Raw genomic sequence first — 72,089 nt, 5'->3', positions numbered from 1 at the left:
GTTGATGAATATGTGGTACTACAAAATCAATTGAGAACTCTGTAAGAGCCAATTATACTATTTTGGAGAAACACAATCGATTACCATTAAGGAATTGTGTTGTAGTAAGTCTCAAAGAAACTTATTCAGTTTCCAAAGTATACGCGAAAGCAGTTGACTATATTGAGACTATAAATAAAAGAAAGATTTAATATCTTCTATTACTACAACTTGTAGCGGGGTAATATGTATATGAAAAGCTACCCGCTTTATTCTCCAGCTTGTACTACACAAATAAAAGAATGCCACAATAAAGTAGAATTTTATTGATATAAAAACCCATATCATAATAAACTTGGAGTTTATTGATAATTGCATACGTCATGGTGTAAATATGAAGTTTATCGATATTGATAATTTATTCAGTTGTTATAATTGGTTTAGCCATATCAATTTAAGTATGATGTGCAAAAATAATAGAGAATTCAAATGGGTAAATATTAAAGAACTAGAAAGTTCTTTACGAATTCTCTTATATTGCTTGTTCTCATTAATTCATTGACCAACTAAAATTGAATCCCATGAATGCTGGAAATATCAAAGGTGGATATGGGCCCATTCACCTGCCATGTATACCACATAAGATGCATCTATGAGAGGCTTACATGTGCGATTATTATCAGTTTGATATAGGTAAGTATATTACATTCTCTCCGCACAAGTGGTTCAGGGTCAGGAACCAAATAATTTCATCTTATTAGTATTGATGTGAGGTGTATATTTTGATTAACATCATACCACCCAAAGGTGGGTTTCCAAAATTGAGGAAGAAAGTTAGCTTTTCTAACATGAGGGGGAGATATGATAAACAGTTGAGAAAAAGTTACGTGGGATAAATTATCATTTGTGTATCTAGATCTTCGAATAAGATAATATGAACTTGAGGTTCATAAAAAGATAATTCATTTGCAATATATTGCAAAGCATGCAAGACGCATTTGCTGACCCAAAGAAAGTAACTATATTCCCAATGCAAATGCTCCCATTAGAACAAAGTCTATACTACGTTTAAAGCGTATAGACAAATCAGTTTCAAATAAACTTCTTAATAAAAAAGATGAGCAAATGATCAAAATAATCATAATAAGGAGGCAAGTGATCTAGAAGATCATATGACACAACACTTCATAAAATCTCAGGAGAGATTCAGTTACATGAAAATATGAATGAAGAGATCTCTACGTCATGTCTTTATTAAAAATGTTGAAACCGATATAAAATGTTCGTCGACGACATATATGATAGCGCTAAATATATATATGAGGATCTTAAGTCTAGAGAAACAATTCGAATAGAATTGGCTTCATATGAAAGACATGTAGTTTTGGACATGCAGTTCAATCACTCAAAAGTATAAAGTCAATAGGTGTGTGCAATCACTTTTATGTATTTTATATGTCGGCATGACATGAAAACTTGATGTAAATCTAAACTCTATTTATATGGCTTATTGAATATACTTATATGGCAATCCATGAACGATTTAAAATGCTGATAGCATATGCAACTCTTGGAGAATTTTTTGGTCACGAATGACCACATCCTAAGTGCAATTTGTGCACAAAGGTATCCTGCTGTAACTATAAGCATGATAACGTGATAGCGAGAATTTTCAAGGTGTAACATATTCATTGGAGTTAATATGGTTATTTTGTTCACCAAGTCTCTACCGACATCAACCTTCAAGAAGCTAGTGCACAAGATTGGAATGGAAAGGCTTAAAGATGTGAATTGATGCTCTCATCAGGGGGAGTTAATACGCATTGTACTCTTTTTCCCCTACAAGGTTTTGTCCCACTGGGTTTTCCTTGCAAGGTTTTTAACGAGGCAACCAAAAGGCGTATTTCTAAACATGTGTACTCTTTTTCCTTCTCTATAAATTTTTTCCACTGGGTTTTATTTTAGTTAAGGTTTTAACGAGGCACATTATCTGTTGAATAGACATTCAAGGGGGGTGTTATAAATATAATTGTATTTATGGTGAATGTTTATATTTAGAGAGATTCTAGGGTTAATTGCTTGGTGGCTAAGTCACCCTCTCCCTATAAATAGAGGGTTCTATTCCATTATAATTCATCCAATATCATAAAAATTCTCTCTCTGTACTTTTCTCTGCAATACTATTCTTCTTCATTTATTGTTTTATACTCCCTCCGGTCCAAAATAAGTGATTTTTTGGCCTTTTTTTTGTGGTCCAAAATAAGTAATTTTTTCAAATTTCAAGAATGAATTAATTATTTTTTTCCTACATTGCCCTTGGAGTAAATAGGTGAATTTATTAATTTGAGGTAAAACAACTAAAAAGTAACTTATTGGAGCGGAGAGAGTAACAAATTAAAAGTTTTTTGTTTACTGATGATTCAAGAATATTTTGCACAATTGCTCTTCCTTTGCCGCTTTGATGCATTAGGATTTATACATACGCACCGGGAATGCGAAGATACTTTTCTTTCACGGCTTCAAACATTGGGAAGGTGGAAAACCCTAACAATTGAAGGTGGGTTATGACAGCCGAAGGTGTCGGGAGAATGTCGAAGAAAGTGGTCACAAGGAGAGAGCTGTTGGACCGATGGAGGGGCATCGAAGAAGACGACGACATTGCATCTGTAGACCTTCTCAAGCGACATCGTTTCCGCCTGCTCAAAGAAGAATGGTTTGCTTCTTCATCATCTTCTTCTTTTCTTCTTGCTCCCAATTCTCGTTCCTCGTAACTTATAAGTGTTCACATTTGCTAAACCTTTCACTATCGACCCAAAACTAGCGAAAGAGGGAGACCATGCCAAATTTCCGTTTTAAATCAAAGAAAACAATTGTTTGTATACTTTCCAATTTAATTAAGTCAGTTTTCCTTTTTGTATGCAGGTTTTCAGATGCATTCAACTACTTGATCTTTTTGCCGGAAGAAAATCATATTTGGTGTGGTTCCTGGGACCTGATGGGACCTCTTCTGGAAACTTTCTATAATTATTTTAAGGATGATCGCAGTGATTCTCCTCTAAAGCTCCTATTGGACAGAACATCTAGAGAAATGCGCCAGTGCACTCAATGTATATGTCAATACCATCAAGCCCAAGAGCTTTATAGTACAGAATACGACTCAAGTTCCATTGGTCCTCTTCTTGAGGTGTTGCAGACTCTTGATGAAGAAAGAATCAGTCAGCACCTTAAAGAGATTAATAACAGAATAAGATGTGGAGAGTACGACATTGTGCATGACAGCGGAGAAATAGTTAGCGTCATGTTTGAGGTGTTTCCATTCACATTTCTCCTCTTCCTTCATATGAATCACCAATTCATCTTTTGGTTCATTTTCTGCATTAGATATACTAGCAAAAGCTGCTGCAGTAGCAGAGAATTGCGGAAAATAAAAAAAAAAAAAAGAAAGGAGAAAGAAGAAGAAGAGAGACACAAGGTAGAAGAAGCAGAGAAAGGGAGGGAAAGGAGGGAGCTATCAGATACGAATTTCAAATATATCTTCATTTTAGAACTGCTCAAAATCAATGATAAGTCATGAATATATGAAGGAAATAGCTAGGGGATCTGGTAAACTTCTTACTGCCAGACCAGCTGTCACCTGCTAGCAAAAGTGCTGTGAAAGCTTTCCTTAATGGATAGTACTTAAATCTTAAAAATAAAGCTACAACTGGGAAATCCAAAACCCAATGAAATAGCAACAATCAGGAAATAATCAAGCAACTAAGGGATGACCAACAAGGTAATCAAACAACATGGACATAGAATACCTAAAAACTCTAAGTCTTTAAGTTTAAATTCTTGTCATTAGTCTAGTAGGGGATAAGCTAAGTGTAGGGAAAAAGGGGTTTCCATGAGATGGAAAAATCAAAACTTGTTTTATCCCATCACTTTATTGACCCCACTTGGGTCAGAAGCCCATGCTACTGAACTCGGCGGAAATAAAAACTATTTCCCCCACACAGGTTCTATATAAGTGATTGTCTGGGAATGAGCAACGAATATCTGTCTTTTTGGTAAATAAGACGGATTTGAACTGGCTGACTATCCAACTTACATCATCTCTAGATGTGCGTTAGCTACTGCATCAATAGTATGCAAAATAACGTTGCAAATGACATGGCCAGCACCGATGCACTCTGGTTACAATTTGCACTTTCCCGGATCCCGCACCTAGCGGGAGCTTAGTGCACCGGCTGCCCATTAAGGGCTGCACTGCGAGTGGAATGCCATGCAGGCTACGTACCCATAAAAATCAAGCCTAACTCTGAACAATTTTGTGAAACGTTTATTTTTTGCTTCTGCCCCTTCTTGTCTATATTTTCATTGATGTGATGCTTATGCTTTCCTGAGCCGAGGATCTATTGGAAACAACCTCTCTATCCTCACAAGGTAGGGATCAGGTCTGCGTACACACCACCCTCCCCAGACCCCACGGTGTGGGATAGGATATTACTGGGTATGTTGTTGTTGATTTTCTGCTTCTAGATGATGTAAAGGATCACGAGTATCCTATTTATCAGAAGAAAATAAGATTTAGTTTACTCGACCGGTTTGATCCTACTTTCCATCCATTCTTTTCTCCTTTTTTCCCATTCTGTCTTGATGTCATTTTTATTTCTCTGTGATGATATAGATCTCTCTTTTTTTGAGTTGCAGGTTTTGATGTTCCCAATTTTGTTAGATGATTCTTATTTGGCAAGTGAATTTGAAACATTCATTGACGCAATCGACAAATCTCATGAACTGACCTTGGGTGGACACCAGCAGTATCCGGTTTGACCTGCCTTTCTATGACTTGATGTCTCTACTTCATGTCATGCTTCAGCTGTTTTTGTTAGTCATCTTCATTTGATTTTGTCATTTTTATATTTTAGGGTGTTTATGCATTACTTTTCCATAAAGGCCGAAGAGCTCGTTCTATAGGTTTGCGGCTGGCTGGACGCATGAGTAAATTGAGGTATTGTTTCTATTGGACTTCGCGTGCAACTATATTCTGTGGTTTGTAACTCTAGCCAATTCTAGTATATGCTGTTGTCATTTTTGGTCCAACAAACATGGTTTTGACAATAGAGAAGTAGTATAAGGTTATTAAGTATTCTGAATTTGATTTGAAATCACTTACTTTATCAAAAAAAAAAGAGTTTTCTAAATTTGATAATAACAACAACAACAAAAAACCCAGTGTAATCCCACAAGTGGGGTTCCAATAAAGGCCGGCGGAAGGAATGCTCTGCTCATCTTTCTTATGGCTCGTTACCTCTTACCTTGAGAAGGTAGAGAGACTGGTTCCGGTAGACCCTCGGCTCAGGACATATAAAAAGAAAGGAGTAACAACAAGGAGCAACACCAACAAACCAATCAGAAAACCAAAGCAAAAGAAATAAGGAGTAATATAGAAATCTAAGAATATGAAAATACAAGACTAACACTAAGTATTACACTAATGCTACTGGTATAAATAAGGAAAACACTCGGCTACCTAACCTTCTACCCTAATTATGAATTTGATATTAATGTCTTATTATTCGTGCTATATAAGAGTAATTTGTTCTTATGAAAATACAAACACTAAGTAGTACACTAATACTACTGGTATAAATAAGGAAAATGCTAGGCTACCTAGCTTTTTACCCTAATTATGAATTTGATATTAATGTCTTATTGTTAGTGCTATATAAGAGTACTTTGTTCTAGGTTCTTTTAGCTTTAATTGCTATGCCTACAATGATTTGTGTCTTCAAGTGTTTTTGCAGTTAAGACTTAACATTGTCTATCAGTAGTTTGCACCTGACTAGATAACTGTTTTAAATTGCTTTGTAATATTATTCCTTAGATGAAAGAAAATCTCATGCCTAAGGAAACTTAGATGTAGATATAAATCTGTAGGGCTCCTTGAGTGTCTAGAACCGTTAATATCACCTTAAAACTTATCTTGACTGCTCACTGTGTTCTGCCATAAATTATGCAGGGACTATTTCATTTCTTTTTTTGGAGATGCATATAGCAGGATAGATGTCTTCTTCCACCCAGAAACCCATTTTCGGTGGGATTCATAATTTACAATAGGAAGAGGACCATTTCAACGCTTTACTTCTGGATATTTTAAAGGACAACAAAGCTGGTAATTATGTGGGATATATTGCCTTAGCATATCACGAAACAGCATAGGTATCTTATCAGAAAAAAAAAACAGCATAGGCACCACTAATAATGGCAGTTTTGGGTTGGTTGGCTTTCCGGTTGAGAATACCCGAATTCTATTTGCAAAACCACTGTGGATGATTTATTGTTGATGGACAATGGAACTAGAAAGGAGGAGGGAACATGTCAGGACATACTCAGCTTTTTTGATAAGTAGGTATATATTATTCACAAAGCACAAAGGCGACAAAGGTACAAAAATGACTTGCCTGATTAGCTCTGCCCTCGGACAAGACTGCAAGCTTGATAAATTCACATAACTGCAAATCCTTTAGGGAAAACTCATATTAACAACATAAGAAAACTGTGATTAATATACTTCATCAAAAAAAAAAAAAAACTGTGATTAATATAATGTAGGAAAACTATAGATGATTTTTCTCTTCAATAGCTGGCATGCCCATTGACTTCTTATTGAAAAACAAAAAAGAACTATAAGTGAGAGCCCAAATGAGTGAGGATTGACCCTTTGATTGTTTCACGAGGAGGAGTTATGTGAAAAGGCTTGTTTCTCGAAGTCCTAGTGAAGCGTTTAAAAAAAGTCCACCCTCCTTGAATGAACTCTTTAATAGAAATTCCATCCTCTTTGAATGAATTTTCCTCTCTAAATAAACCAAGCTGGCCCTCTTGGTTCTGCAGGTGGAGCTTGAGGAAGTGGTTCTTTCAGATCCCAAGTTCCTCACTTGCAAAACCAGAGACCGAAGAAGAAGCTGCTCCATGCCAATCTAAGAAGGATCAGTTTGTAAAATAGTCCATGTTCAAGAGATAACTAAGGTAGTTATAAAAATAAAAAGAAAAAAAGAAGTGCAGTTAGCTCATTGTAGCCCACTTATGCAAATTATGAAAATAACTAGGCTCTAATTTTCTGCCTTGATATCCTTTATCAAAAAAAAATTTCTGCATTGATATCATAGATTAGCATCCTGAAGTATTTTTAGAGTAGCCATTCTTTAGGAAAGACTTCCTCTATTTTGAGTTACTAGACCATTGGTAGTAACTAATATGTGCACACCTTATTGATGTCGTTTTTATTCTTGTCTTTCATTGTAGGCAATCAGCAGATTTGGATGCTTTGCAGCCTTTGCTGAAGAAGTACATTTCTTATTTGGCAGCAGACGTATCGTCATTGTCTAGTCAGAATCCAAGGCCTAGGGTTGAGTTTGATCGAGTAACTGTATGGCTCGGGATCAAAGCATTGTAGGAAGTAGTTGGCTTCTGTTCCCACGTGCATGAGCTATTGTATTCATCATTTGTATTTTTTCTTATTGTTATCTATCTGTGTCTTGAAGGCTTGGATTCTTGGAGCCTCCAGCATTTGAAGAAGGCATATTAGATCGTTACCCCATTTTTCTGAGTGTCGTTCTTAACCATATCAGTGATGATACACCAGAATTTTCTTATGCAGTTAATTGCCTGAGATTATTGTTTGAGATGCTTGGTATGTTTTCCATATACCATTTTAAGGTTCTGAATTTACTTCTTCAGCTAATACCTGATATATCTCCAATCACACTTCGTTAAGGATATAAGCTTTGGTTGAAGACTTCATTGTCTCCAAGTGTGATGCGCAATACACTATTGGGTCAGTGTTTCCACACTCGAAATGAAAAAAGCCATAAGGAAATCTTTGATCTTTTCCAGCCTTTTTTACAGGCATGTTATTCACTCAGCTATGTAATTTAAGTGCTGTGTGGTAATCTTCTTTCTATTGATGCTATCTGTGGTCCTAGTTACCGTTATCCACTCTTATGTGTAAACCCCTGCAGTCTCTTGAAGCTTTACAAGATGGAGAACATGAAAAGCAACGGAGGAATCTTCTTTATTTTCTCCTGCATCAAGTTACTGTGAGTAGTAACTTCAGCTTGCTCATGAGAAAAAAGGCTTGCCAGGTTATTATCTTGTCATCAACCCAAAGCGTGTTAAATTATTTGTCCTGTCTTATTTATCGCGAGATTCAATATATTGCAGATAGGTCTTCTCATTGTTCACCGAGGTTATACTATGAACCCGCCTTCTCCACCATATGAATGTGCACATATGTGGTATGTACCTAGAGGTTAATTATATATATGATTGACTGACTGTTATTTTTGCCCCTTGCATTGGCTACTTTACTGATGTGCTTCATACACAATGTTTAAAAGAGAGAAGCGCAACAAATAGACAAGGTCCATGGGGCTTGAAGCTCAATGCGTGATATGAAGCATATGCTTTTTTTGAAATGAATCGCACTACTTACTAGAAATAATAAATACCAAAATATATGACTTCAGTACTACAGTAACCAAATTGTATTTTTTGAGTAATTTCAGCATCTGATGTACAATAATACTGATGTTGTTTCATCTCTTCAAACGTGAAAAAAAGAAGAAACAGACTGTTTTTCCTTGGGATCAATTTGTGTGTCAGTGTTTGAATCAAACACTTTACCAAAGCGCATGGCTTCATCCATGAAGCAATAACCCCTTGTTTCACATCACTTCATTGCTTTAGGCAACGAAGCGATGACTTTTACTAACCCCGAGCAAACATGGCCTAGAACTTGCTCTTTGCTTTCTGCTACTTACTTTTCCCTTCACATTATTTCCTCCTTACTGACCTTTCTGTGAGAATGCATGGGAGAAAAATCTTATTGATTAATATTCTATGTTACAATGAGCCCTATTTATATGCATACATAACACATAACCTACTCCTATTACATAAGGGACTAGGACTAATTACATGTATTCACATAACTATTCTAACACCCCCCAAGCTGGTGCATATAAATTATATGTACCGAGCTTGTTACGTATGTAGTTAATACGAGGACTAGTGAAGGACTTGGTGAAAATATCTGCAAGCTGATCATTCGACTTCACAAATTTTGTAGCAATATCTCTCGAGAGTATCTTCTCTCTAACAAAGTGACAGTCAATCTCATTGTGTTTAGTTCTCTTATGGAACACTGGATTTGACGCAATATGAAGAGCAACTTGATTATCACACACTAGTCCCATCTGACTAATCTCACCAATTTTCAACTCCTTGAGCAACAGTTTGATCCGAATTAGCTCACATGTCGCCATAACCATTGCTCAATATTCTACTTCTGCACTAGACCGAGCAACCACATTCTGTTTCTTGCTCTTCCAAGACACCAAATTTTCTCCTACTAAGACACAATATCCAGACGTAGAACGTCTATCAAAAGGTGATCTTGCCCAATCAACATCTAAGTATCCAATGATCTGGTCATGGCCTCGATCCTCAAACAATAAACCTTTGCCTGGAGTTGATTTTATATACCGAAGAATGCGGACAATTGCATTCCAATGACTATCACAGGGAGAATCCATAAACTGACTCACAACACTCACAGGATAGGAAATGTCAGGTCTAGTCACTGTGAGGTAATTTAATTTACCAACAATCGCCTATATCTTGCAGGATCGCAAAGAGGCTCCCCTGTCCTGGCAGAAGTTTAGAATTCGGATTCATCGGAGTGTCAACAGGTCTACAACCTGTCATTCCTATCTCCTCAAGAATATCTAAGGCATACTTCCGTTGTGAGATCACGATAACTGAGCTAGACTGAGCGACCTCAATACCCAGAAAATACTTTAATCTGCCTAGATCCTTAGTCTGAAAGTGCTGAAAGAGATGTTGCTTCAACTTACTAATACCATCCTGATCATTGGCGGTAATAACAATATCGTCAACATAAACGACCAGATAAATACAGAGATTTGAAGCAGAATGCCGATAAAACACAGAGTGATCAGCTTCACTATGAATCATGCCAAACTCCTGAATAACTGTGCTGAACTTACCAAACCAGGCTCGAGAAGATTGCTTTATACCATAGACGGACCAGCGCAACCGACATACAAGGCCACTAGACTCCCCTTGAGCAACAAAACCAGGTGGTTGCTCCATATAACCCTCATCCTCCTGCCCAATCAGCATTTGAGTATCCAACGATCTGCTCATGGCCTTGATCCTCAAACAATAAACCTTTGCCTGGAGCTGATTTTATATACCGAAGAATGNGCAAACTAAACACACAAAAATATATTCTTAAAAGTTAAGAGTTGGAACGAGTTTACCGAATTGCCGAACAACTTCTTGAAAATTGAAAATCGTTGAAGACTTGAAGACTTGAATACTTCAATTCACCAACTTCACAATTTTTCACGAAATTGCAATAATAAAATAAGCAATTATAGAAGAGAAATTAGATATAGATTGAGAGAGATTGAGATAGATTGATGAATTGGTGAGTAAAAATGAAAGAATGAGGGGGTATTTATAGTTGAGAATTGGGGAAAAGTGTAATTATATAAAGTTTGGGGCCAAATGGCTATTTTTAAAGTTCCAAACGGTTGAAAATTAAAGGCCAACGGCTAGATTTTAAAATCTGACCGTTGGCTATTTTTTAAAAAAAAAAAAATTTTTTTTAAAAAAATTAGCCGTTGGAGCCCGTTAGGACCGCTAGGCTCGGTTGAACCGGCCCAGGACCGCCTGCCGGTCCCGGGCTTAGCGGTCCCGGTCTCGTGGGCCTCGTGTACAAGACTGGCCCGTCACGGGCTTCCTACCCATTAAGGGACCGGCCCACCAGGACCGGCCCGCCGGGACCGTTTAGCCCGTTAGGACCGCGGGCCCGGTCCCAGACCGGCCCACCAACAGCCTTAGATCCAGTGATCCAATTTGCATCACTATATCCTTCAATTATCGCAGGATACTTACTGTAATGCAAAGCATAATCTTGGGTATGCCTTAGATAGCCCAAAACTCGTTTCATTGCCATCCAATGAGTTTGGTCGAGATTACTTGTGTAACGACTCAGTTTACTTACTGCACAAGCTATATTAGGTCGTGTACAGTTCATGATATATATAAAAATCCCGAACACTTGAGCATAATCCAATTGAGATATGCTTTGACCTAGATTCTTTGTAAGAGCCAAATTTATATCAATCAGAGTCTTTGCGACTTTGAAATCTAAATACTTGAATTTTTCAAGGACCATTTTAACGTAATGAGATTGAGACAATGCCAGTCCTTGAGGAGTCCTATGGATTTTAATTCCTAGAATTAAATCAGCAACTCCTAAGTCTTTCATATCAAACTTGCTAGCAAGTATACACTTAGTAGCATTTATATCCGCAATGTCTTAGCTCATTGTGAGAAAGCACGGGAGAAAATATATTATTGAATAATAATGACAATGACACTGAGCATTGTCATTATACAATGAAACTAACACTCCCCCTCAAGCTGGTAATAACATCCTGATCATTGCCGGTAGTAACAATATCGCCAACATAAACGACCAGATAAATACAGAGATTTGAAGCAGAATGTCGATAAAATACAGAGTGATCAGCTTCATTACGAGTCATGCCAAAATCTTGAATAACTGTGCTGAACTTACCAAACCAGGCTCGAGGAGACTGCTTTAGACCATAGAGGGACCGGCGCAACCGACATACAAGGCCACTAGACTTCCCCTGAGCAACAAAACCAGGTGGTTGCTCCATATAAACCTCATCCTCAAGTTCACCGTGAAGAAAAGCATTCTTAATGTCCAACTGATAGAGAGGCTAATGGCGAACAACAGCCATGGATAGAAAAAGGCGGACTGATGCAATTTTAGCTACGGGAGAGAAAGTATCACTGTAATCGAGTCCAAATATCTGAGTATATCCTTTGGCGACAAGACGAGCCTTAAGTCGATCAACCTTGCCATCTGGACCAACTTTGACTGCATACACCCAACAACAACCAACAGGCGATTTACCCGAAGGAAGAGGAACAAGCTCCCAAGTACCACTCGTATGTAAAGCAGACATCTCGTCAATCATAGCCTGTCGCCACCCGGGATGAGACAATGCTTCACCTGTAGACTTACGGATGGAAACAGAGGACAAAGATGATACAAATGCACAATGGGATGATGACAGACAATGATAACTTAAATCGACATAATGGGGATTAGGATTAAGTGTGGACCGTATACCTTTTCGTAGTGCAACTGGTTGACCAAGAGGAGACAAGTCCGCAGTATTAGCAGGGTCAGGTGCAGGACGTGAATCAGCTAGGCGCGGACGATGATGATGAGTCAGGAGTGGTGGAGCTGTAGAAGGTTGAACTAGACTAGGTGGTGGCACTGGAGCTATAGGTGGTGGAGCTGCAACTGGAGCTGTAGGTGGTGGATCTGCAACTGGAGCTGTGGAGGAAGATAAATGGGAGATAGTGACTGAATCTCCAAAAGACGAAACTGGTAGCACCTCAGAAATATCTAAGTGATTACCTGGACCTGTGAAGTATGATTGGGTTTCAAAGAAGGTAACATCAGTAGACATAGGATACTGCTGGAGGTCAGGAGAATAGCATCGATATTCTTTTTGCGTTCTTGAGTAACCTAGAAATATGCACTTAAGAGCACGATGAGCTAACTTATCTTTTCCTGGAGTAAGGTTATGAACAAAACACGTGCTCCCAAAGACACGGGGTGGAAGAGAGAACAAAAGTAAGTGGGAAAACATGACAGAGAATGGAACTTGATCTGGATAGCTGAAGATGGCATACGATTAATAAGATAGCAAGATATAAGAACTGCATCCCCCCAAAAATGCAACGGAACATGAGATTGTATGAGTAGGGTACGAGCAGTTTCAATAAGATGTCTATTCTTTCTTTCAGCTATCCTATTTTATTGGGATGTGTACGGACAAGTTGTTTGATGAATAATTCCATGAGAGCTCATAAACTGCTGAAATGGAGAAGACAATACTCTAGGGCATTATCACTACAAAATGTGCGGATAGAAACCCCTAATTGATTTTGAATTTCAGCGTGGAAGGACTGGAAAATAGAAAACAACTCAGATCGATTTTTCATCAAAAATATCCAAGTGCACCTGGAATAATCATCAATGAAACTGACAAAGTAGCGGAATCCCAAGGTAGAACTGACCCGACTAGGACCCTAAACATTTGGATGGACTAAAGTAAAAGGCGACTCTGCTCGATTTTCAAGACGCTGAGGAAAATGGGAGCGGATGTGCTTACCGAACTGACATGACTCACACTCTAGAGTGGACAAATGAGATAAGCCAGGTACCATTTTCTGAAGTTTTAGCAAACTGGGATGTCCCAACCGTTTATGTAATAAATTTGGTGAATCAGTAACAAGACAAGTTGTTGAAGGAAGACAAGATGTGAGTCCATGTGATTTTGCAAGAATAAGGTAATAAAGTCCATCTGATTCATGTCCGGTACCAATGATCCGCCCCGTACTGCGTTCCTGTATAAAAACAAGGTCATCAAGAAATAAAACAACACATTTTAGTGATTTGGCTAAGTAGCTAACGACTATGAGATTAAAAGGACTACCGGGAACATAAAGAACTGAATCTAAAGGTAAGGAAGTAGACTTGCTTGACCTATTGCAGTTGCCATGGTTTGAGACCCATTGGCCATTGTGACTGTTGGAAGAGATTGAGAATATGAAATACTAATGAAAAGAGATTTGTTACCAGAAATATGATCAGATGCACCTGAATCAATGACCCAAGAGTCGGAAGAAGAAATGATTGAGAGACACAAGTCACGCTATTACCTGTTTGAGCTACAAAAGCTATCTCAGAAGGTATTTGCTTACGTGCTTTATACTGAAGGAACTCGATATAATCTGATAAAGACCATATGAACATTTGAAGTATAGGATCCAACTGTATTTGAGCCAAAAACATCAGATCTGAGTGACATTATAATGAACTTAAGAGAGATCGAAGCCAAATATTTGATGAAGATTACCAATAGTGATGAGATACCCTCAAATCAAGCAATTAGAAATTGGAACCAAACTATTATAATGATCGGACACTGCTGTACTTCTCAGATCTTCGTCGGAAGCAAATTGAAGTCAACAAAATGGTGGAAATTAAATGACTGAGGTCGGAATCAACATGCGACCTTTGTATGTGAATAAGGTGGCCGGAAAAGTGAGCAGAACAGTGACAGACCATTGCTCTCGCAGGAAAAACCAATGCTCTTGCCGGAAAACACTTTTCCGGTAACTGAGAAACCACAAAATCTCAAAGGGTCGAGTCGGAAGAGGCAGGCGACCAACCCAGAAGAAAAATCAGACTTGAAAGATGCCGGAAAACGACCTCACGCGCCGGCGCGTGAGGTGACACTTCCGCCGGAGGCGCGTGACGACGCGTGTGACGTTATCTGCCTGAGATCTTTAGTGGGGTTTGGTCGCCGGTGATAGGAGAACCTTGTGGTGGTGTTGGAATTTGCACAAACCCCATTGAAACTCAGATATGATGTAAGCGGTTGCTTAAGTCACCGGAAAATTGCACGGTACGACTGATTTCTTCCTGGATGTCGTTGAAATGACGCACAACGATAATTATCTCACCAATGCTCTGATACCATGTGAGAATGTACGGGAGAAAAATCTTATTGATTAATATTCTGTGTTACAATGAGCCCTATTTATATGTATACATAACACATAACCTACTCCTATTACATAAGAGATTAAGACTAATTACATGTATTCATATACTATTCTAACACTTTCAAAAGTAAAACCTGGATTTTGTTCAATTCCCTCTTCATAAAAAAGTTTGCATTATGTTAAAGATGCATCTGATAGTAGTTGTGCTATTCATTCTTGTCATTAATTGAAGAAAATTGTTAATTTAAAAATGACGTTGAGCAAAGTCTATTTGACCTTGAAAGCAAAGCAAAAATATTGATTTTATGAAAGAGAGAGACGACCGGAGAGAAAACAACCTGTCTAGATGATTAAACTCATTATATTGTTGTTTCCTATATATGAGTTGTTAGCCTACTTTAATAAGGTAAGTTACCTTAATTAGAAGGATCCTATTACGTCAAAGTAATCTTTTTAAATTAATACACCATATTATAGAATACTCTACAAATTTTGTGCAATGAATTCTGGACATATGCTTGATACTTCTTTTCAAGCTGGAGCATATAGGTCATATGTCCAATTATTTTTTCCAGTGTGGTAAACCCTGTTGTATCATGACAAGTCTAACATATAGCTTACCTTCTGTACACATGGCAATGACTGAGACAACCTTTGGCCCATGATTTCGTGCGCCAGTGAGTGGCAATCACAGTGACAGCGAGTGAGGTTTTGTACAGCGGTGAAACTTAGTACTGTTTGGTTAGTGCATGTCTCATCGAGACAAAGCTCCTGGTATAGGCTGACTTGGAGACTGGATAAGCCCAAACCTTTAAGCAGTTTATTAACCTCTTCCTAAACTTGCTTAAATATCTTTTCCGGCACACATTTGTAAAAAAATAGGAAACTTCCGGCGACTATATAGGTCTAGATGCGGATGATATTTCTCTTTGATTCTGATACTCTGTGGGTGTGTGGATGTTTGATACTGCATTAAAATGCAAGATGAGAAGAGAGAAACTATTTGTCTTGAACATTAAACTCAATAGAAAGTGACCCTGTTGGAGTTATTCGCCTATTCTAAGATAAGTTACCTTATTTGCAGAATTCTATTAATACGAAATAGTCCCTCCCAATCACTAACAATATTTTAAATTGCATCTCGCTTGTGGTGGGAAGTTTTGGGTTGGTTTGGCCTTCAGTGGGTGATGCCACACACGGTTAAAGAAGCAATGCTTAGTTGGTCTTTCAGAAGGAGGAGGAGAAGACGCAGGGCATGGGAGGTCGCTCCACTTGCGGTTATGTGGATCATTGGGAGAGAGAAATAGGAGAGTTTTTGAAGGAATAGAGAAGAATTTTGTACATTTGAGGAGTTGCCTCTTTTCCCTTATTATGTTTTGATGCACCCATGGGATTCCTTTAAGCATAGAAATTGGGGGTCTTTCCTAGAGAACCATATTTTTTTGTGAGATTTCTCCTTTTTTGGTATTTGAAATGTATGCAGGTACTTATGCCCTTTAGTAATGAAATCTAATTACCTTATAAAAAAAATAAAAAAATAAAATATCTTTTTGATTCCGGGCAATGGATCTAGACATATTCTTGGAAGATTGCGTACTTGAGTAGTGTTTTCATGAACCTCTCTTCTAGTTCATTGTATTACTTTGTTGGAATTAACATCATTCAATATGCATATATATTCTAAAGTGCTATCTCAAAGCAGTCATATATCCAAAATAATTGACGTAATGTTGGATCCTGATACATACCTTTGCATTGTCCTACTTAATTTTGCAGGGGACCTTCTCTTGTGTCCTCTCTGAAGGATTCATCACTTCACAGTTCTCTCCGTCAACCTGCATTTGATGTTGTTCAAACTATTATAGTTTCTGATGCTGCAGCTCTGGTAACTTCAATTCTGAAGTATGGACTTGCTTCAAGTGATGAAAGATGCTTGCCGTTCCAGCTTGATGAAGAAGATGGCCAAGAAAATTTATTTGGTTGTGATTTTGAAGAAAATGATGACAGTTGTTGGAAGAAATTTAGTTCTCAAGCTGATATATCATCAGATGTATGTGGGGATTGGATGTGCATCCCAATGTTGTGGTTTGAGGTTTTAGTTGAAATTGATCCCTTGATTCTTCCAGTATCATTTGCTAAGGCTGTTTTCTGGGCTTTGTCACGCCTTTCTTTACTAGAATCTCATAATGATGCTGACATGACACCTTCACTTGGTCATTGGTTGAGAACCTGTGCTTCAGATATCTCTCATGTTTTCAATTGGAAGGTTCCATCTGGTTCAAATGATGGTGGCGAGGGAGTGGAATTTAAGAACTCCATTAAGGTCTCAACAAAGTGTATACCTCTAATTAGGCTTTTCAAGAGGTTTGCAGTTGATCCTATGGCTAGTGTTGATTATGAGGTTTTGCTAGTGACCGGAAGAATTTCGTGTTCATATAAACACTTTTTGTTGATTATTCTGGAGGTTATTACAGGTTGACTGCTCATTTCATCATCAGAATGGATCAAGGAGAGCTAAGGAAGCAGTGGACCTGGGAGCCCATGATGAGTGACAGTTTGATTCTTCTACTCGTGGATCCCAATGATGTGATATTTTCATTCAAAATGTTCCATTTTGAACAACTGAGTTAGTTTTCATTTATTTACTACCAGCTTTTGCCTCTGGATTGATGCTGTATCCGACTTATCTGGTTGCTGCAGAATGCTAGACATGTTGGTCGGTGCATTCTTGAACAAGTTTCAAACACACGAGGCCTAACAAGTGGACTGCAGTTTCTTTGCTCTAGCCCATCTTCACTCTCAGCTACCTTTACAGGGTTAAGACATGGTCTTAAGCTGGTAAGATTTATTAATGAAGGGAATTGCTCTTTTTGAGTGTTAGCCAGCATTGGAATTTATAGCACCCTATCTCTATTTCTTTCGTGCAACTCCTGTACTGTCTTTGATTTCCTTTTCTTCTGGCTGCATGTCTTCTAAAATTGCCAAATTGTTTTCCAGTTATATTTGTCTGGCATAATTCTGCTTGCCTCTTTTCCAGGTTCAGTTGGACTGTGTTCTGTCAGAATTTCAGACTTTACATCATTTCTTTTTTGTATTGTGCAAACTACTGAAAGAAGGGAATTCATGTACCCAGCCTCTAGTGAAAAAATCATCCGAGGACTCTAGCATCTCAAAATTTTCTTCCCAAGGTGGATTCTTAAAGCAGCCAGTGCTTCAAACTCAAACTGAAGACATGGATGCACATAAATCAGTTGTCAGTTTCATTGTATGGGAAAATTTTTGTTGCCTACTCTCAGAAATAGCTTGGATCTCTGTTCAGAAGTGCTTGGCAGCTGGGAAGGTGTTTATAGGTCAAAAACCATCTCAGGTCTGGATCTTAGCGTGTTTATCTACTATCTCGATTCTCGTGACATTTCTTTCTTTCCTGGATACATATATTGTCTACGGCTGTATGATTTCAGGAATTGTATGTTACCTTCTTGTTGTGCAGAATAGGTCGAGAGTGCCTCTGTGGTTTGAAAACCATGATACTAATAATAAAATTGGAGGCTTCCAATAAAAAAGGAAAATCATCCCCTTCTACCAGTCAAATGCTTCTTGAGTTCCTCTTGCCTCCAAAAACCTCACGAAAGATTAAAATACCACCCATTCCCATGTATAAAGTACTATAAGATAAAATATTCATCAGTTTATCTTGTTAATTGCAGTTTGTATTAAAATAGTTATCTAGTATAAGAGTGCGTTGTTTTTAGTAACTTTTCCTTATATAAGAAAAGCCAAAAAGTCCAAATATACACCTGAACTTTGTGAAATTACTACCATATGCCCTCTGTTAATAGCTTGCTTAAAAACAATGTTGCCATTGATGGATTGTGTCACATATACCCTTATTACTCATTTTATCCATAATGGAGCCATTTCAATGCCACGTTGACTTCCCCTTCTTTCCCCATTTCTCCCTTCTTCAATGGCCTTTCCTCCCGTTCTCACAGTGCTTTGATGGAAAAACATGAAATAAAGATGACATTTTGAAATTATCCAAATTTCAGTTTTCAGTACTGATTCAGTGCTTTGTGGTCAAAGAAGATTAAATACAAGACTGACATCAATGAATAAACTTTCGAAAGGATAGTAAACCCACAATGACTCAATAATTCTTCTAAATGAATTTTTTGAAAAAGATTAATTGTTTATATAGCCAAAAGGTTTTCAGAAACTAATCCTTACAAATTATTCAAACTCTCAAGCATATACAACTCTATGTAAAAATGAAAGAGAAAAGTCCCCCATATCCTAAAAATAATCATCATAATGGATTGAAGATTTTCACCTTATTCAAAACCCTACATCTGTTGTCCGTCCAAATTCTGACATAATCATATATGATTCGGAATTCTGATTTTCTCATCCCTATCAAAGTAAAGAGTCCCAGAAGTAAGCATGGAAAACTAATTTTAGTATGTAAATGGTGAAGGATAGAGGGGTCAGCCCATTAGCCCGGAGTCTCGGAGGTTGCAGTTGGTCCTAAAGGTTGGGCCCATATGGGTTTCTTGGTCATAAAATTAAAGAAAATAAAAAGGCCCAGAAATATCCGCGGCTGGAAACAAGGAAAGCTTATATGTGCTTCATATTAGAGTTTTAAAAAGAAGGTTTAGTTATTTATAGGATTATTAAAAGTGCAACATAAGAACAATGACATACATTTTGAGTGGTTGAAGAGCTGATACATGAAGCTTGTTGGAGCAATTCGACAACATGTGATTACTACTTGAGCAGTGCTAAAGGTGTAAATGAGTAGCTAAAGGTGTAAATGAGTTTGGGTAATTTTGACACAGTGGCATTTATAGGGCTCAATATGGATAAACTACGCTCCATTGAAATTTGAGTTACTTTGCTGTACCATTTTATGTTGCATGCTTTCCTTTTTTCTGATAAGGCAAAAGTTGAAATTTCATTGATCAACATTTAGAGAATCCAATTAAAGAACAACCCGATGAACAAAGCGTCACGCGTTCACGCAGGTTTTAGGGAAGGCCGCACCCAAGGGTGTGATGTAAACAACCTACCCTAATGCAAGCATTGGTGGTTGCTTTCACAACTCGGACCCGTAACCTATATGTTACACGTAGACAACTTTACCTTTACTATCCTTCATTCAGAGGATGCCATTGCGTTACAACAAATAAGGGGCTCCTATATTTTCCTCCTCCTCCTAACTAAAACTCAAGGATCTTAACAAATCCAAAAACATAACCACATTATTTACATTTTTTTTTTGATAAGATAAGGTTTATAACTGCATTATTTACATTACAATGGTTACACTAAGCGAAAAGTTTCAATAAGCATCTAGTTTTCAGTACATGAATTGGAGTTGGACTCCATCGAAACACCTCTGATTCCTATCCTTCCAAATGCTCCAAATAGCAAAAAGTGGCACCATTTTCCAGGTATTTTTGTACTTCCCAACTTTCCACCTTTCCTAGCTAACAAATGCTTCTTTCATGCCGTCTAGTAATACCCATTGTACCCGAAAATGCACATATATATGTCCCAAACCTTCAATGTTACACGACATTGCAAAAACAAATGATCGATATTGTCTTTTTTTGATAAGGTAAATGATTTTATTAATAATTGGGGAGAACCTCGTGTACAAGACGTATACCAAAAAAAGAGAACCTACGCCAACATGGTCTCAACAAAAGAGGCCCAATCCTCTGTACAAATAGGAACCTCATAAAGGATAGTCCAGTGCACTAAACTTCCGCTATACACGAGGTCGGGGTAAGGGTCGGACCACAAGGGTCTATTCTACACAACCTTACCCTGCATTTCTGCTAGAGACTGTTTCCACGGCTTGAACCCTTGACCTCCTGGTCACACGGCCGCAACTTTACCAGTTACAAATAGGAACCTCATGACGTAAACCCTCCCCCCCCCCCCCCCCTCCCAAAAAAAAACTAAAAACAAAAGACTACATTGCAACTTTACAAAATCTTTTTGCACCCCTTCAAACACCCTTCTATTTTTTTCTTTCCATATAAACCAAATAATTGCCAAGGGGGCAACACTCTATACCCTTGTGCTTCTCTTCCCCTTCCTATCAGCCCAACTATGCAATGCCTCCTTCACTATGCCCGGCATCACCCGTTGCTCCTCAAACAAATTAAGGACCACTCTCCACACACGACTTACCACTTGACAATGCAATATGATATGATCTACATCTTCACCCGAGCTTTTACGCATGAAGTACCAACTAACATAGGTGATCCTCCTCTTTCTCAAAATTTTCGCTGTTAAAATCACTCCCCTCGCAAAAGGACAAGCAGATATCAGAGGGAGGGGCTCAATGTTATAAAGTTTTGATGGGACACGTGGGTATCTCAAAGCAGGTTCAGCCTATCTCTAAAAGGGCATGTGACCAGTCACGTGACTCTTTAATTATTACTAATAAGTCTTCTTAGCATTATAACAAAAGGGAATTGGGCCCAGATTCTTTGGCCCAATTTATATCTGAAGAGAAGGCTTTTAAAATGCCCATCACAAAGCCCAGGCCAGATCCTTTTTATGAAGAGATAACATATTCAGTTCGAACCTTAAACAAAAGCTTAAGGAATGGAGCAAAACTTTAAAAGGCAATTTAGCATTGCAGAAAGCAAGTATCCTCAGCCAACTTGCAGAGATGGAGGAGTTACATGACCAAAGGAGCTTGACAAAGGAGGAAATATTCACAAAAACTTCATTGTCCATGGAGTTTGAGGAGATTCCAAACCACAAAGAAGTAGCATGGAGACAGAGATCCAGGGCCCTTTGGTTAAAAGAGGGAGACAGTAACACCAAGTTCTTCCACAAAAAAGCTAATGCTCACAGGAGATATAATAATTTAGATCAGTTGATAGTAGAAGGGGAATTTCTGCAAAATCCTGAAGATATCAAGAGGGAGATTGTCAGATTTTATCAAAACCTATACACAGAAGAAGAGGAGTGGAGGCCACTAGTTCCATAAGAAACAACCAGCTGATTACAACAAAGGATAACTTAATGCTGCAAAGTCCATTTGAAGAACAGGAAATATGGGATAGTGTTAAGGCACGTGCAGGTGACAAAGCACCTGCTCCGCATGGTTTCTTAATGGCCTTCTTCACTAATTGCTGGGACGTGGTTAAAAAGGATGTGGTAGCTGTTGTTCAGAACTATTATGAGCAAGGAGTTTTTGAAAAGAGCCTTAATGCTACTTTTGTGGCTTTGATTTCTAAGAAGATGGGGGCCAAAGAATTGAGAGATTTCAGGCCTATCAGTTTGATAGGCAGTATATACAAAATCATCTCCAAGTTATTGACTGAGAGGCTCAAAAAGGTGGTCAACAAATTGGTGGATTCTCAACAAATGGCATTCATAAGAGGCAGGCAGATCATGGATGCTGTCCTAATAGCTAATGAATGCATTGATACAAGGAAAACAAGCGAGGAACTTGGGATACTATGCAAGCTGGACATGAGAAAGCATATGATCATTTGAAATGGAATTTTCTCTTTGAAACACTCAGGAGAATGGGCTTTGGTGGAAGATGGATTAACTGGATAAAATATTGCACTTCCACTGTAAGCTTCTCAGTACACATCAATGGAGCACCAACTGGTTTTTTCCCTTCCCAGAGGGGTCTGAGACAAGGGGATCCCCTTTCCCCTTTCTTATTCATTATTGCCATGGAAGGATTGAATGATATGCTGAAAAGAGCTCAGACAAACAATTGGATCAGGGGCTTCAAGGTGAACTGTAGGGCTGATAGCAACATGAGGATTTCACTCTTGCAGTATGCTTGTTCAGTGAAGCGGATAGAGAACAATTGAAAGTACTAAGGGTGATCTTCATTCTCTTTGAAGGCACTTCTGGCCTACACATAAATTGGCACAAAAGCTTCATTTACTCGGTCAATGAGGTAATGGAGCTACAAAGTCTTGCTGATATTCTTGGTGGGAATGTAGGTGAATTGCCTACTGTATATCTGGGGATGCCATTGGGAGCCAAGAGCAAATCAAAAGGAATTTGGAATGGTGTGCTGGAGAAGTGTGAAAAGAAGCTAGTGAATTGGAAGAATCAATATCTATCTATGGGGGGTAGGCTAATTCTGATCAACCCTGTACTTGATGCCATGCCTACTTATATGATGTCTCTATTTCCACTTCCAGTCAATGTAGTGAAGAGAATTGATGCTTTAGAAGAAATTTCCTATGGGAAGACAACAGTGAGAAGAAGTTCCACCTGGTTAAATGGAGCTCTCTGACTACTAGCAAGAAGGTAGGAGGACTGGGAAATCAAAAACCTGAGAGTTCAGAATCAGAGTTTGATGATGAAGTGGCTATGAAAATTTGCAGTAGATGGACACTTATTGTGGAGAGAGGTTGTTAGGGAGAAGTATGGAATGGAAGGAAAATGGACAACCAAACCAGTGAGAAGTCCATATGGTGTCAGTTTGTGGAAGTCAATTAGAAATCTGTGGCCAAAAGTGATTAACAAATCCAAGTTCAAAGTAGGAAATGGTAGGAAGATTTCCCCGTGGGATGACAATTGGCTAGGCCAAGGACCCTTGAAGGAACTCTTTCCTGATATATTCTCCTTGAATCAACAACAACAAGCAACATTAGATGAGGCATGGACTAATCTAAGGCTGGAATCTTACATTCAGAAGATTGCTAAATGATTGGGAGATTGACAGAGTAATTGAGTTTTACAATACCTTGGAGCTATTCAGTGGTATCAACTCTAATCAAGATCTTATCATATGGCAAGGGAATAGACAGGGGAAGTTTTCTGTTAGGTCTGCTTATAAGGAATTCAACTTGTCCAACAATCAGGTTGGTTGTTGGCTATGGAAGATGATATGGAAAGTAAAAATTCCTTACAAGGTTGCTTGCTTTACATGGTTACTGGCAAAAGAAGCAGTACTAACACAAGACAACTTAATTAAAAGAGGATTCCATCTGTGTTCTAGATGTTACTTATGTGGAGAGAAGGCAGAGACAATTGGCCATCTTTTTTTGCATTGCAAATTCACTGTTCAAATATGGAGAACTTTTATCAGCTTAAGGGGAATTTCATGAGCAATGCCGGAAGAAATTTTGATGTTCCAGCTTGCTGGAATAAAGAGGGCATCCTTTATAGTTATAAAGAGAGATGGAGAATTGTCCTAGCCTGCATATGGTGGACAATTTGGGAAGAGAGAAATCAAAGATGTTTTGCCAGTAACATCCGGAAGATAAAGATGAAATGTTTAGCTCTTTTCTATTTTTGGTGTAAAGGTAAGTTTTTGGAGGATCATGAATCCATTTTTGATGTTCTAGATTCCTTGTGAGAAGACCAAGGATTATAAGTGTCTTTATTTTCTTTTTGGGCACTTTCATTGTAATTATGGGTGACTTCAGAATTTTAGTGAAGTTTTTATATTAAAATACAAATATGTTACCTTCTCAAAAAAAAAAAAAATCACTTTCATCGCACCCAACCATACAAAGAAACACACCTTTCTTGGTGCTTTAGGAATCCAAACAGAGCAATGAGGGAAAATATGTTCTTTTCCTCCTAATATCCTTTATTAAAAAGACTTAACAGTGAATAATCCATCTCTACTTTCTCGCCATTTCCACACATCCAATATAATAATCGGTGTATCCAACCCATACAATATCTCCACCAATTTGTGGAATTCTTCCATCTCCCATTCCTGTAAGTTCCTCCTGAATCTCAAATCCCAATGAACTATCCCCCTCGTGAGACCTACAAATTTGTTGAACTATCATCTCTTTTTGGTAAGATACTCTATAGATATTAGGAAATGCTTCCCTCAATGCATTCTCAACGCACCACTTATGCGCTCAAAAACTAATCCTACTCTCATCCGCTACCTTAAAAGAAATGTGTTCCATGAAGTATTCTCACCCCTCCATAATACTCCTCCCTAATACTCTATATTGTCATTTTATGTCAAACATAAAAAAACACTTGTCAGAGACTCATATACCTGTTTGTTGATGTGAACATTTTGTATTTTAGCGGCATAATACATAGTTTGCCCCCTGAGGTCTTACCCAAATCCCCTTTACACACCGTTCCACCACCGAATCATTTTACACACCAAATCTTTTCGACGCGTGTCTTAAGCACACCATTTTTGTGCTTGACCAATTTCTCAAAACATGTTTATGTAATGGCCTCACAATGTTTGATTCACCAAATCGTCTGAAATTTTAACCACAAACTCCCAATAACACTCCGAATGAAACCCAACCAACAATAGAAACTGACAACCTCAAATTCACCAAATCGTCTGAAATTTTAACCACAAACTCCCAATAACCTCAATTTGTTATACACCGATTTTTAGCTCTCAATGCCCATTTCATGTTCTTCAACAGTGAGTCCATTCTTGGTGCGGACCCATATGGGATTTTGGTGAATTTTAGCTTCTAAGTATGAGGCGCCAGGTGTTTGACCATTCCCAAGTCCCAACTTTCGATGATTTAATGTGTCAAAACTCTTTCAGATGTTAGTATGGGAAATTGGTTGTGTTTGATTGTTTTTGTATGTTTCAAGTGAGGATGTGAAAAAAAAAGTGAAAGAGAAAGAGAGAATAAGAAAAAGAAAGGAAAACGTAAAAGAAGAGCAAAATATGTAAGTAAGAAAGAGAAGATGTATGGTGGTGACTTTCTAAAGGAAAAATTGGTCTATTTTCCAAACTAAAATAAATAAAATAAAATTTGGAAAAAAATTTGGGCGTGTGGCGCTTAAATAAGGCATCGGACACAAGATTTTTACCTCTTCATGCACTCAGTTGGTGTGTAAAATACATGTGTGCCGCGTAGAAAAAGTGGTGTCCTAGATACATTCAGAGTGTTAGTGTGTAAAATGATTCCTGTGATGGAGGGGTGTCTAAAGGGGATATGGGTAGAATGCTTAAGGGGTCATTTGATTATATATATATTCTATCATTATAAAATATTGTATTAAATGTATAATGTTTGGTTCGTCGCACAAAATAATAGTCACTCTATATATGCTGCAGCATTGGTTGGTCACATAAGAAGAAAAATATCTCTGTATTAGCCTCCGGGGGAAACTATGTATTAAGCATATTTTAGCTAGGATGCTCAACTCAACATCCTTTCAATATCCAAGTCTTCGCAGATCTTCTGAATGTTATATTCCATGTATCTCTTTCTCTTCGCCGACTAACTTTTCCCAAAAAGAATGGTAACTTTCTTTATTTTGAAACAATTTAACTTTACACTTTCCTTTTTTACCCTTATGAGATGCTGTAGAACCACACAAATATCTATGGCTTGTTTTAGGACACAAGTTTCAAAAGTCTTTCTTTCTTTCTTAAACTTCATATCCAGTCAAACATCGTCCACATAAATTGGGATGGAGGGAGTACTCTCCATTGCAATTAAACTTTACGGCATTATCGCAGAATCTAGAATTATCTAAACAAACTGATGATGGAAGTTGAAATGTTGGGAGTAACTCTTACTGCTGGTGACTTAAGAAGGGGAGGTTGCATTGTTGTTAGGTGGGGTTGATTGTGCAAAAGCCAAGCGGAATTTCTGTCACATGTGTGGAATTGTCCCTGTTCTCTCTTATCCTCGATGTGGTCCGGCATTTGAATTATCTGTTGAGTTTATTGAAGTATCACTTCATTTCTATGAAAATGAGATCTCATTACTCGTTAGTACCAAAAGAAAGATTAAAACAAGGGATGATTGATTTTGTTGAATTTTTACTGTACTGATGAGAAAATGATTGATTTTGTTGAATTTTACGTGTTAAAATGTGGCCTACAGACTGTATACATTGCATCTTCTTGATGCCAGTAATGAAACAATTTATCTCATTAAAAAAAAATTAGCGTACAGACTTTTGAAAAATTTTCAGATGCATTTGGCCAATAGCTGACTACTTTGTTGGAAAATGTGAATGCCGAGGATGTAGAAATCTTCTTTTATTCACGACTAAAAACTTTGGTGTGCAATTCTGAACCAAAGTTTTTCTGCAATTTTTAAACGAAGTATGCTTTCTTCTTATTCCAGATGACCTGCATCAGATTATTAGAGACCCTTCCTGTGGTTTTCAGAAGGCTTTGCAATGATCCAACTACAGTGCTTAATAATGCAGTGACACAATGTCTTCGTAATCTGATAGATTGGGGGCATTCGCCACTTGCAGTAGTGGTCAGATATTGGAAAGATGCGTTAATTTCATTGCTGATTCTAATTAAAGCATCATGCAGTGGTGTCCCTGCCTCATTAGCTGCAGATATTGAGAAACTTATTTCATGTGGTGAGTTTGTTACTCTGTTTGTAAAGTTATCCTGGGGGTTCTTGTCTGTTGTGCCATTATGAATTATGATAATGAGTTCCTTAGATAAAATTTCTTTTACCACGTTGCTGATTGCAGATAATATTCCAATGAATGAGTTGACCAGACAAGCTGCTCGGCTTTCTGTTTCACTTGTGGATGGGAGTACCACTGACTTGAAAAAAGCTAGTGTTGTTTCCAAATGTTTGTCTGGTGTAGAATCTGTGCTTGCTGACAAATCTTTATTTGAAACAGCCAAGCCTTTTAGTGGGGAGGTTAAAAAAGTGCATGTTCCGGACTTGAAAACATTAGTTGGTGAGGAAAGAGTTAATTTGGTAGTTCATTCAGGTGATGAAAGAGAAAAAGTTATTTCTGCCAGTGCAGATATTAACTCCTGTGTCAGCTTTAATCCTAAACCTGCTGGAAGAGGTTTGTACTCTGATCCTGTGAAAGGAATTGACTCCAAGAAGATTTCTCAGCCAGTTGATCTTTGTTTGGATCTGGATATGCCACTTGAATTAGATGCACTACAGGCGGGGAAGGAATCTTCTCTCGTCAAATCAAAAGTTGTAGAGCCTAAGAGCAAGGAAACTGATATTAAGTGCCGTTTGAATTATACAAATTTGATTTCGAAAAAAGATAGTTCTGTCGCCTCTCAGCTTCATTCTGCTCTAGGGAGCTCATCTGATGGAGGTGTGAGTTTCAAAGAAAACGATGGGGAAGGTGATCGGGTTATGAAAACTAATAATACAGTCCTGAAAGAGCTTGTAAGTGAAAACAAAAGTGATCGGGAGTTGGCTTTCCTCACTTCAGCTAGGCGTCAACAATCATTCTCCATAAAAGCAAGTCTATCTGGTCCAAAACGGAAAGTCATTCAACTCAGCTTACCAGTTGAAAATAGATCTAACGTTTTGAGATTGGATGATGGAGTGAAAAGATTTAAAGCTGTGAGGCTTGATGACTGGTATAGACCTATTTTAGAGTTCGATTACTTCTTAACAGTTGGATTAAAAACTGCAGGTGAAGGAAAGAATGATAGTTTGAGTAAATTAAAGCAGGTTCCTGTTTGTTTCCAATCTGCTGATGATTATGTTGAAATTTTTCGACCACTTGTACTGGAGGAGTTCAAAGCACAACTGCAGAGTTCATTTCAGGAGATAACTTCTCTAGAAGAGATGTCTTGTGGCAGTCTTTCTGTTATGTCAGTTGAAAGAATTGATGATTTTCACTTCATTCGCTGTGTTCACGAGGATGTTGATTCAGCCGGTTCTCAAAGCTGCTCCGAAAATGATCTTATTTTGCTTACAAGACAACCCCTGAGGAATTCTTCTCATGATATTCACATGGTTGGAAAGGTGAACCATTTTCTTATTTGCATAGGCTTCTTTAGTTGAACTCCATTACGTTATGACCAGTTATTGTTGGATGTTTACAATATCTATTCTGGAGGAAATTGGTTGCTTTTGGTATGACACCTGTTTTTTTTTTTTTTTTCAGTGCATAAACTCAGTATATGTTTTCTGTTTAGGATGTTTGGGGTTTGGGGGGGGGGGGGATTGTTGATCACTATTATTGAGTGCATTAACTCCTTTTAAATCCTACCCCCCCCCCACACCACCCCCTCCCCCACCCCCCCCCCCCCCCCCCCCCCCTCTCACTTCCTTCATTTGTTTGTTCGACTGTTCTTTGAAAACCATGTACCATCAATTAGACATAGATGTGAATGTCTCGGTGCTGTGGTATTGAAGCATCCTGACTGTTTGCAGGTGGAAAAGCGTGAAAAAGATTGTAAGAAGAGATCAAGTATCCTACTCATCAGGGTGTACTTGCAAAATAGACCTCATCTGATCCGAGCTCGAAAGCTTCTTGTTGAGCGAAGCAAATGGTGCATTAGTCGTTTAATGACCATAACTTCTCAAGTAAGAGAATTTCAAGCATTGTCGGCTATTAGGGGAATCCCTTTGCTTCCTGTTATCTTGAATCCCAGCAGTTACGATCTCTGTAAACATCACAGTGAGAGTTTCAATAAACTATCTAGACCCTTGCAGCAAGTCCTCAAATCGGCATATAATGGCAGTCAACTGGAAGCTATTAGTGCTGCTATTGGACCTTTTGATCCTAAAAAGGAATTTCAGTTATCCCTAATACAGGGTCCTCCAGGTGTGTTATTGTTATCTATTTCTTTCTATTCATTGTGCTATGCCAATTTTTTTTTTTTTTTTGTTCACTGTTGGACAAACTTCTATTAGGTACTGGAAAAACCAGAGTGATCGTAGCCATTGTCAGTGTGTTGCTTGCTTTCTCTGAAGTGGACACCAGGAGATCATCAAGTGGAGGTCCAAAGTCTACTGGAATGTCTTGCACTGCTTCAAGACAGCGGATTGGCCAAGCTGCAGCTGTTGCTAGGGCATGGCAGGACGCAGCCTTGGCTAGACAACTTAACGAGGACTTTGAAAATGATAAACAGATGGGAAGCGGCATTAAGAGAAGAATACTCATCTGTGCACAATCAAATGCTGCAGTAGATGAACTAGTTTCAAGAATAACCAGTGAAGGTCTTTATGGTAGTGATGGGATGATGTACAAGCCTTATATTGTTAGAGTAGGTAATGCAAAAACAGTTCATGCTAATTCATTGCCGTTCTTCATTGATACACTTGTTGATCACCGCATAGCTGAGGAGAAAATGAATGCAAGTAATCCAAAGAATGACGCCGACAAGGATACTTTGACATTCTTGCGGTCTAATCTTGAGAAGTTGGTTGATACTATCAGATGCTATGAAGCTAAAAGAGCTAGTTTACGGGATGGAAATTCTGATTCCAACTGTTTATTGGAAGGAGACACTGATAAAGCAGATAATGCAAAGGAATTGTCTGATGCAGAAGTAGAAGCAAAGCTGAGAATATTATATGAAAAAAAGAAATCAGTATACATGGATCTTGCTGCTGCTCAGGCACGGGAGAAGAAAGCTAATGAAGAGGAAAAAGCTCTTAGACATAAATTACGGAAGGCTATACTAAAAGAAGCTGAGATTGTGGTGACTACACTGAGTGGCTGTGGTGGAGATCTTTATGGGGTTTGTGCAGCATCTGTGTCCGGCCAGAGATTTAGCAGTGCATCCGAGGGTGTCCTATTTGATGCAGTTGTGATTGATGAAGCTGCTCAAGTATGGAATTGTTTCGTTTATTTCTTTCTTTTCCCTGGTTTCTTTTTCTTTTTCCATTTGATGTTTATAGGATGGATTACCATTCAGGTTTATCTAATAATTTGCCTTTTGCAACTTTCAGGCTCTGGAACCTGCTTCCCTCATTCCACTTCAGCTCTTAAAATCAAAGGGAACTAGATGTGTCATGGTAAGCTTGGGACGCATATAAATTGTAATGAAGGTTAATAATATTAACTGAAGAGTAATTTTGGTCTTGAAGGTGGGTGATCCAAAGCAGCTTCCAGCCACAGTTCTCTCTAACATCGCCAGCAAATTTTCCTTCCAATGTAGCATGTTTGAACGCTTGCAAAGGGCTGGTTATCCTGTTAACATGCTCACACAGCAGGTAGTGTACACTCAAACTTTGTATATATTTTGGTTTCAAAATATACCTCCAAGATTTTGAGATGACTATAGGTTGCATGAGACAACAGCCAATTGATGTGACATGAAAGAATGCTTCGAATAATTTCATGCTGCAGTTTTCTTGATCAACTATCTGCTGGTTAAATTGTTTGCTCTTGGTCAGCACTAACCGTTAAGCATTGCATCATTGTCTTTAAAAAAGGCTATGGTGTCTGTACTTTTTTCGATCCCCAAAGTGTTAACAAATGCGGTTATCTCCGTGTCTACCAAATGACAAAAAATAAGGAATATATGGTGCTTGGTTGTTGTACAGGTTTTTTGGTTTTTGTTTTATCAGCACCTAGAAACTATCGGTCATCTAATGGTTTCTGTAAATGGCAGTATAGGATGCACCATGAGATATGCCGCTTTCCTTCTTTCCATTTTTATGATGGTAAGTTGGTTAATGGAGACCAATTGTCCAGCAAAGTTGCATCATTTCATGGGACTAAGGGCCTTGGTCCCTATGTATTCTTTGATGTTGTTGATGGCAAGGAGCTCCATGATAAAAAATCGGGCACATTGTCGCTCTACAACGAGTGTGAGGCTGATGCTGCAGTTGAAGTGTTAAAATTTTTCAAGAAGAGGTACATTTATTTGGTTTTCTGTTCTAAAATTCTACTTTCATTCTTTTTAAGCTGTACATCTTGTGCCATATTTAGGTTCCCATCTGAATTTGTTGGTGGAAGAATTGGTATTATAACTCCTTATCGGCGCCAGCTTTCTCTATTACGCTCACGATTTTCAAGTGCATTTGGATCTTCTATCACCGCTGACATGGAGTTCAATACAGTTGATGGTTTTCAAGGTCGAGAAGTTGATATAGTTATACTCTCCACAGTGAGGGCACTCGAGTCATGCTCGACTGCAGCACAGGTTAATGCTGGCCGTATCGGTTTTGTGGCTGATGTAAGGCGGATGAATGTTGCTTTGACTAGGGCAAAACTTTCTTTGTGGATCATGGGGAACACAAGGACATTGCAGGGGAACCAAAGCTGGGCAGCTCTAGTGAAGGATGCAAAAGAAAGAGAATTAGTGATGACACTTAAAAGACCATATAATTCTACTTTTAATTCAGTTGATCTGGAGAAACATTTGACTTTAGAAAACCCAGAGAATTGTTCAAGGAAGTTGAAGCATGTTAAAGGGGATGAAGTCACATGTGAGCGTGCTGATAGACAAAATAAGAATGTAAAGCATGTGATGGAAAGGAAAAGAAAAAACACGAGCTCTGGAGCTCCAGTTGACACTCTAATATGTGCTGATCTGTCTGGAAAAAATGTTGAGGGAAAACAAAGAGCTAAAGACGAAAGCAGTCTTTTGTTGAAAAAGGATCTCGATAATTATGATGGAAGAAATACCAAGGGTGTGCATATTTTGCATGGGGAAAATCAATCAGAATCAAATGAAAGTTGTGAAAAGATTAGTAAGAAGCACCGGAAAGAGAGGAAAGCTCATGGGCTTCGCGGAAAACAATGTGAAAAATTAGAGAGTAACTTGGGGCATTCAAAAAAGTCAGGGGGTGATAACCATAAACATACAATATCAGTTGCATCTGAAAGATGTCAAGAACCTTTGGTACGGGATGACAAACAGCGGGATACCAGAGGTTGGAAGAAGCCTGCTAAGGCAACTCTTATGCAGAAGGATGCGGAAGATGGAGTTGGGGCTAGTAATCAGGTTAAAAAACTTGATCATGCAATATCAGAGAGGAAACAACAACGTGATGCCGTTGATGCTCTTCTTTCTTCAGCACTAATATCTTCAAACAAATCTAGGTCCTCACTAAGATCTGTGCCTGTCAAAAGGATGAGTTCACCAAATGCTAGTGGCCCTCCAATTAGACCACCTAAACAAAATAAGGTAAAGTTACATTTTGCTCCTTCCATCCCATGATGGAAGTCCTTGTGCACTATCAACGGTTAATATGACTATCTGACGAGTTAAAGTAACTAGGCGGTGAAGTTAAATTTCGACAGAAGTTCAGATGTTTGTTAACTATGTGATAATGCGAGCTTTCCAAACTTTACACATTTTAAAATGTTAAAATATTTAAAAGAACCGTTATTTATAACTAATTAAGTTGGATTCTTGAAAGAGTAATAGGTCATTTAGCCTAAGATGGAGGGAGTATCATTTTAATTTTTACCAACAACAACAACGATTACACCTCAATCCCAAGCTAGTAGGGCCAACTATACGAATAGTCAAATTCGTTCTACTCTATTTGGACCCGTTTTATCCCAATACTTAGGTTTCTTAAAACTAAAAGTTCTTTGACATTTTTCTTTACCAAACTAATAGCTAAATAGACCAAAAGACGCTTACCAAATACCAGACCTAGACTGAGGGTACCAACTATCTGAGCTTCAATCCTAATTAGTTGATATCTCCTATTTCATTAAGTCCACATGAAATCTAGATTGCCGGTTTTCTGATACTACCTCTTTCCATGTGATTTGAGGTCTACCTAGTTCCATTTCAATATCTTCCGTCACTAGTGTCATACTTATTTATCGGTGACAACCTCGTTTTATTCTTTGTATGGTAGTTGTACCTTCTACTCTATATGTGCTACTTGTACCTTCTATCGCCTATGATCATTTTCAATCTGTCTGATCTTATATTACTGCAAATCCATCTTAACATTTGCATTTCTGTGGCACTCTTCTAGTTTATATGTTGGACCTTAGAGGGCTAACAATTTCTTCTATATGACATTGCTAGTCTCATAACCTTTCTATAAAGCTTGCTTTTCACTCTGATAGGTATATCCTATTGCATAGTGCTGGCATAGGATTCCTTCATTTTAGCCCTCTTATTTTTATCCTGTGTAACATCTTTAGCTATCCAACCATTCTACTATAGTACGGAGCCTAGATACCAAAATTATATATATTTAGGTATCGCTATCTTGTCAATTATTCTCTAGCGTGGTTCTTCATAGTTTAATTTTGCTTGAGTCGGAAGCTGGTTTCATCAATTAACACGGTATTATCTGCAGCTAGCTTGCGCTATGATATCTTACCCTTGTACATTGGTTAGCTTATCCATAAACAAATGAGGGCTCAAGCCAGAGCTTTGATGTGAATCTACAATCATGGAAAATTCCTGTGCATCTCCTTAACTTTCTCACCCTTGTGATGGATCCTTTGTGCATATACATTATCGCATAAATATTATATAAAGAATATGAGTCCTTTCTCCTCTAGTACACCCCAAAAGACATTCGTGTGCTGGATCATATGTTTGCTGTAGGTGAATGAATATCAAGTGGAGATACTTTTTATTCTAAATTTCTCTTCTTTGCAAAAGATGCAATCCCTGTTATAGATCTACCAAGCATAAATCTGAATTGTTCACTATCATGCTCTTAGTGTTATAAGTACATGCTCTGTCATTCTGTAGGAAGGTTTCATCATATGACGTCATAGGTTTAATAATACGTTGCACGACTTCGTCGTTCTTATATCGCACTCAAAGTACTCTTTCTCCACATGTTTGGCCAATTTCCACTGCGTAATATATGGTTGAATAGCTTGGTGCCATACTGCTCCAACCACTCCAACCACTGCTTAAAGTTTATCTTCTGGGGACGTATGCAGATCTTTAAAGTTATCCTCCAAGATTTGAGTGTAGCAATTTATCATAATAACATCATCTCTCTCTGATCTCACTTTTTTCTTTCAAAACTTGGGGAATTGTCTTTAATACACTTATCATAGTTTAAGTTTGTACACCTTTCTCTATCATTCGTGCTAGCTTTATGTTTCTTTCTCCTTGTTCCATGTCCCTAACTTTTGGTACAAGTCATCTAGAGTCGTACCTAAGGCATTGGGTAGCAACCTTCTTAGGTTCTCTCTTAACTTTGTTGCACTCTTCAAAGAGTTTACCATCTTTTGCTTTCCGTAACTTCCTATACCACAATAGCTCTTTGTACTTATTCCACCACAATGATTCTTGTGGTTGAGGTTCTAGGCCTTTAGGCACATCTAGTACTATACCAACGCATTTGGTTTATTATGCTGAAGGTATTATGTTACTTTCAACTGTTAGAGAAGTATCTTTTTTACAGTTAAGCTGGGAACTCTATTCCTATTAATGGAGGTTGCACTTCAATTTAGCCTTGGCAACTTTGATACACTGATACTATCTGTGTCTTTCCAAGTATGGTAGCATTTGTTGGTACTACCTCTGTGGATGTTCAACATTCAAAAGCATCCCATAAACCTAGTCATTGACTAGCATTCTTACTTTCCAATATTCAATAATTATGCCTTCTGCCCAGGCCTTTTCTGATGCAGTTGGACTGTTTTGTTGCACATACTTGCTTTGACTCACTATAGTAGGCTGATGAATGTTTTTAGTGTCTGTAAGCAGTAGTGTCCTTGGTTCTTTCTACATCTAATCAAAACATTTTAATTTTATAGAACTAGCTGCAACTTCTTATGCAAGGACAGTCTGATTCATCAAGGTCGTTATGAGAGAGATGTGCATTCCAGAGTCATCAGTTGAATTTGAGATGTGCAGGTTAGAGTAGTTTTCCTTCTTCAGAGTTCCCAGTCAATGACGATGTAGGAGTTCCCTTTTCTGTGTTGTTTCAACAAGGTAAGGCTAAGTGCTCCCTAAGAAATCTTCAACAATTGAAGGTGTGATGTTGGAAAATTGTTCAAAATTGATCATCCTGGATGTGCTTCCTTTTCATGTTTCTGCTCCTTTGAGGTAGCATGCCCTGAAAATGGCGTCTGGTGGCTTTGATTGTTTTCTTTGCAGATAAAGTTTGTATAGAACTGTGAATCAAAAAGTTGATAGCTGCAAATTACTCCGGTTCCTTGTTAATAGTTCTTTTTGGTACATGAATGGGCTGAACTGTGTATTTTTTTCTACCGTCTTAGGATTTATTCTGCAGTTGGCTAGTCACTGCGAAAGATAACTCCTTTCCTGATGCCCCCCTCCTAAAATGACACCAATCATTTTGGTGAATGGAAATAAACTCGTTGTTGTTGGTATGCCAAGTCATTTTCCTAGATAAGGTTTTCTGGTACTATTTGGTTGGAGAGTGAAAAATATTTGTGGGGAATAATGTATAATAATAATAATAGTAATAATAATAATAATAATAATAATAATAATAATAATAATAATAATAATAATAATAATAATAACATTAGCAAATTGAATAGTGTTTTGGAATTTTTTTTGGTATTAAAGATTGATAATAATGTCAAAGTGTTGGTTGAAGCAAGTTATATGAAATTAAAATTTAAAGATATTTGGATGGGAAGTGAATCAGTGACTACTACTATAGTGAGAGAAGTCACTTTCTAGTAATTAAACATCTACAAAGACGTCTTTATGGAATATACATAATTTGAAATATCTGTCACAAACATACTTAATATTATTTCATAATAAAAAAACATATTCAGTTGTATGCAAAAATTTATATGTCCAGCAAAACATGTATGTTGGCTCTTAAGATTCTCATTTGGGTAATCTAAAGTCTTTTACCTTTTGATGACCCTGAGTCAGTCTATCTTATTTAATCAAGTTATTGGTTTGTACCAAAACATTAACAGGAATGAAAGGTATAGTTGCTTATTAAGGGATAAAGCGCAATGGGTAATCTGTTGGAATAAAGAGATGTGGTGCAGCAGCAAAGCGTTCGAGGAACAAAATGGTACCCTCAAGTTGAGTGGCAATATCTTACTTTGATTCTAAATTCATCCCGACTGACGTGCAAAAAGAGTATTGCGGGTATGCTCTTAAGGATATAATGAAAGTTTAAGAATGTGACTGTCTAAATACATACATGAAGCCGGTGAGATTGAGACCAGCAGGGGTAGTTAAATGAAGCTGGGCACATGGCAGGGTGGAGTGATGAGAAAAAGTAACAATAATGTGTAATCCCTCCGTTTCAAATATAATGAGATAGTTTGGCTCGGCACGGAGTTTAAGGAAAAAAAGAAAGACTTTTGAAATTTATGATCATAAAAGGTTAAGGGGTAAAGTTTTATGGGGCCATGACTTTTGTGTGGTTATAAAAGCTTCTCATTAAGGGTAAAGTGGGTAAAATGAGGAGTTTAAAGTTGAATTATTTTCAAATTTAGAAATGTGTCATTTATTTAGGAACAGACTAAAAAGGAAAGTACCTCATTTAATATGAAACGGAAGTAGTTACGTCACGTTCCCCAAGAATGAATCACGTTATTTTCGGATTTACGTCAAGCGCGCATCCCAGTATGCAGTTATTACGCGTATTAATCTGCTGCTGCACGTTCATCTCCATTAGCTACATTATTATTCCGCTATCATTGCATCTTTGACTTTGATCATGTGCCTAACCCAAACCAATCATTTATTTATTTTCTTCCAATTCTTGATTTATTTTCTCTAAGGGTCACAATTCATTGTATTTGCTCCAATGGAATGCACGATTACACATAACTTCCTGCATTAATACCGCCTTCCTTCCTGGATTTGCCTTACTTTTTATCATGTACTCTCTGTACTGTACATCAATATCTATGATGAGACTGCACAAATCCAGCCTCTGCAATGGATTCTTTCACCACTATTTATTACTGCTAATAAATTAATTCGCCTCTTTAACAAATATTTCAGATAGACCTGAATAGTATCATTCTACGTAATTATAAAGTTCATTAAACGTATTTTCACATTTGCAAATAAAAATCTTGTCTCAAATAAAAAAAAATCTTCTGCATTAATTAGTTTTATGACCACATAGCATTGTCAAAATATGTCTAGCTGACTTAAAATATTTGAGTATTTACATTATTACATACATTGCACATTAATCATTTATCGAATCATGCCTAATAATGATTGCTCCGAATGATTTTCTTCACAAATAAACGATTATTTCAGTTCAAGCAGATACTAACTTTGGTAGTTGGGAAAAAGTCGGTTCCTTAAAATCCATATTTCAAAATATTCTTGACCAATGGAATACTAATCTTGATGACTCCGACTTCATACTACGTTGGTAGACTTCTCAGGAAGTTTGAAGAATATGGAGAATCAAGTAAAAGGGAACCCATATATGATATTGAATTAGAAAAAAAAAAAAAAAAAGAGTCAGGTAATTCAATAAGCAATGAAGGAGGAAACAGTTCAAGCGAAGAATAGGGACTAATCACATGCCAAACAAAATTATGATGCCACATAGGTCATAAGCCTTTTAATTTTTCATGAAGAGTGGCCAGTCCACTAGCAAACTGTGTTTTGTTTATTTTAATTTTCACCAAGGCTTAAGAGTGTCCAGTTACTTAATTAGCAAGTGGACTTGTAATATTAATAAGAATACAGCACATCAGTAATTGCTTTCGTATAGTTGAAACAATTAGAATGTGGAAAGCCAGCGTAACAAAAGCATTGGAGCTGTGATGAATTGAAGGATGTGACAGTTAAGATGCAACTCTAGAATTTACGCTATTAAATACTACTTAATTAATATCCTTCGTTCTCTGTATAATTAATAATAACTCTCTCCTGATCACTTGATTAATGGGGATAGGACAAAAGTGAAAAGGAGAAGAGGTATAATGTAACTTGTACGGAAGAGAGTATCCTATATATCCAACCCTATATTTGAAAATAACGAAAAACAAGGTGGTTAGGCACCAAAAACCGATAGAGAGATCAGACTCTTCTGCTAATTTATTTATTTATACGTTAATTAATTAGTGGGGGATGGTTGCTAATAATGATGAAGGTACCGTACCTATAGGCAACAGGTCATCCGCATTATAGGGGGCTAGCTATACTAGTAGAATAATTCATCCAATAATTAATTGTAAATTGTAGTAATTGATTAATACACTATGCTTGCTCCTCCCCCTCCTATATATAGTATATGTGTTTTACCTGATCATCCAGCTAGCAAATTAATTAAGCTATGGATCCATCAAACAAATCTCATGTGTCTGCAGGCAGCTCTTCTAATAAGATCAGACAAATAGTTAGGCTTCAGCAGCTTCTCAAGAAATGGAAGAAGATAGCAGCTGCCTCCCCCTCCTCCACCCACCTCCATAACAACCTCCTCACTAGTACTAGTACTAGTACTAGTATAAACAGCACCAAAAGCATCAATAAGTTCCTCAAGAAAACCCTTTCATTCTCGGAAAAGGAAAGATCATCACCTGCCGAGGGATGCAGCATTAATAGCTCCGATGCAGCAGTCCCCAAAGGGTGCCTTGCAGTATCCGTTGGCAAGGAGGACAAAGAAGAAGTCAAGAGATTCGTCATCCCAATGGACTACTTGGGCCACCCATCATTTCAAGTCCTCTTGAGAGAAGCCGAAGAAGAGTTTGGTTTCCAACAACAGGGACTCCTCAAGATTCCTTGCCAAGTCACCGTCTTCGAGAAGATTTTGAAAAACATTAACTCTAACAACAAGATCAGACAACCATGTCCACCACCAGCTCATGATCATGATGCCTTTTTCCAACTGCAGCAACCTCATCATTCTTCTGATTTATCCACCATTAATAACGTCGTCGTCGATGATAATACTATCATTCACAACGTTGGCTGCTGCTCTCCAGACAATCACCAACACCACCAAGGAATCATGCCTCCTCAATTGTGCAGTTGACCGCCTAGCGTACGTAATTCCATGCAATATTGCGCATGCAATTAACGATCGATCTATAGTTAATGATCATCATTGTACTGCTCTTTCTTATTCATTTTTTCCTTTGCCGGCCCATGCATGGCAATTCATCTATTTTACTACAGAAGAAGAGAAAGCGAAAGAGTGTTTAATTAGTCCAATAAGTGTTATTCCTCCACCATCTGAATACATCTCAAGTTACGTCTCATGTATGTTGTAGATTTCTTGCCAATCAGACATGTATGTTTTCTTTAGTTTAATAAACCATCACTACATCGTGCAAGCTTGTAGCATTTCTTTTCTTCTTTGTCTGTTCTCTCAAGTTATTCATACTTATTTCATCAATTAACAGGCCCGACCCATTCATATTACTTATTAGAAGCAGCTGGAAATTAGCACCAGGATTCATCTTACTAAGAGGGAGAGAGATTGACATCCTATACTAGTTTTGGGGCATAATAGAAACTTCCAAATTTAATTTGTGAGGGAGAGAGATTGACCTCATACACAAACCGCTCTTTTGCTTTCTTCTTTCATTTTGTTTATTTCACTTTCAGGGCATCTAGGCTCAACTTTTGCCACCATTACATCACGAGGCCCTTCGGGTCTTTGATTGGCCACATTAACAAAATATTCCATCATAAAGTTTCACATACTATAAAATACAGTTTTTCACTTGCTATATAAGAAAAAATTAAATCCACCCATCAATCATGCAGTATTTGGTTCGAAATAAGCTTAAATACCACCATAATTTATGTGAAAATCAATGTATTACATTGTTGGAAAAAGCTATTGGGTCGGGTCTAGTCATAAGGGGTACTAATTAGCCTATTAGCTTGTCCTCCTCCTACATACTATGTATAACTCATAAATACAACATTATACGTGTAGAGAAAAGAGATTTTGCTAACGTTTTTTGGGAAACAAATGACGACTAGGGATACTACTTCCTTGCATCACAACAGGATATCTAGGCTGTGGATAAAGGGAGTTCATCGTTTCGTAGTATTTGTAAATCCGCTTCCCTAAAGAGACACCCATAAGCAATAGAATGTAAAATATGATTACACGTATTAACGATACATATATTAAAGTATCTACAGACAAATATTTTTAGAATAAGTGTACCCTGCATAATGTTCACTGTATTATTATTACCACTAAGCAATCTCTACATGATGTTCAAACTGCATAACTACCAACATTATAAATTATTGCACAATCCTTCATTACACTTTAGGTCTCCCACATAACTAGTAAATGAACTAAAACAACGCACTTATTTGGAGAACCCAATACTTTCTTTGACTCAGTATAACTACCATTTCTGACGAGAAATAATCCCTAACCAATTAACTACGATTGCAGATGCGAATACAGCGAGCCACAATTAGGCCATAGGGAAAGGGTAAGGCATAGGAGGAGGGCAAGATGAGAGGGAAGAGCACAAAGTCCAACTCCTTGGTTGTCAATGAGGCACACAGCAATCACGTACAATCCGCATAAATGCGTGCTAAGAGAGTATAATTCGTCAAATTATGGATATGATCCGATCACATCAACTATCCATTCCCAAAATCATCAGATAGCGCTCAATAAAAGAATTAAATTGCATTATTTTTGGTATCAAGCTACCAATGGCAGTTCCCAAATGGCTCTGCAATTGAAACAGAATAGTATATATATAATAAAGTAGTTAAAGGAAATTATTGAATAGTTATCTGTCCACGCCCAGATAACTTCGAGGCTTATAGGTTAACCATACTGCACACTAGTCATTGACCAGCTTATTCTTGATCGATGATACGGGTATGCCAAGCCAAACAGGTAATGCTTTCTATTACTGCTTTCCCTTAATTCAATCTGATTGGGTAGATGGCTCTGTTTCCTTCATTGGATCCCCGCAGGATTTTGGCTGGTAAACACCAAATTAGCCCGGTTAGTACTGCGTCAATATCGTGAACGTATCATCTAAGGTGCTGCTGAGTGCTGACCTCGCGTATTTCATTAAAAAAAAAACCAACACAGTAAAAATAAGAAGAAATGGAAAAGAGGTAGTCCCAACCTCAGTGAACACCGAATGTCAAACAGAGCCTTTCGATCATCGTCCACATTATTCAAACAGAAATGTCCTATGTGTACACAAGTAGTACATCTTGAATATACAATTCCAGTAGCGTACCCAGCAATTACTGAAGCAGATGCGAAAACTGCCATCCAGTTACTACTTCTCAGTTGCCGAAGAATCTCACAGTTCACAAATTCTTGGCCTACTAACCTTTCTCTGGTGTTGGACAATTCAAGCTACTGTTCGAGCCATCTCAAATAGTCCAACAGCCAGGATATCAAAGGTCAATTCAACGGTAATCACTTTGAATACTTATCAACAAGCGCCTTCGCATTCTCTGGTGCAAAGAATCTTGCCTGTGACATCATCCCCCATGTTAGAAGATAAATGATAATCTAAGTGTTAACAGGAAGTCCTTAAATTTTTCAAAAGCAAATTGCAGGTGCATAAATTTGGATTAAGAGATAAAATTTAACAAGTTTGCAGTCTTTCATTAAAACCAATCAGGCAAGCATGCCGATATCACAGAATGATCAAATAGCTTGCAGCATTTTTGAAGGTCCCGCGCAGGTGCAGACACATTTTTGGAACATTCGAGCAACATAGGTAGAAACATAGAGGACCTATCATGACACTGCCGTTCAGGAACCTAGAAATGTCTTGTCAATGACTAAATTGTATATGGGAAAAAGAGCATCAGATCCCATTTTATCATAGTTTTGCTAGTTTTGACAATCAATGTGTGCTGTACAGTGTACACCCTCCTTGTCCTAGTAATATCAACGGACTAACCAAAAAAGGATATCCATGTTTTTCTATAACCATATTCATTACCTTTTATTCTTGAACTTGACAGAGCTGCTACTGCCAGCCAAAAATTTGTAGTCTCACATCAAGAGAGGTATTCTATGCCGGTATACTTCAAAATACAGAAAATAGTTATTCTGTTCCTTTTGGCATACAAGCATCTATTCCCAGTCTGTAAACTACCTAGAGAGTAAGTGTTGAAAAGTTTCATGGGAAGTGGATTCAAGCTTGAGAAAGCTGAGGCAAAAGTTGGATAGGATTATCGGAATGGAACAAAGCAGCAGTACTCCAACATATTTTTTTTTACAAGGTAAATTGTATTAATCAAAAGGGAGAAAACTCCCGTATACAAGAAGTATACCAAAAAGTAGAGAATTTACATCAGAACATGATTCTCTACAACTGACGCCCAATCTTCTATACAAGTAGGGGCTATATGAGTGCACCAAAAAGCGATCAAAGATAAAAGACTATTCTTAAGATGTGAAAAAGGAGACTCAATCCCCTCAAAAGCTCTCCTATTTCTCTCCCCCCCAAACTATCCACATGAGAGCTAAACTTCCACGCCTTTTGCTTTCTTTTTCTACGGAAACCGGCCCAGCAGTACTCAAACATATTAAATTACTAGTGGAGAGGAAGCCTGTGCAGGCCACAGGCCCAAGCACAATCTAAAAAGATAGTTCCTCTATTTCATTTTTATGTGTCACTATTACTATTTGGAGAATAAAAGAAAATTTTTAACTCACCATTTCTCAATACTTTTTTAATATTTTGACTATTAACTATCATGACCTATATTACTACCCCAGTAGCAGTTTATGTGACTCTAAAGATTGACCCTTTCCAAATCTAAGGATTGTCTAATTAAGCTTATAAAAAATGAGCAAAATGAAGTATTTTCATGTACTCCTTGTTATTTGTTAAAAGCAAAGGTATAAAAGAAACAGTAGTTCAAGCAGAATCTATCTGCTTAAATCTGGCAATCAGACAAATCTTGAGGAACTCCTTTCTTTTCAGCATATGATCTCCATTCTCCAGAACTCTGAATCTGGATTCGTTCCCATCAGCTACCCTTTCACATTTTTAGACTCTAGAGAGGGGTAGGACTCCTCTCCCTACAATTTATTTTTTTGCCTTCAAGTTTTCTGGGGTATTTAAATATGAATAGAAAGTTTCATCTGTGTCAAGTCTTAGAGTAAAGAGCACATCCTTATGTTGCCTACGAGAAGGCAAAACAAGAATGCTTCCCAATAAGAAAGGTAAACCATTTGTCATATCTGGGACAGTAATAATTGTACCATAACTAATGACCAATAATAACTTAGTATTTTGTTCATAGAAATTATAGAAAATAATTGCAAGGGAAAGGGAGAGTTAACACAAGGCCCCAGTTGGCTTTAACTACCTAATAATCTCAAGCCAAGGAGCTCATGCCAAAGGAGAAGCATAGCACGTTGATCATTGTTCTTAAAAAGACGAAGATGGAAGGAAGCGTTTATCCTGGTGTCAGCTTATGGGAAGGGTGTGTGAGACTATTCATATTGCTATTCATATACTCACTTGTATAAACATTCTCTCAGCATCACCAACATTTCCGTTCTCTTTCAAAATAATACCCTGCACAAATCGAGATGATCAATATCTTAAACCTATAAATAAAACACTAAAATTTAAAAAATAATTATCACGTCATTATGAAACATTTTCCGATGTGTAAGATATTATACTATTTATTGATTACTATTCCTTTACACTACTTTGAAATTTGCTGAAAACTAGCAATTTATTCCTTAAATGCTACACTACACACTATCCTTCGAATCTTATCTCTACTATCTCCACATTAAAATAAGCTTTGCAGATTAGGAACTCTAGTATTTCTTTAGTAATTAAACTTAATGTCAATTACACAATATTACTAAAATGTGTCAATACTAAAAAATCCACTTATCGCGCAAACTTTAAGTGAAAGATATGGAAATAACCATCGCGGTAAAATATATAAGGACCAGATGGATAAAACCTTTGCTAAGTAACCCCTAAAGTCATCAGGATAGGTAGAAATGAGTTGATTATATACAGACACCGCATCGCTGACACGGCCCCATTCTGAGTATGATTTTCCAAGAAGCAGGTCAACCTGTAAAGGAGAAGAAAAAAATTCAACATAACCACAAGCAATGAGTGCATTCATTCAAGCACAAGAGTGCAACATTCCTTGCCTTTGAGACTGGTGCCTTAAATAGTTAAATGAGTGAAAGATACCTTGTGCAATTTCCCCCTTCCCTTTCAGCTAGTCAAGAGTTCAGTTCGCTCAAAAGTGGCTCGCCATTAAGGAAAGTGGTTGTTTACTTGTTTATTTCACTTGCATAGTAGGCCAAATTAAATATAAAGACTAGTTTTGTGAAAACAGACAACACAATTTGCATTAAAAGACTAGCTCATAATGCTTTGGAGGATAAAGAGTTGTACAGAAGTTAGCAACAAGAGAAAAGTTCCAAATTGTCATTAACTACTTAATTGCCTCATTTTCTTGAATAGGATTTTCAGAATTACATTTGGCACTTACAAAACGAGATGACATAAGAGAGCGTGATTGGTAAGGGTGATAAGATCCTATCAACCTCTTGCCTGTGCTATGCATAGAGGAAAAGACGAAACAACTTTGTACAAAGGCAGATCTAGGATGTATAGAACATGGGTGCACCATTATAGAAAGAAGAACAAAAAAAGTATTTAGTGGGAATTGATCCCTCTTCTTTTGGGTAAATAACTCAGCATTCAACCAAGTGCACTATTGAACCATTTTGGAGCATAAGGGCCAGCAAATAATATTTGATCAATTCTATGAATTATGTACAAAAGTACCTAGTTTGGCAGAAAGATCATGGGTTCACGTGCACCATAATTTGGGCCTAAATCTGCACCTGACTTTGTATATCTTGTGGCAAGAAGTTAATACTCATTAAATGTGCACTCTGCAGTATTCGCTCATATTAACCAACAGTACCTAACACATTTGAACAGCTTTATAATTGAACTAAGTGAAAGAACTGTAGAAATTGTTAACAGCTTTGAACATGATATTCTGGTAGTGCTAGTCATCTAACGCTAGGAACTTCTCCATTGTCATTTCCTCAAATTATTAACTAGATTTTTATTTTTATTGATCTCTACTGTTGGTTTCATTCTCTAACATCTGCTCCAATGTATCGGACAGACGTGATAGTGGTGCGTCAATGTGTATTATTTGGATGCATGTGGTAATCTTTTTATAGATGAAGAAAGTTTTACATGCTATCAGATGAGTTAGTGGAAACATTATAAAACCTAACAACTATTTCCTCCGGGGTTCAGAGTGCAGGTGGCAACTCATCTAAGTTTCAAAGAGAACTTATATTTTAGATAAATTTACATGTTTAGAAATTCAAACTTAGAAATATTTAATAAATGTTTGAGAATTTGTTTACTCTCCAAATAATAATTGTGCCAAACAAATTAGGACCAAGGGACTAGCAGATTTGACATGCTATGATATCAAAGCTTACTTGAATTGGGTCATCATCTGACTTTGATTTCACTGCACTCTTCTCGGTTCCATCACTGCTACCGATAGTTTTTTCTTCATTTAGACGTTTGCGAGATGCCAAAAGCATTTGAACAGCCTAAAAAAGTAACATAGTCATATCAAGTCCACATATTGACATGAAAATGATAGGAATTCAGATTTAATTTATGTTATTATAGCAGCAAACATAATTGATGAAGGATTCAACCTCTAGATCCGCACCCATATTGGACACCCGCACCCGAGTCCAAGCAACTTAGCTCATTACATAGGAGTCTTAGTCTATGTATAATATGGTAGGTAATTGATCCCTATGCTAATAAGATAAGTAAATATTCTATAATTAAAATAGAGAATATCGTAAGACATATTGTAGAAAGCTTTATAAGATTTCATTATCCAAGTGATGAATCAAGACGTATATGAATTTCGACACATGTTACATGCACTCATGCATAGACATGAATCCTGCACAGATACATTTATTTTGTCGTATATTTTGAAGGATCCATGTGAAGCACCGAATATATATGTCATATCCAATTTTAACGAAGGTGCATCATTAACATGGCAGGAGTTTGAGAAGAAAACATTCATAAATATCATACCCCTGGCGAAAGGCTAAAATCTTAGGCAGTTTACATATCCAGTTTCACATAGCGCAACGCATTTTTACGGTGTTCACTCAACCTCAGTGCATAATATTCACTTGTCCATAATTGTTCATACTTCTAGGACTCACTTTTCTACTTATGAACAGTGGTTATGATGGTAAATATGGATACTTTTTCTCTTCAGTTCCAACAAAGAAGACACCTTCACATTTTTATCAGATCTGACAAATTCTCAAGCTGTCAAAAATGTGGTTAACTGGGACAAAGAAACTGAGAATCATTTCCTGTCTTGTAGGGCAGGCAATGAAATAATTGAAAAAGAGGAAACAGCATATTGACCAACCAACCTCATCTGGTTTCTTTGCAGCTATCAGTGCATTTGTAAGGCCACGTAGAACTTCAAAATCAATAGTTCCGGAGACCTGTAAGACCATCCTAGCAGGTTATTCAAGCTTGTGTAAGTGCTGAGTAAACTTGGTCCAAAAAAGAAGAGGTGAATAATGTCTAATTAAAATTGTGTTTGTGGGATTCTGATATGGTCAACTAACATGACAAAACTTATATATCTACAATATATTAAAAACAGGAACCTCTTTAGCTAAAAGTCAAATTACAAAATTACCCTTATTTTAGTAACTTTATTCAAAATTACCCTTTACTTAAATTTTTTTTTTTAAAAAAAAATCAAAAAAAAAAACTAAACAGACGTGCCTCTCTCAACAATTGCACTCTTTCCTCGCAACAGACGCCTTTTCCAAAATTTCTTCATCTAAATTTTGTTCTCTTAAAGATCCTATGGCAGTTTTCCCTCAATCTTCGGTCTTCTCCATTAAAGCAACATGCCAACATGTGTGGATCTTATTTTTTTTCAATTAGTCTTTTCCTTCTCAGTTTTTCCTAATCTCTTTTTTTTATCATATCTTTGGCACTATTACTATTCCATCTACCCATACCTAAATCTTAGCTAATACTTATCTTTGGGAGAGTCAAGTTGTAAGTTCCTTGGTTTTGTTCTTTAGTTGATTTTATTAATTTTACCTTAATTGATTTTTGAATCGTTGTTTACAATTATTCAACTAGATATGTTTTCTGAAATGGTTTGAATTTGAAGATGACTAGCTATAAATAAAGAATAACTGTCAGATTATTCAAATGGTTACTTAAATGTCCTATTAAATAATTTAAATACCCTACTAAATAATTTAAATAATTTCCTACTAACAATCTTAATTAGCAAATCATCATTCTTTAAAAGTCACAGCCCTTGGAGAAAAGAAAAAGCCTACACTAATGAACATGCACAGACGTCTTTGCCACGCATTAGCAAGTTTGCAATTCTCAAGTGAGAATTGAATTCCGGTAGTAATTTAAGTATTAAACACATGTATCTTCGTTACATTAATCATTAAACTTAATCAAAAATTCTTAAACGCATTTATTTTATTTTGATAGTAAGGCCTTCTCTCTCTCCCCTTTTTGTGGCTAATTTTTCTGGATCGAGATGGTTACGTATTAGAAATATCACATAATTAAACTATGGTAATTCGAAGTTAGAGGCAAACTTCATAACAAACTTTAGGTAACTGATTATATTTTCTTTGACACATGTAAAAATTCTGCTCTCTGCATTCTTCTACTCCAGTTTTAAATTGTTGGGTTCTATATAAGTTTTTTGGATTCTTGAATCTATTTGTGTCTTATAATGGTTAAATTGATGATTATGTTACTCCTTTGAATTTTTTTATTTCCTTTTGTTTAATACTGTTTATACAAATGGATTCTCTAAAAGTGCTAACTTGATAATCGAATTTATGCATCTATTTATTGTATTCTTCCATACATTATTCTTCCACAATTTTGGCTTATTTCAACTTGAATTATTAATGTTTGTTTGATAACCTTTGAAAATTGGACATATTGTGTTGGACTAGGATAAGAATAAAATTAGTTTCGAATATTAGGCTTTTATTTGGATCATGTAGAAAAACTGCCACTACTAGATGAATGTTGGTTTCAAATGATGCTATTTCTATTGCTTGAATTTGTACAATGACAAAGCACTTTGGAGATAATTTGAAATAATAATGTCTCTCCTGTGACTTTTGCTTCCCTAATTAGCATCTTAAATAATGAATAACCAAAAGAACTCTCTCCGAAATAATTAATTAATTAAAATTACTAATCATGGTACATCAAGTGGAGTTTGATTATAATAAGTAACCAAGTTACAAAAGTAAAGAGAGAAGTGTGCTTGAGCCTTGTAACTTGTAAGTACTACTATTATCTTTATTTTTTTCTATTTTTAGTACATGTCACCCATTATATTGAATAGAATACCTCTAGCAGATGATCACTGGTACTCCAAAAATTTTAATTAGTTAAATGTTTATCGGTTTGTGTAATGCGGCTTAGTACTTATGATGGTGGTTCTTGATTCATTTTTAAACTAAAATAGCCGCATCTTTAAAATGGCAATCTCAATACTTTGATAAGTTAAATGTTTTCGTAGTGTAAGAGGCTGCTTAGCCTTTCCGATTTATTAGATATTGGTTCTTCATTTATTTTTTGTAATTTTTGAATGTTCTCAACTTTGAAGTGGTAGTCCTAATACTTTATAATAAGTTAAACGTTTTTCTGCGTGTGATGTTCCTTAATTAGTACTTCTGATTTATTAAAGTGATAGATAGCTAAAGGCACAATTAAAGCATGCACTTAGTGAAGAAAGGCACAATTGATAGGAAGATAAAAATTAATACATGCGCAGTTTAAATAAAGCTGCCAAACAACATTTGAATAGACGAAAAATATTTAAAATTTATAATTAGGTAGAATAATTTATTGTTGTTTATGTGTGGGTACACGAGGGATTAATTATTTGTCGGGTAAAATATGACTCGGTATACACGTGCAACGCATGTGCCGAGGAACTAGTGTGTGTGTATATATATGCTTTCGGGGTAGGTAGATGTTTAGATTCCTAGGTAAAGTATTTTCAAGTTAGCATTCATCCATGTAAAGGGAGCTACAAGAAAAGGAATAACCTGAGGTTTCAAAAGAGGTACACACCATAAACAATGATAAACTATTTAAAGTAACTGTTAAATAGTTGTGTAAATGAGTATAGTCCACATGAAATAAGAGTACAGTATGTATTGTGTATAGTTATAAATAGGGCTCATTGTATTATAGTTAAAACATCAATCAATAATATAATTTTCCTATTATTTTCCTATTACCAGGAAGGATAAGATTAGGAATGAAGTTATTAGGGAAAAGGCGGGCATGGCTCCGTGGAAGACAAGTTGCGGGAATCGAGACTGGGATGGTTCGGGCATGTGAAGAGGAGAGACATTGCTGCCCCGGTTAGAAGGTGTGAGAGGTTGACCATAACAGGTCAGAGGAGGGGTAGAGCGAGGTCTAAGAAGTATTGGGGAGAGGTGATTAAGCAGTACATGGCACTACTTCAGCTTACCGAGGACATGATCCTTGATAAGAAGGTGTGGAGGTCGAGAATTAGGGTTGTGGGTTGATAGGTAGTCGAGAGTTTCCCCTAGTCTTACCAGTAGTATTAGTACTAGTCTTATATTTTCCTATTCCTAGTTCCTTGTTATTACACGGTGTGTCATTCTTACCGGTAGTATTGGCACTATTCTTGTATTTTCGTATTCCTAGATCTTTGTTATTACATGATGTGCCATCTGCTTCCGTTGTCCTATTACCTTGTTGGTGCTATTGTTTGTTTACTGCTTCCTTTTCACTGTTCCTGAGCCGAGGGTCTATCGGAAACGGTCTCTCTACTTTCATAGGGTAGATTACACATTACCCTCCCAAAACCCCACTTGTGGGATTTTACTGGATTTATTGTTGTTGCATTTCTCACAGTAACGAAGTATACTAGAATAGGCATCTTATCCAGCATATAAGCTACTGACCATGGCAGACATCCTAAAAGCAGCAGCACTTCCTTCATAATCCTTCAGTTCATATTTGACTTCTCCAAGCAAACGGTAGACATCAGGGTCATTCGGTTTCTTCTGCATTTGCAGACAGGTTATTTCGTGATATCCATATGGACTCGAAAAATCTCTTCATAAACAAAATAATACATCAGCCAAAAGAAAACCTTAATCAAATCCTCAAGAAGGGAAGAGGCTCGATTGTACTCCCCCAGTTGTGCTAAGGTCACAGCAGCTCCCTGTAAACCATTTAAAGAAACTTACACAGTTGTTCATTGTCAAAAAAAGAATCTTACACGGTTGCAGAGTGAAATTTCAGAAAGTGGTCGTTTGGACTTATGACATCAAAAGAGAATTTCTCAAACAAGAATTCTTACATAGCATTATAAAGGAAAATCCATATAATTGACAGGGCACAATGAGCATTTCTATCTTTCATCTCCTAAGAAGCACAAAAGAGCAATTTTTTTCTGAGGAATTTCTATCCAAAGCAATACCCACAATTTTTACAATTATCAGCCTTGTAGTCTGAAATTCACTGTTACTACCTCCATCAGCCCCCACAGAGAATTTCCCCTTTTGACTTCCACAAGACAGCTAATAGTTAAACTTCTGGACCTTAGGAAACCAATTTGACATAACCCATACAATCCGCAATTTGATACTCAAATTTATAAGGGATTCCTATACTGTGAACCTCAAGCGCTGGCACTCAATTAAGAATGCACCTTTTCAGCACACAATTGTTGAGGCCTTAAATCATGACCCAATCCACTTGATTGTTGTTGGAATATAGGAAAGAGAAGGAGAGAGAGACATTAAACCCATGTTTTTCCGGAATAAGAACCTGTAGAAATTTGATACCTCCTTTCACCTAAATATCACCTAGAAATTTGATACCTCCTTTCACCTAAATATCACCCAAATGTGATCATTTTTGGTAAGGGTGACTGGGACAAGACATCAGTGTGGATTGAAACTATGATGCACAGGGATGTTGAGGACAAGGGGCATCATAAGGTTTCATGCTAGGCGAGGAATTAGTCGGTTAGGGCAAGTAAAGTAGTTGCACACCAGCAAAAAGTTGTCAAAATTATCAACTAACCCTGGGACTTTAGTGCTGCCGAACTGGGAAATTGTCTGCTCAATTCAAGCTGAATGACTCATTATAAAAGAAATGGGTTGATGTCCATCAACTAACATGGCAAAAACAATTGGAGGCAAAGAACCACATAGTCTAAGGGTTCCAAAGTCTCTTGTAAAAGCTAAGAGACTTGCTTTCATATCGTAGTTCCCATAAAGTTAATAGAGCAGCGGAAATGATGGGTGAGCAATGTTTAACTTGCAAAACGGTTTCACCTCCATACGCAATAAGTTAACTTCTCCACCCAGAGCACAAGTATATGCCACTTAAGGAGTCTAAACTAAGTAGGTATGCTATATCTTGATGAGCGAAATGAGAAATTCTGAAACTGTAAGCATAGGATTACAAACAAAAACATCTTAAATTACATCATATACGATAACTCACTTCAAGGGAGACTGAATCCTCTGGTGATGAAGCCAGTGTTGCCTCAATTTGCTGAAGCGTCTTCTGCAAAAGCATCAAATCTGATGATATTTCAACAATATATAGGGAAATAGATAAGGAAAATATCATCTAACAACAGAGGACACATATAGGCATCCATGAAACTATACAAAATTGAGTGAATTTAACATATTACTAACAGTTTTTTACTAAAGAGCTTCTATATGTAGAAATTGCTAGAAGAGCACATTTTTATATCCTAAAAATTCATTTAACTCCATTTGGACCTGTTTCGTACTTTCATCCAATACTTGGTATTCAGGAAAAACGCACACAACAGAGAAAACAAAAAACTGTGTATTGAAGAATGTGCATATAGACAAAAGTTGGGCCTACTGACTAGCAATGAATACTACAGACAAAAGCCCATTAGATAGATGACAGGGATTGGCAATAGGCGCCTTCACTGATATTGCCTATTCTTTCTGCAGCAATTTTCAACTGAACTCAAAAGTATGTCTTTCCTTTCTAATAGTTGTACTTTTACACTAGAAAAAAATAATTTCAATGTGAAAGCAATCATTTTACCAGGAGGTTAGCTTTCTCATCTTCAGCAATTCTCTTATCAGTGCTGGCAATCTCCTCAGTGGGACTAACACTGCACCAATGACTTCATTAGGATTATGTTAAGAAAAAAAACTGAAAAGAATAAGCAACAAGCAAATCATGAAACTTTGTAACCTCTTGATTGAGTAGAAAAGAAAACCAGGATGCAAATGATGAGATCTATTTGATAACTAATAGCCAGCATTTGGAAGCACCACAATCTACCTTCCAGAAGGAAGAAAGTCACCAAGTGCAAATACAAGTCCAAATACAATAACAGCTGCTCCAACTCCAATCTATTAAATTCCGCATGAATCTATTAGTGGCCATATGAAGAAAGAAAGAAAGATTGGATCAATAAGATGTGTCAGCTCCATTATAGTACTACCTTGGTACCCAGTCCGATTGTAGTACTTTCGGACTCAACCGGAGCATCATAGTCAATTGCTCCGTATGCTTTCTCTTCCTCTGCTTTTTTCTGCTTTAGTGCCAACCTACCAGTTAGTGGAAATGCCAGTCAATGAAACATATTTTAATCAACGAAGAAGAAAAGAGAAAAAAGGACAATGTCATCAACAAATTAGTGACATAGCCCACAAACATGGAAATAAAAAAACTAAATGAAGGAATTAGACATCAATATTTGATACAGCATAGATTTAGCATAGTCAACAATGTAGAAGCAGCTTACTTTATAAGAACAAAGAATATCCCAAAGTAGCCTAGAACATAAACGCAGAAGTTGAAATTGCACATCAATTAGGCCCGGAATCTGAGGTCTAAATACTTGATCGCGGCACTTGTAACCAGTGATCATTTAGTCAGTCTCTTGCTTGGAATGCAAGCAAGTTCGGTTTCATGCCGGTGCGGTCGACTACAGAAGCCATTCATCTGGTAAAGAGGTTGATGAAACAGTATAGAGAGAGGAAGAAGGACTTGCATATGGTGTTTATTACTTAGAAAAAGCCTACGATAAAGTCCCTAGGGAGGTTTTATGTAGATGTTTGGAGATTAGCGGTGTCCCAGTAACGTACATTAGGGTGATTAAGGACATGTACAATGGAGCTAAGACTCGGGTGAGGACGGTGTAAGGTGACACGGACTATTTCCCAGTGGAGATAGGGTTGCATCAAGGATCAGCTCTTAGCCCATTTTTATTTGCCCTGGTGATGGATGTGTGGACGTGACACATTCAAGGAGAGGTGCCATGGTGTATGTTCTTTGTAGATGACATAGTGCTGATTGATGAGACGCGTTGTGGGGTTAATGCTAGGTTAAAGGTGTGGAGACAGACCCTGGAGTCTAAAGGTTTCAAGTTGAGCAGGACGAAGACAGAGTACTTGGAGAGTGAGTTTAGAATTGGGGCTCATGAAGCAGAAGTGGACGTGAAGCCGGATACACAAGTCATCCCCAGGAGATATAGTTTCAAATATCTTGGGTCTATGATACAGGATAACGGGGAAATCGACGAGGATGTCGCACACCGTATTGGGGTGGGATGGATGAAATGGAGGCTCGTTTCTGGTGTTTTGTGTGATAAGAAAGTGCCACCTAGACTTAAGGGCAAGTTCTATAAAGCGGTAGTTAGACCGGCCATGATGTATGGAACCGAGCGTTGGCCAGTCAAGAAATTCCATGTTCAGAAGTTGAAAGTAGCGGAAATGAGGATGTTAAGATGGATGTGTGGGCATACCGGGAGAGATAAGATTAGCAATGAGTATATTAGGGGCAAGGTGGGCGTGGCTCCTATAGAAAATAAGTTGCGAGAATCGAGGCTGAGATGGTTCGGGCATGTGAAGAGGAGAGACCCTGATGCCCCGGTTAGGAGGTGTGAGAGGTTGACCATGACGGGTCAGGGGAGGGGTAGAGGGAAGCCTAAGAAGTACTGAGGTGAGGTGATTAGGCAGGACATGGCGCTACTTCAGCTTACCGAGGACATGACCCTCGATAGGAGAGTGTGGAGGTCGAGGATTAGGGTTGTGGGTTGACAAGCAGTCTAGAGTTTCGTCTAAGCATCCTAGTAGTATTAGTCCTAGTCTTGTATTTTTCTATGCCAAGCCCCTTGCTATTTCATATTGTGTCATTATTTCCAGCAAGACTGGATCTATTTTTATAGTGTCGTATTCTTAGATATCTGTTGTTGCACGTATCTTCATTTGTTATGTCTACTTACCTGGTTGTTGCTACTGTCTGTTTATTGCTTCATTTTCACTTCTTTTGAGCCGAGGGTCTTTCGGAAACAGCCTCTCTACCTTCATTAGGTAGGGGTAAGGTTTGCGTACACTTCACCCTCCCCAAACCCCACTTGTGGGATTTCACTGGGCTTGTTGTTGTTGCCGTCGTTGTCGTCTTGCTTGGAATGAAGTGGTGGTGACGCCTCTAGTAAGCATGGTCAAGTAGTTCGGAAATTATTTTTGTACTAAATCATTGTACAAATGATAGCCACTACAAGTACAAGGTGATTAATTGGTCAGTAATGCTAAAAGAATCTCTCCTAGTCTATGATTACTTCCTCCTTTTTTTTTTTTGGGGGGGGGGGGGGGGGGGGGGGGTGAGCGGAGACTCTCTATTTGAATCTCATTTGTGACTATCCATACAAGATGATAAGATGAAGAATAGGTACGAAGGCTACTGGGATGTCTGTGACATCAATGAGTACACCACGTTCAGCGATGAAACATCATCTCTTTTAGCAGCTTTCGTGCATCATCAAATTTTGGACTCCAATACAATATGAGCGGAAAACTGGCTTGATAAGAAAATTCAGAATGGCAGGTTACTGCAATCATATATCTAAAATTCTTATAAGGAAGATAGCTACTGCAGATAAGCAGTGGGGTAGAAACCATTCTAAATAGTAGTAGCACCTTTTTACTGCTTGCAACCGTTTCTCAAACTGAGGATCTGACGCCACACTTTTTGCCTTTCCGACATCATTCATAGAGCTCAAACGAGGTGCTTCTGCAAGAAAATGAGCCTTATATGATATATGCAACAAGATCTGTTACTCAGACCTCACTTTAAACAAGACATAACAAAAGAAATCTTTAAGAGACCACTTAGTATGATAACAGAAAAACGCGATCACACATTTTGGATTGGAAATAATCTTCAGAAGAACATGATCACACATTTTGGATTGGAAATAAGCTTCCAAAGCATAACATTTTTAGCCAGAAGTATCAAATTTATACTCCAGAAGAATGTGCAAAGAGGCAATTAAAAGATACGCTATCATTTTCAAATAATTTTGACTAGTGGAAGGACGATGAAGGAATCAAAAGATAAGTTTGAAAGGGGAAACCACAAAAAAAAATGTTAGCGTTGCTAATCCAACTGGCAAGAGAAACATCAGAATAATTGATTGCAGAGTTTATTAACTGTTCAGTATGAGAAAAAATTGGATCCAGCGCTAAACCGTAATCTATTAACACATTCCAGATAGGGCCAAAGGGTATCGATTCAACCAAGTGTCGGAAACACATCCAGCAGTTGTGAACTCGAGCAATACATCACAATTTAAACCCAAATGATTGGTATTCTTAATATTGTCAGTATTGCAGAACAAAAAACAGTTCCTCATGTCTTGTTTTATTTATTTTTTTCAAAAAAAAAGTTGAGGCACGCCTTGTTTTAGGTTTAAAAGTTTTCAATGTATAATATCCGTTTAATGCTAATATTCTGATGCATCCTATAATTTATACATCTAGTTAAGCAAAAGTTTTCTATTTCTCTAAATTATAAATCGGTTAACCATAGGTACAAACAAAAGAGATGCGCAACTAACTACACACTGCAGAACATGCAAGGTAGGGCTGTTTACTAACGATTAAGGAGGTCATCGGACTGTGGAGTGGATGAATTCCTGCAAGAGTAAACAATAGTTTTAGATAATAATTGCAATAAGCTGACTTACAATAGTCTCTCCCTATATATATATATGTGTGTGTGTGTATAATTTGTGTCTTTTTTGTTTTGTTTTTGAGAATGAAATAATGACAAAGAGAAAAGGTTGCTGACTTCAAAGCACTATTTAGATCAACATGTAATTCTAGACAACACCAAGGTACAAGTTCAATAGAACAAATACAAATAATTTCTAAAGCACTAGAAGGAGATGAGAGAACTGAAAAATATGAATCTTCTCCATTATGTCATGGTATCATTCAAATTAAATTAATATCTCTGACATCAAATGACCTTTCTATATCGCCTCTTAGGTTAGGTCTTCACGTACATACCGGTGTACCATCTCTTATTTGCAGATGATACTTTGGTGTTCTGTGATGCATATCACAGATGTTTCTCATACTTGAGGCAGATCCTCATCTGGTTCCAGGTTGTGTTATGCCTCAACATCAACCTCAGAAAATGTGAGATCATACAGGTTGGTAGGGTGGATAATTGGTGCATTACCTACAAACTCCTGGTCTACCTTTGGATGCTTCAAACAGAGATATGCTCGTGTGGAATCCAGCGAGTGAGAGGGTTGAGAAGCAGTTAGCAGGCTAGCATACCCACTTATTTCATGTTGTTACGCCAGACTCCAATTATCATAACTGAAACGTTGGAAAGACTTTAGTGGAACTTCCTACGGGATGCAACAGACGAAACAAGGAAGTTTTATTTCATCTAGTAAACTGAAATGTTGTTACGACTCCGAAGAAATGGGAGGACTTGGAGTGAAGAATCAAAGGGTCTTCAATAAAGCTCTATTAGGCAAGTGGATTTGGAGGTTTAGGATAGAGGAGAATGCCCTATGGAAGGGGTAATAGCAGGAAATTGTGGAATTATAGAAGGGGGAGGAGAATAGAAACATCATTACCGTCTGGGTGCGGCTATTAAGTGCATATTCTCTTCCCTAAAACCTTCCATCCTCCTCCATAGACATCCACACTGATACACTCACAATGTCATGTCAGATCACTCAAACTTTTGCATCCATGGAAGTCTATTCCCTTTGCATTACAACACTATAGGTGCCATATCCAGTGTGGTGTTTTTTTCATATATTAGTTTCGGAATATCCGAAGGTGTGAAGCCATAATGAATAGAGGTGTTAAACAGACGAGGTAGACCTAAAATTACATGGAAAGAATTTGTCTCAAATGACCTATAATTTCTTGGAAGCAATGCGACTTAGTGACGGATAGGGCACAATGTGTGTGTGTGTATAGGCAACACTAATTAGTAGCGTATATGTTTTAAACATGTTATTATGTTTACTTTAAGTCATATACTTTCTTGGGGGGAGGGGTGGGGTGGGGGCTTCTTTTAGCCCTGTCATACAGTGTTATCAAAGGCAAAAAGTGCAAAAAAGCTCTAAGGTCTGTAGGGGCTTTAAGTGCAAAGCGCAAATAAAACGTGGGCTTTAATGAAGAAAGGCACAAATGGAGAAAAACTACAAATATGCATGTATAGTCCAAGACTAATATCTATAAGCATGAATACCAAATATATGGACAAAGAAATTGAAGAAAAATCATCTCTTTAGGATTGTGCTTGTTGACAAGGAAAAGTTTGCCTTAGAGCCTTGATAATAATACTGAAGCGCCCGCTAAGCGAGGCGAAGCGCTCAACATGTTTTGAGCCTTGCTTCAAGGCTTAAGCGCGCCTTTGATAACACTGATGTCATAGATTTTTGTGCAAGTAGAAGATCTAGAGAACTCCTACCACTTTTTATTATTTATTATTTTGTATGAAGTTGGCCCGAGATGAATTTAAATGCAGAAATGGTAGATACCTATAACTGATTGCAACTTGTTTAAGACAAGCATAGTTGTTGTTCTAGTTGTTTTGATAAGTGATCGGGTGCATCTCAAATCCCTTTCCTTTTACATTTCTTTTCCATTATTTGACATACAAGGAAATTTTATTAAAGAGGAAGCCGTATATGGAAGAAGAGTAGACTCCTAAACCAAAGGACTTACTATATCAGAAAAAACATCGCCCTCCAACCTCGTTGGAGATAAAGCAACATCATGAAAAAAACCTAGCGCTTTACATGCAGAGAAGATTATCACACATATACCGAGAAACAAACCTTTCAATGTCCTCATGTTACTCTCCATCCAAATACATCATACAACAGTAAGTAAAGCTCATTTCAGAAAATTTCACCAAACTTTGGACAAAAGTTCCAATGTTTGACCATTAAAAACTCGCTTAGTCCATTAAAAACTCGCTTAGTAAGAAAGACGAGTCATCATACATCTCAACTGAATTTAGTCCTCTGGCAAAAGTGCAAAGCAGAAATAATTGACTGTGGACCTCACTGTTCTTCTTGCATATGATGCATGAATCTGAAAATATAGATTTTGGTCTTCTCCGTTGTAACAGGTTGGTGTTGTAAGGTCTCCCAAGTTACTTGATTTTAGACGGAACTTCACTTTCAAGGAAAAAGATACCAAAGCCAAAGGAAGGCTCGTGAGTGGTTGCATATAATTGAGTTAGGAGAAAAGGATTTACGAGTGAAAAACGTAGAGGAACCTATCCATATCTGAGTATCTAAAACCTGGAAAGAATGATGTTACTGATAAGAGAAGCTAATAGAGTTGTGAGATTATTTGATAATCTATCATTCAAATAAAGTCTTATCCCAAATTGAGTCAACGTCCCATTACCAACTTTTCAAGAATCAAGAACCATATACGAAGGAAAACCTTGCAAAGTGGATTTCCAAGGACACGAAACCCATCCCATTTGTCTTTTAACACATTGGAGGAATGCAATCCTTAGAACCATTTCATAAATATTTTTTTAGCTCGATTTTTGTTGTCATATAAAGAATCACCAACTATTGCCATATTTCTTGATCATTCATCAGCTTAATATTGTAAGAGTTGCTAAAAACGAAATAATTCAGCATGATACAACTGTTAAACCATTTGCAGTGAATCAGCATATTTTGCATACCACTTACAAGTTGCCCCGAGAACCATTGGAAAATATGAACTAAGAACACCACAGTTGAAGAATTAGAACACGTTAAAAATGCTTTCCTAAAAGCGATATTAGCTCCCTCTCCTTCGCGAGATTGCCATGGGATTAACGCAAATAGCTTTACCCGGAAAAAAAAAGATATGACAATCGTTAGAATTTCTGCACTACGCAACTGGTGGAGAAATTCTTGTTAGGAAAGCAAGAAATACCAACTTGATTCACGTGTAGAACTTTAGACAAGGAGGAGAGTTTTGGAAGAAAGTTGTAAAAGAAGAAATATTTACTGCAAAAGTTAGAATACTTTCGAAAGGACCAATTGTATTTAAATAGACAATAGTCGTTATTGGTGGCTACAAAGTTATGAAAGGATTGAATTTTATAAAAAAAAATATTAATTAAATGTAAACAATATATAACAAAAAGTTCCACGGAGGAAGAAAGAGAAGAGCACCTTTGCGGACGTACTATGCCCTTGGCCTGCCTTCTGGCGGTTGCAGAATTCTTTCCCTAAATTTAAGTAGCAGCAACAGTTTAGCATTAGATCCAAATTCAGGGATTACAGTTCAGCACTAGATTCAAATTATGGATACAAAATCAAAAGGGTGACATCAATTGGGTCTGAAAAGAGAGATGAAATGTCAATGCATTGCAGAAGATAGAAACGAAAGATGATAAGCAAGACCTTGTTAGTGTTGCCGTTATTCGGACCACCGAAACCACGGCGTGAAGTTGAATCGGTAGAGCAGCATACACAATTCAGAATCCCATACTTGGAATTGGTAGTGTGCTGAAAATGATGATGATTGCTCCGGTTTATACCAGAAGGGGAAGAGAATGTTTTTCGAGTACATATACTGCAAGCGTCGGGCTGAGAGCGAGACCTAGAAGGAGCGAACAACAGTTGCGGCTGCCAAAGAATAGTAAAGTGAGTCGGTGCAACGGCCATGAGATAAGGTTTGCCGTTCGTTGCCTACAATCCCCGGCGCTACAAATCTTCCTCGAGGGCCGTCAATTGTTTGAAGCAAATGCAGAAAGTCAAAAAGTCAACTATGTTTGTTTTACTTCAAAAAGTAGTCACTTTTAACCTCAAGTATTAGAGTTTAATTTCAGAAGTTACTAGTGGTATTTAGTCACTCTTCTAATACCAAAAATATTTGAACAAAAATACCCCTCCTAAAACACGAAAAACCTGCGGGAACAATTGTCGACTTTGAACATTTTCTAAATTCCTGGATTAGAGTTTAAATTTTTTTTATGAGAAATCTCAGTGTCGTATACTGAAGTTCGAAACTTTTAAGAGTGAAACTCTGAAACGACTATTTAAATTTAAATATTTATTTGTTTAAACCCCATAATTTGTTCATGGAATTCCAATATAGTGGACCGGAGCTTCAAATTTTTACAAGTAAAATTACAACATATTGTAATGGAGTTTGTGTGGCTATAGTGAAGCTTACATTGGGATTTTACTTGTTAAAGTTTCGAACCCCCAACATTATAGGGAAATTTCAAATTTCAGGAATTGTTCTTAGAGTTAGAATCGTTAGAAGCCCATCACCAATTGCTAGAGTTGCTATATAGTAGTTTAGTTTGGGCCAAATATATCAGTTTAGTACTTAGTAGGACAAGCGGCTATTTTAATAGTAACGCATTTGAAAAGCTAAGTAACTCAAATAGGCTGCCCAATTTGTGGCTAACTCAAGCTAACTTTTTTAATTATAGCAGTTGTCACAGGGGTGATTTATGTCACTCGAATTCTGCCCGAGGTTTACTTCCGTGCGGCAATCAAGCCCAGCCTTGATTTCAGCCTTTCCAACACTTAGCTTATTTTTAGGGACGTTTTGAACATAGAATGAAAATAGGCAGCAAAAACAGTAAATGAGGCACACGATATATAGGAATTTCTTCCCAACTTGTATTAATAATGTGAATACAAGAACACAAAAGCCAACCCTATGGCCAAGACAAAGAATTCCCTAATTCCCTGCCCCAAAATGATTTTCCCACCCTTAGGAAATGACTTAGACGAATTTTGGCTAACACAATGCCTTAGACTAAGTTCTGCCCCGTTTTTGGCACCCTAGGCACATATTTATAAGGCTACAATCAGTTGACAAGCCCCAACTGATGGGCAAATAATTTAGGACAAGTACAAAAACGTGCCCCCATGTTTTTGGGCCATGATCAGCATGTCTTTGAAGGAGTTGCAACCGCCAACTGCTTCCCCATGTGCTTGGCACATGTTTTTCAACTGCTGCTTGTGCACTGCATGTGCCAATTTCGACCAGCTGCCTTGTGCCCAAGGCTGGCATTGCGCCCAGCCTTGCCCTTGACACTGCTCCGCGCCAATGCCATTGCCACAGCTCGCCGCCCATCGACTTAGCCGCACACGTTCATTGCCTCAACTGTCCGCTCATGTCAAGTCGCCCCCAACTTGATCAAATCTGCCCGCATCAATTGCCATTGCTTGCACCGTATTGCCTTGCCTTGCCTTGCCATGTCTTTGCCCCTGCTCGACATGGCTTTGCCTTGCCATTGTTTCGCCAACCCGCACGTCTAAGTAAAATGCGCCTTGCTTCCGTTCAAGGTGCCTTTGTCAAACCCCGCATAGTCCGTCATGCCGAGCTGCCCGTCATGATGTTGTCCCAATTTTCAGGTTGTGTGCCAAGTCCATCATGAAAATACTTGTCACAACCCACACCTGCCGAGGACCTTTGTCAAAGGGGCTAACAGCAGTCCAGTACCAAAATGTGGAACTAAAAGCCCATAAAAGTATTGAAACTGGATGAAACAAAAGGAGTACTTCACCCGCCCCGAGTAATAGCTAGCAAATGTATAATATAAGCATGCTAATGCATAATATATATATATATATATATATATATATATATATATATATATTATACTTAATTAATATATAATCTATGTGTATTGGATAGCAATTGTAAATATTTTCGACAGAGCGGCCAAATGTGTTAAAACCCTATTTATGTTGGCTCAAATATGCTCATGGCCTCATATTCCGAGGAGTGATACTTTTTCACCCAATTACGGTTGAGAAAATAAGTAAACTATATCGATTGAAATACTTTAATTAGTTCTTTTTGTTGCCTTTCATGCAAGAGTAGTAAGGGATAATCCATGTTGCGCATGAGCCCAAAACATCATATTTAAGTTGTATTAATTAGTATGTGTAAATTTATTTCTTAAGTTATATGTATTGGTAATATAAAATTTTACTTATAATTTCAAGTTATTCAAATATTTATGGATTATTTTTTTCTCAGACGATGCTAACCTCTAGTTCAAAATAAGTGCCTCAAGGTTTGACATACCCATTAGTATAAGCGTTATTTAACAAAGTTATCCTTTATATTTTCTTAAATTACTTTATGTATCATATTTTGTGGATCATTTATCGGATCAAGGGTAGATATGAGAAAAACTAATTAATGCCTTCTTGATTTTTCAAAGCAATAATTACTTTTGCCAAATTAATTAGTCTGAATGAGACATATTTTCAGTCGTAGGGAAGTCCATAAAAGCTATTAAATATAATGATGAAATACCATGTCATGCCTCAAAAGAGTATATATTTAGTTTTTAAAGCGATTTAAATATTAATAAGAAAAATAACATTACAAGCAAGGTGATTACTTATTTTCTCTTTTTCACGTTAAGTTGGACTCTATTTGGCTCTATTATTTTATTTTTATAAGATTCTAAAGATGAGTATTACTAAAATTAGATTAATAATAAATTACAATGATAGCAATGAAAGATCAATTTTAACTTAAAAGTATGAGCTTCCCTTGTTTACCAAAAAGGACTCTGATATTATTTTTATAAGATTTTAGAAATAAATATGCTGAAGTTAGTCAATTTTAATTTATTGTGAAGAAAAAAATATTAGTTTTAATTTACAAAAAACAAATTCAAAAAAATTCTATTTTTTGTTTACTATGAAGTTCACGTTTAAGAAGAATAATTTTGAGAGTACATATGCCTAAAATATAAGCTAAGACATGACACTTGTGAATTTGTGAGAAGACGAAAGTAATATTTTATATAATTCCAACTTCAAATAATTTTTTTCGAATTTCTATTGCTGTCTAAACGAAATTCGCATTAATTAATCATTTTCCATATACAAGCATTAACGAACAAAAGCTACTAATAAATATAATCTAACCTTGAGATATTTATGTTAAACTCATAAATATTGCTAAATATTCAATTATGTTATGAAATAATAAATGAAGAAGAAGAGTATTCCAGAGAAAATTAGAGACAGAGAATTCTTATTGATATGGGATGATTTACAACAGAATAGAACCCTCTATTTATAGGGAGAGGGTGACTTAGTCACCAAGTAATAAAACCCTAGAATCTCTCTAAATATAGACATTCACCATAAATAAAATTCTATTTATAACACTCCCCCTTGAATGTTTATTCAACAGATAATGTGTCTCGTTAAAACCTTAACTAAAATAAAACCCAGTGGGAAAAAAATTCTAGAGAAGGAAAAAGAGTACACATATCTAACAATACGCCTTTTGGTTGCCTCGTTAAAAACCTTGCAAGGAAAACCCAGTGGGACAAAACCTTGTAAGGGAAAAAGAGTACAACGCGTATTAACTCCCCCTCATGAGAGCATCACTTCACATCCTTAAGCATTTGCATTCCAATCTTGTGCACCATCTTCAAAAGATCTTTGGTAGATATTTGATAAACAAATCAGCCATATTAACTTGAATGAATATATTGCACCTTGAAATCATCATTCTTGATAGAGATGGATTATCTTCATATGATCTTGTTGGAATCGTCAGTTCAATATCTTCACATAGAGGTGAAAACTCTTGCTATCATATTATCATGCTTATAGTTATAGCAAAATATATTTGTACACAAATTGCACTGAGGAAGTGGTACTTCAAGATCAAGAATTGTATATGCTTCAAGCGATTTAAATCCTTCAAGGATTGTCATATAAGTCATACAATAGACTTTAATTAGATGCATATCAAGTTTTCATGTCATGCTAGACAAATAAGATATCGAAAACTGATTGCACATATCATTGGCTTCATACTTTCAAGTGTTTGAACTACATGTTCAAAACTACATGTCTTTCATAGGAAACCAAATTCTACTTGAATTGTTTCTCCAGACTTGAGGTCCTCATATATATTTAGCGCTATTATAGATGTCGTCGACAAACATTTTATATCGGTTCCAACCTCCTTATTTTTCATAAAGACATAACATAGAGATCTCTTCATTCATATATTCAGGTACCTGAATCTCTCATGAGATTTTATGAAGTGTTATGTCATGTGATCTTCTAGATCACTTGCCTCCTTTATTATGATCATTTCGATCATTTGCTCATCTTCTTTATCAAGAAGTTTATTTGAAACCGATTTGTCTATATGCTTTAAGCGTACCATAGACTTTGTCCTTCTAGGACTTAATATGAGCATTTGCAATGAGAATATAGTTACTTCCGTTTGGGTCAGCAAATGCGTCCGGCATGCTTTGCAATATATTGCACATGAATTATCCTTTATGAACTTCAAGTTCATATTATCTTATTCGAGGATCTAGATGTACAAATGATAATTCATTCCACGTAACTTTTTCTCAACTGTTGTATCTTCGTACCCCCCCCCCCCCCCCCATGTTAGAAAAACTAACTTGTTTCCTCAACTTTGAGAATCCACCTTTATGCGTTATGGTGTTAATCAAATAATACACCGCACATCAATAATAATAAGATGGAATTATTTGGTTACTGACCCTGAACCACTTGTGAGGGGAGAATGTAATATACTTTCGTATATAACCTATATCAAACTGATATAGATAACTTTGTTCTCATAAGCAATAGTTTAGCTATTAAGTGGAAGCACTCAATAAATCATTTTGCTAAACCAACTGTGATGTAAACCAACTTATCAAGATTAAACTATCTTGAATAAGAAATCTGGAAATTATGCTCGAAATTAAATTATTGAGCAAGTTACCTCGCACACACCGGCCAGGTTGCGGATTAATAATAATTGCACATGTAACCATCTCATAGATGCATCTTATGTGGTATACATGACAGGTGAATGAGCTCATATTCACCTTTGATATTTCCAGCATTCATGGGATTCAATCCCAATTTTAATTGGTCTATTAATTAATGAGAACAAGCAATGTAAGAGAATTCGTAAAGAACTTTCTAGTTCTTTAATATTTACCCATGTGAATTCTCTTTTATTTTTGCACATCATACTTGAATTAACATGGCTAAACCAATTATGCCAACTGGATAAATTATCAATATTGATAAACTTCATGTTTACACCATGATGTGTGCAATTATGAATAAACTCCAAGTTTATTATGATATGGGTTTTTATATCAATAAATATCCACTTCATTGTGGTATTCTTTTGTTTATGTTGTACAAATTGGAGAATAAAGCGGGTAGCTTTTCACATACATATTACCCCGCTACAAGTTGTAGTAATAGAAGATATTAAATCTTTCCTTTATTTATAGTCTCAATATAATCAACCGCTTTCGCGTATACTTTGGAAACTGAATAAGTTTCTTTGAGACTTACTACAACACAATACCTTATTGGTAATTAATTGTGTTTCTCCAAAACAGTAATAATTGGCTCTTCCAGAGCTCTCAATTAATTTGTACTACCACAGATTCATCAACATCCATGTGGTGATATCTCTTTTAAAGAGAAAGTTATACCATTATGGTTATGGTCAAAATTATATGCAAGATCTATTTCTTGCATTATTGTTGTCTTTTAAAAATCACAATGCCAAAATATTTTGGCGTACAATAGGTACGTGACCAATGACCATTCATGCCATAATAATGACATTATTTTCTTATATCATCTCAAACCTTCTTTTAGAGGTGAGTGCGGTATATTCACTACCACTAGCACGTTCATATTATTTGAAGAATGAATATGTATTCATAAATCAGATGTTGTCACATTCACATCATGAATTGACCATAATCATCTATATGTGCTTTATAAAATCTCATGTCAATTGATGACAAATATTTTCACAAAGTGGGGGATTATTTTGAGAATCCTTATTATTCTCATTATCACAATGATGACGATTATAATTTCGTCTATTGCCACGTCCACATCCATTGATACATTCATAGTGATAATTTTGTCTTCTTTCAGACTTATCACATACTGATATCACATTCTCTTAGAGGAATGAGAATGGAGCAAATTCAATGGGACGAGTTTCCACTTTTTGTGCCCATAATCATACATGAATTTGATCATAGCAAGACATAGAAATTTTTACCACTTCAGGTGGTTATAATTTCTTACAAACTCCATTAGAGTTATAATCAAACTTTGTTGTCTTTGCTTGTATATAAAATCAAATTATAGAATTTCAAGAATTTAAAAGAGAAAAATAAAGTAAAATACTTACCTGAAATCCAGAATTTAATCATAAAGGAAGTTCATGAAATAATTGACAATCATTATGCTCAATCCCAAAACTTCTACTCAATTTGTTAGAGCCTCGTGCTGATAACGTGTTATGAAATAATAAATGAAGAAGAAGAGTATTCCAGAGAAAATTAGAGACAGAGAATTCTTATTGATATGGGATGATTTACAATAGAATAGAACCCTCTATTTATAGGGAGAGGGTGACTTAGTCACCAAGTAATAAAACCCTAGAATCTCTCTAAATATAGACATTCACCATAAATAAAATTCTATTTATAACAAATTACCTTTTTTCTCTCATTTAAATACTCTTTTTTCTCACTTTATATTACCTAACTGTGCTTAGAGAAAATAATATTTTCTCAATAGGACTTTATTACTTTGTCCATAGTAAAATTTTTAACTGTATTTTGATGTTTTTTCAAATTTATAAAACAAAACTAATTCTTCATGAATCACCAAAACATTACTTTTGCAGTCAAATCACTTTAATTTGAAAATGAGTTGATAGCTAATTTTCAAGTCTATATGTTAAGATTATAACAATGATCTTCCACAATAAATTGTATGATTTATACGGGGGAAGTGCACAGTTAGCCACTAATTAGAGATGTCTTTACTCTTTAGCCACTTTTTAAAATGTATTTACTCTTTAGCCAGTGCTTAATAAATTTTATCCGCCCAGATGAAAATACCCTTGTGCTAGACATGGGTGCTATGTAAATATTAAGGACACGGTGCCCTTAACTTCATGAATGTTGTGTAAATACTAAGGACAAAGTGTCATGTTATGTCCTTAACTTCATATGTGCAGTGTAAATATCAAGGACATGGCGTCTTTAACTTCATGTGTGCAGTGTAAATGTTAAGGAACTTGTATTTGCACCTTCTGTTGTTAAAATTTAGGACTTCATGTCATTAACTTCATATGTGCAATGTAAATGTTAAGGACATGGTGTCCTTAACTTGATGTGTGCAGTGTAAATGTTAAGCACATAGTGTCCTTAACTTTATGAGTATTGTGCAAACATTAAGGACATAATGTCCTTAACTTCATGAATGCTGTGTAAATATTAAGGACAAAGTGTCATGTCCTTAACTTCATATATGCATTGTAAATGTTAAGGACATGGTGTCCTTAACGTCATGTGTGCAGTATAAACGTTAAGGACTCCATGTCCATAATATTTACACAGCACTCCTGAAGAAAGGGTAAAAACGTCTTTTCGTATTAATTTTAATAGAGTTGTGGCTATTTTTGCTCAGCATTAAAAATACTGAAAAAAACTAAATATCATGTTAAAAGTGGCTATCCCACGCCATTTCTACGATTTATACGATATATGCCTTTAGTGAAAAAGTTAAGGGTCTAATTGTAGAATTTGGCAGGAAAAACTTGGAGGACTATACTATAGTTAATTCCTACAGGAAAAGATTGATAAATTTCCTACTTCTAATAAGAGGGGATAGCAGGCATCAGGCCGTCAACATGCATGTTTACATTAAGGGGTCGTTTGGTAGGAGGTATTAGAAAAAATAATGCAAGCATTAACTCTACGTATTATTAATACCTTGTTTGGTATATTTTTTCAACCTGTGTATAACTAATATTTGTATTAGTTATACATCATACTTGGCATTATCCTATGCATAAGTAATGTATAGAAAACCATGGGCATTAACCTAACAGTTCCCTCTCAACTAAAGTGAAAGTGATCAAATTCCGAGAGTCAAACATATTATATTTTGACTGTAATTATTTCATAAGCGTTTAAATATTTTAAATTATTAAATATGATAACTTGTTATACTTTTTACGTAGTTTCTAAATATATAAATTTTATTTCAAATAAATGAAAAATTACATGAGATTACAAATTTCATATATCAGTTCTTTGAATTATTGAATGTAATTCTCAAGTTTTAAATAAAGAATACATAAATTCAAAAAGAGAAAGAAATCATGTTGTACAAAGTATATAAAAACACATAACCATTAAAAATCATGTTGTAGAATGAAGAGCAAGAAAGGTGCTAACGTGTCAATGAAAAAATATTGTTGTCCCGCCATTTTCAGAAATTACTATGTTTTAGTGATTATTAGTTTGCTTTGGCTATCATTTACTAAAATAATTTCTATAACTATGTTTTCAGTTGTTATAGACTGTATTCGATATATTTTTGCTATTGTATTCATGAATACAGTAGCAAAACTCGGCGGAAAACAGGGGAGTCCAGCTAAGTAGAGAATGTATTCGATTGTATTCGTGAATACAGTAACGGAATTTGCGGAAAAAAAGGTCTTCAGCTGTTTAAAAACGGTAAGTGAATCAATTAATGCGATAGACTCATAATATAACTCAACAAACTCAATTATAACACATAAAATTTGTATTTCCAGTTATCGAAAAGATTCTCAATCGAAAAACACCCCAAAAATAGAGCAATCTTCATAGATTCAATCCATCCTTCCTTTTTTTAATGGTATCTTCAATCCATCCTTCCTTTTTTTAATGGTATCTTTACTAAAATAGTTTTTAGTGGTATCTTTACAAATAGATTTCTATATTGAAATTATATAATTAAATTGAATACAATTAAATACATAAAAATACATTGAATACATGAAGTATAGTAGGTTATCTATAGTGCAAATACATATGAATACATACTGCAGATACATTTAAATACATATATACATCTGAATACATAAATTATATTAATTAAAAATATATGAATACATAATGTTGAATATAACTGCTGGACAAAAAGTGAAGCTTTGAAAGTATATAATTACATTGAGTACAATTAAATACAGTGAATATATTGAAAAAGTAGAAAAAACTAAAGACAGTTAATACAATGAAATGCATGGAATACAACGAGATACATTGAAATACAATGAAAAAAAAGGTAAGATACTCTTCAAGTTCCTCAGCCCCAAACTCCGTCCCTAATCCACCGATATCCAAGTCGCCGTCATGTGGGGCGTCGCCGCCGATTAAATGAAGACAGTTGTTGAAGAAGCACTAATTTAAAGGATCAAGCGAAAACTAGAGATAGAACTTCTTCAGATCTCACAAGGCAAACATGAACAATCAATGCAAAATCTAAGAAAAATTTAGAATGTGTAGAACAACTGTGTGAAAGAAATCGCCGGCCGGAGGAGGGGGTTAGGGGTGATACAACAAGGAAGGGGGGGAGTGATCGCTGGCCGGATCTGTCGTTGGTGGAACACAGTCCCTACTAGGGTTTCTAAAAGTAGGGGAGGAAAATATCGGGGGAAAAAGAGAAGAAAGAGGAAAGAGAAAGGAGGAGAGAGGGAAGAGAGAGGGAGAGTGAAAAATGATACACAGCGTATTTAATGGCTTAAAGGTAGGAAGTGGCGATAAATAGATATTTTGCTATAAAAATTAAAAGGTAGCTATAGGAGATAAGTTTTTATAAGGGTATTTATTTATAATAAATAAGATATCAATCTTTTGCTGTAGGAGGTAAAATTTCCATTAAAAAACTAGTTAAAATATCATGGTATAGCCAGTTTTCACACTGGTCAATGAAAATTAGCCAGCGTTTACCAACTCAATGAAAAATAGCCACTATTTTGCTGCAACAGGGACCGGTCCAGTATAATATACGGGAGTTCTGGTGCATTTGTGTACGAACTCCAGCATATTATGCTGGATCGGTATACTTTGCTAACTCCTGTAAAATTTGCGGGAGACTGGAGCACCAGTGCTCCAAACTCCAGTATATTATACTTGCTGGAACTCCCGTAAAATTTGCGGGAGTTCCAGCATAATTATCCTGGAACTCCCGTAAAATTTACGGGAGTTCCAGCATACTTATGCTGGAACTCCCGTAAAATTTGCGGGCATATTTTTCCGGATTTTAAACAGTATTTTCGCTCAGATTTAAGTGGCTAAATTTCGATAACTTTTGAAACTTGGCTATTTTTCAACGACCAATGGTAAATCTGGCTATTTTTGAATTTCTCCCAAAAAACTACGATCATGGGCCCTCAAAGTACAGTTGTGCCCAAATGCTTCAACGTGGCACAAGATCTGCACAGAAAGGTGGCCATCTTTGTGTAGTTGTTGATAATGTCCAAATAATAAAGCATTGAGTTCAATTCTCTCAAGCAAGCTATCCCATGTAAATGTCACAACAAACTGTTAGGGGTCGTTTGGTAGGGTATATAAGAATAGTGCGGAATGAGGTGTATTAGTAATGCATGGGTTAGTAATGCAGATATTATTTCTAATCTACTGTTTGGTGTGGTGTATTAAAATTATACTCCCTCTGTTGCAGTTTATGTAAACCTATTTCCTTTTTGGTCCGTTCCAAAAAGAATTACCCCTTTCTAAATTTGGTAACAATTTAGCTTAAACTTACACCTCTACTCTTAATGAGAAGTTTTTATAACCACACAAATACTCTGGGCCCCTTTTTGACTTGTTTAGGACCACAAATTCCAAAAGTTTTCATTTTTTCTTAAAATCCGTGCCCAGTCAAACAGGTTCAATAATGCATTGCATAATTGTTTAGAAAAATAGTTGTTTACAAAAATATCCTCCATATTCTCTAGCTTTAAGAGACTTTAAAGACAATTTTATCTTTAACCATGCTAATGCATTCATTAATAGCTTTGGTATTACTAATGCCCATGGTTTTCTATACATTACTTATGCATAGGATAATGCCATATGATGTATAACTAATACAAGTATTAGTTATACACAGGTTGAAAATATATACCAAACAAGGTATTAATAATGCGTAGAGCTAATGCTTGCATTATTTTTTCTTATACATCAAACGACCCCTTAATGTAAACATGCATGTTGACGGCCTGGTGCCTGCTATCCCCTCTTATTAGAAGTAGGAAAACTCACTATCATGAACCCGTTTATAACAATTGTTTTGTAAAAACCATACGGGACAACATTCCAAAAAAAAAAAAAAAAAGGATTTCTTATACAACACGAACACCAAACAACAGCTGCAGGCGTAGTGAGATTGAACTCCACAAGTGATGTGATCTGATATTATTCACAAGAAAAATCAACCGAGTAACCTGTGCACATGCACCACCAGCTATCTACCCATTCGTGCATGTACTTAAATATTAAAACAACACTAGAAAAGTACCAATCAGAGCTAAATAGGAGGAACAAGCATATTCCTCTCTCCAAACTCTGCAGCA

At 36.8% G+C, this 72,089-nt stretch overlaps 4 protein-coding genes and 1 pseudogene across 11 annotated transcripts in view; 3 read left to right on the top strand and 2 right to left on the bottom strand.

Moving 5' to 3' along the window:
- LOC109223930 (helicase SEN1) lies at positions 2,419–35,670 on the top strand. Of its 2 annotated transcripts, XM_019388425.1 has the most exons (22): positions 2,419–2,692; positions 2,902–3,286; positions 4,672–4,788; positions 4,890–4,972; positions 7,267–7,413; positions 7,506–7,654; positions 7,739–7,869; positions 7,983–8,105; positions 8,185–8,258; positions 16,450–17,037; positions 17,148–17,259; positions 17,374–17,511; positions 17,711–18,040; positions 26,763–27,012; positions 27,130–28,385; positions 28,797–29,190; positions 29,280–30,199; positions 30,321–30,386; positions 30,459–30,584; positions 30,986–31,230; positions 31,306–32,506; positions 35,074–35,670. In XM_019388425.1, exons 1-22 carry the CDS (start codon positions 2,544–2,546, stop codon positions 35,077–35,079), a joined length of 6,990 nt encoding a protein of 2,329 aa, XP_019243970.1. In that variant the 5' UTR covers positions 2,419–2,543; the 3' UTR covers positions 35,080–35,670. The 2 variants fall into 2 exon arrangements, with proteins under 2 accessions (XP_019243970.1, XP_019243971.1); XM_019388426.1 differs by lacking the exons at positions 2,419–2,692; positions 2,902–3,286; positions 4,672–4,788; ... (2 more) ...; positions 7,506–7,654; positions 7,739–7,869 and having other exon boundaries at positions 8,015–8,105; positions 8,189–8,258.
- On the top strand, positions 38,524–39,574 carry LOC109224685. The gene has a single exon (XM_019389213.1). It carries the CDS (start codon positions 38,565–38,567, stop codon positions 39,261–39,263), a length of 699 nt encoding a protein of 232 aa, XP_019244758.1. The 5' UTR covers positions 38,524–38,564; the 3' UTR covers positions 39,264–39,574.
- LOC109223927 lies at positions 40,726–60,619 on the bottom strand. Of its 6 annotated transcripts, none has more exons than XM_019388419.1 (16): positions 60,059–60,614; positions 59,828–59,883; positions 56,262–56,299; positions 55,302–55,395; positions 52,823–52,928; positions 52,660–52,730; positions 52,417–52,486; positions 51,829–51,891; positions 50,465–50,536; positions 50,274–50,375; positions 46,689–46,763; positions 45,708–45,824; positions 44,183–44,299; positions 43,720–43,776; positions 41,350–41,708; positions 40,726–41,199 (listed from the first exon to the last, which is right to left on the bottom strand). In XM_019388419.1, the coding sequence occupies exons 1-15, from the start codon at positions 60,320–60,322 to the stop codon at positions 41,652–41,654; spliced, it is 1,359 nt and encodes a 452-aa protein (XP_019243964.1). In that variant the 5' UTR covers positions 60,323–60,614; the 3' UTR covers positions 40,726–41,199; positions 41,350–41,651. The 6 variants fall into 6 exon arrangements, with proteins under 6 accessions (XP_019243964.1, XP_019243966.1, XP_019243969.1 ...); XM_019388421.1 differs by lacking the exon at positions 60,059–60,614 and adding an exon at positions 59,350–59,494; XM_019388424.1 differs by lacking the exon at positions 60,059–60,614 and adding an exon at positions 59,357–59,494.
- Positions 52,945–54,880, top strand: LOC109223929 (annotated as a pseudogene).
- The window catches only part of LOC109223926 (transcription termination factor MTERF2, chloroplastic), a 13,760-nt gene continuing 13,429 nt past the window's right edge, over positions 71,759–72,089 (bottom strand). For both annotated transcript variants that reach the window (XM_019388417.1, XM_019388418.1), the window contains one exon: positions 71,759–72,089. This exon is cut by the window's right edge and continues 279 nt beyond it. In XM_019388417.1, coding sequence (XP_019243962.1) covers positions 72,044–72,089 — 46 coding nt within the window. In that variant the 3' untranslated portion in view covers positions 71,759–72,043.

The sequence above is a fragment of the Nicotiana attenuata genome, chromosome 3 (genome assembly GCF_001879085.1).
Source record: "Nicotiana attenuata strain UT chromosome 3, NIATTr2, whole genome shotgun sequence".
NCBI lineage: Eukaryota > Viridiplantae > Streptophyta > Magnoliopsida > Solanales > Solanaceae > Nicotiana > Nicotiana attenuata.
Note: the sequence above shows the minus strand (reverse complement) of the source record. Positions and strands in the feature narration are given on the sequence as shown.

What these genes read in the sequence shown, in the direction of transcription:
- LOC109223930 (XM_019388425.1), top strand. Translation starts at nt 2,544, where the DNA reads ATGACAGCCGAAGGTGTCGGGAGAATGTCGAAGAAAGTGGTCACAAGG. An exon ending in TGATTGATGAAGCTGCTCAA is followed by an intron (nt 30,200 to 30,320) that starts GTATGGAATTGT and finishes TGCAACTTTCAG; the next exon opens with GCTCTGGAACCTGCTTCCCT. An exon ending in AGGGAACTAGATGTGTCATG is followed by an intron (nt 30,387 to 30,458) that starts GTAAGCTTGGGA and finishes TTGGTCTTGAAG; the next exon opens with GTGGGTGATCCAAAGCAGCT.
- LOC109224685 (XM_019389213.1), top strand. Translation starts at nt 38,565, where the DNA reads ATGGATCCATCAAACAAATCTCATGTGTCTGCAGGCAGCTCTTCTAAT.
- LOC109223927 (XM_019388419.1), bottom strand. Translation starts at nt 60,322, where the DNA reads ATGGCCGTTGCACCGACTCACTTTACTATTCTTTGGCAGCCGCAACTG. An exon ending in ATAACGGCAACACTAACAAG is followed by an intron (nt 59,884 to 60,058) that starts GTCTTGCTTATC and finishes ACTTAAATTTAG; the next exon opens with GGAAAGAATTCTGCAACCGC. An exon ending in CTTTTAGGATGTCTGCCATG is followed by an intron (nt 46,764 to 50,273) that starts GTCAGTAGCTTA and finishes ATGGTCTTACAG; the next exon opens with GTCTCCGGAACTATTGATTT.